Here is a 72,089-nt window from a genome sequence, read left to right as displayed (position 1 = left end):
TCTTCTTTCTTTCTTATGTCCCAAGTTCATGAACTAATATGGAACAAGATATATCGAAATGTGATTATCATTATATCAGAAAACATTAGCCAAAATTTCAATCGCAGTTTCAGTTCCACTTCTCTGGTTTTTGTTCGACCGATGCATTATTAAAGAACTTGATATATCAGTTTCTTTCTTATTCCATGCAAAACCATTTCAATATTACTCGAAAGTTGGTCTATATGTACTTATATCCTCCCTTCAATCAATTTATAGTGCAAGTAAAACCGTAGACAATGTCAGGATTAGTGTAGAGTTTCATCTTTCAGATATGCAGTCCAATCGGTGTCAGAGTCAGGACTTTTATGAAAAGAGTTCCGCGGAGCTAGAATTTGATATTGTAAGTTCGAGCTTAGTTCTTTTAAGTTATATGGTTCTAAATTAATAGTTAATTTGTATACATTCAATAAATTTCTAAAGACGAATATAAAATTTGGATCAAAGCTATCGCATTCTTCTGAATCCGTAAGCTATACTCTCGTTCCGTCCCTAGTCATCATTTACTATATATGCATAAATAATGAGTAGTAATAATTTTCTATATACCAGGTAATTTCAACAAAATGAATTCACATTAACCCTTTCGCCCCTCTAACTCCGCTCCCGGTTCCAACTCCAACAGGAAACATTTGCACAAACAAAGGCAAAGCCTCCACGTGAAAGGGTGTTGTTCTTGTCCTATTTTGCACCATAATACATTTGATAGTCCATATAAAAACGCATGCGGTTTTCCAAATTCACATGCACAAATTGAATAGCACGCCAACACGTGTGAAAGGTATACAACACTAACGTAATATATGGAAAAGAGAGTGAGAAGTGCACAATAATAATACTTTCTTATTGAATTTATACTCAGAAATTACAAAATTTCTCCATTTTTTCCAATTACAATTGAGTCTTCCAAAAAGAAAAGATACAAACTAAGCTCTTTTAATTAACCCCATCCCCAATAAAACTTCCAGGGTTAAAAGGGTCAACTATTGGTGTTAGCTAGTCTTCATCTTGGTTTTATTTCCTCTGAAATCTTTGTTGTAAGGACGATCTTTTCCACTCCACCAAACGGTTTAAAAAGTACATAACCTGCCATATTAAGAAATACCAACATATTAATATTCTGACGCTATATATAAATAATTTTAATCCAGTTAAAATTGTTATCAATAGGCGTATATTTTCAATTATTATACCTCTAATGGCTCTTGCAAAGAATAGGAAGCATTGGTTTCTTTAGGTGATTTGGACACTAATATTCCAAAGCCTTGTCCTCTATCGCGCAAAACCTGGTTATTTTCCATAACAAAATGTTAGTACAATTATTATTATTTTCCAAAAAAAATACAAAGTTATAATTTTGTTTGTTGAGAAAAGTATGACAAAAGAAAGTACCTTGAAAGCATCTTCATCAGTTCGATCATCACCAATGTATATAGGTAAAACATCATTTGAATTAGCATAACCTAATGATTCCAACAAAAATTCAAGTGCATTTCCCTTGTCCCATTTAATGCTTGGACGAATCTCTAATACCTGTCATAAAATAATTAAAAAATTAGTACTTTTTTTTCTTTATTTTGCAACATAAAAAACATGACTACTGTTAATATAATAGTAATTACTTAGGAAACACACCTTTCTTCCTTGAGTTAAACGAAGCCTTGGGTATTCCTTAGTCACTAACTTCACTTGCTCAGCTAGTTCATTCCACCTCTGAAATTACACACACAAAAAAAATAATGAAATTCCAATTTATTATGACAATTTTTTTTAAAATAATTAAATTTCAAGTCAAATCAAGAACTATAGCATAGAGGTTAAAAAAATTGTACCTTTTCCTCAACACGACGGAAATGTACGGATAAGCAGAATTTGTTGTTTTCCACTTTAGCTCCTGGTACAGATTTTGTTTTCTCCACTAAAGATTTATACACCTGAAAGTGTTAAGTAAACGTTTTAACTTTTCTTCTTTCTATAATAAGCGGACAAAAACACTGGAGGTAAAGTCAAAAGTGAAAAAACAACAAGAACTAACCTCATGAATCATGGGTAAAAATTCTCTAGCAGGTTGGCAAAGTACAGTTTGATTATTTCCCTGAATAGTTAAAAAAAAGTACCCAACATTATTGCAAAAGAACAAAAAATAACATGAGATTAATATAGTAACCAGTTAAACTAGAAAATAATTAATATTATTGTTTGCTCACCTTTCTATAGTTGCGTCCTTTAACAGGTGCCTTGATGTCCATTCCATGACTTCCAGCATAATACAGTTCCGATAACTTTACAAAATTAAACACTTTTGCTCTGCATCTTCCACTCACTATTGCTGTGGGAAAATACTTAGCTGTGTCTCTCACTGCTTCCCTCATCTAATAATTACCATAAACCAAACAAAGAATTAGTTTTAATCCTATACTAAAGTACTTTAAGTTTAGTGATAATTGGTAGTAAAAAATTTAAGTAAACAAACCTCAGAAGTCATGAAGGCTTTCTCAGGGTCATCAACAATGGGTGATAATGTACCATCGTAGTCCAAAAACACTACTATTTGTTTCCCTTTTGAAGCATTTACAATTTCCTCAAACATGTTCAAAGCTGAAGGATGATGAACCTGTTCAATTTTACCAAAAGAGGTCAAATATCATTCTTGGTAATTATAATCCAGTCCATTAAAATGATTAATTAAATTTACTCACAATCCAAGATTTGATATTTTCAGTTTCAGAGGATCTTCTAGTTGGTGAAGAAGCTCTCATGGAATCAAGTAAAGCAGTGATTCTATCACCAGCAGCAGATTCTATGTTCTTGAATGATTTCATTGCTGGAACAGCGATGAATCTGCCTGGTTGTGGTAGTGGTCCTGGAACAGCAGGTGAGAATGATAACACAGAAGAGTCAAATCCTGATCTTGGGTCAGAAATAATCACATTCTGGTTTGTCATTTCGCCACACATATATGATAATTATTAAAAACAGAGGGAATTCAGGAAGAGAGGAAATTACAAGAGACACAAAAACAGAGGAACTCTGTGTGTGTGTTTTAATTAGTGAAAGAGGAAGAAAATTGAGAGGAAAGGGGGAAGAAAGAAAATAAAGGTGAAGTGAGACAGGGAAAGAAGAAAGAGGGAAGGAGTGAATTTATAAGTTAGAGAGAGGGGTTGGGCACTAAGGGACGAAAGCACCAGACTTTTTCCGGCTCTTACTTTATGTTACCTTTTGTGCCCTCAAGACTACTCAGCTATGAGTCGGTCTGTATTACCCAAAAGCTTATTCACACTCTGATATTTATTGAATTAACGTATATATATTATTTTTTCCGCTATTTTTCAGATGCTCACTGGGTAATCTATTCACTATGCAGTAGCTCGCAAATCACACTGGAGATATAAACCGTACTAGGCAAGCCCAGTGCGACGAGCTCTGACTGAGAAGGCTGCTGGTGAGGGGAATCGATCACAGGTCTCCCATGTGAGAAACCATTCAACCAACACCCCCCTCCCCTCCTCTCCCTTTTTTTTCTTTTTTTCTTTTTTGGGGGTAGGGGAAGAGGAAATGGGGTAGGGGATTTGAACCCTCACCAACAAGGTGAAAGTTCAAGTAACCAACCAACTGAGCTACTAAGTCCCTACACTCAACCAACCCTCTGCCTCAATTTATGTGATATTTTTCGCTTTTGTAAAGTCAATTTGACTAAACTTTTAAGCTAAATTGAATTAGATTTACTTAATATTTTAAGGTCAAAATTTATATATTTGAAACCCACATGAAAAATACTATAAGTTGCAATTTTTTTCATATCAATTTGATGAAAAATACATCTTAAAATATTGGTCAAAGTTCATGCAGTTTGAATCTGAGGAACCGAAAAGTATCATATAAATTGGGACATAGAGAGTATATTTTTATCAATAAATTATAGTCAATTCATATATATATTTTCACCTTAATTTATGGCTTAAATATGATAAATTAGTAGTTTAATTTTGTATAAACATCGCATATTAGTGATTTTTTGCCATTATATTACGACCTCCACCCTCACAAGAAACTCTCACTTTTTTGGGGGGGTGAGGGTGAGCGGGGGGGTGGGGGGGGGCGGGGAAGGAGAGGATGCTAGTGTTTTGGTAAGTGCTTAATTAGAGTATTTGGTAATCTTATTTTGGGTTTAATGTATCTGCTAATGTGAACAGTTGAAGATTAAGAGGGCTAATGATACTAAATTGATGTAATTCAATATGATTTTGTGCAGAATGCATCTAACCGAGTAAAAAGTCTTATGTTACTTTTCCAGCTAATGATATTCTTTTTTTTTTCCTTCCTAATTTTTGGCACTTTTAATTGTGGAGAGCCAATTGGCTAATTTCAAAAAAGGGGCCAAATAGAGTAATTCATTTTTAATTAAAATTTACTTATTTTGAAAATACACGAAAAGTATCATAAGATGCCATATTTATTAAATTGAAAAAGAAAAAAAAGAGAACACTCTAAAATGTTAATTAAGTTCACCATAATTTGGATCTCTGATCTGAAAGAAATAAGTGCTAAACATTTCAGAATAGGGGTGTGGTACAAGAACTTTTCTTTTTATCTTTTTCAAACTGAATCTGTGTTTTTGAGCTGTATTAGAAAGGTTGAAGATTCATACATGTAAATTTGCCTCACGAATTGAACATTTATTTGGGAAATATATACACTCAACTCTGCCAAAAGATACAGTTCTTTTTGCTAAATAGGAGTAGTCTAACATTTTGCATGTAAAGGACCCCTTGTTTCCTTTTAAGTTCTTGGGTATTACCTAACTAAAGACTCTACTATGCACTCGTAGCCATTTCAAATTACTCTAGACCTTAGGTTATGGTCCTAATTTAGGCAACAACTAGTATTGTCCCAAATACTCAATAGCTTGGTTCATGGAATTTGGAAATTTTACTCGCAAAAGGAAAATATAATTTTAGAGATAACATATGATCAACGTAAATTTAGGACTAAGAAGAAATTTCTAAATTTTAGCAATTATTCAAGAACTTTGCTTTATTTAAGCACAATACTTTGTTGCATTGGTTAAACGCCCACAGAATATTTTCCCCCATTTTGTGATTATTACTTTTTTTTAGCTAATTAATTCAATTATTAGTGATTTCAATTCATGATTAGTTCACGACAAGAAAACGTTTTTTGCAGAGTTCAGAAAAGATGGATAAAAAAAGTTTTTGGCTAGCTAGTACACTTACTTTTATATTTCAATAATAGTTCAAATTATTACTACATGTTAATGTTAAGACCTTTGTTTATAAAAGTCAAAATCTTAGTACTTCGATGCTTCACAATGTCATTGTATCTTCAAGTTAACATACACGCACAAGATTAATCAGTCGTCCAATTAAAAGGTGAGAGATTAAACGAGTAAGAAACGAGTAAATTAACTTCTATTGATCATAATTAAAATGTTTAACGTGTGCCCATACACTTTTTGTTGTTAACATAATCGTAGAAAGAGAAAAGTCGTTTTCTTTCAAGTTATTTGATTTGAAGACAAGCTATGGTGATATTAGTTATTATGTGATTAATTATATTGAATTAGTTATTTTGATATTATTTCTTGTTGATTATTTTATTTGTTGTATTAAAAATAACATATATTGCATAATTTGCAAGAAGTTGTTTGTCTATAAAAATAACTCCATGTGTTTGAGGAACCCCAAGGATATTTTTTGTCATTTTCATTGTTTTATCAAGGGATAACTAATCCTAGTACTATTGTTCTACCATTTGGCTGGGATAACTTATCTCGGTACTATTTCTAATCCTGCTATAACTTATCCCTGAATTAACAATGAATTAATAAGAGTACTAAATTTTTATCTCAAAACTATTTTTGATCGTGCAATATATCCAACGACCCCTTAATTTACAAACTACTCAAAAGGGTAACTTACTCTCTAGCTAGGAATCAAATTTTCAAGCAAAAAACGTCTAGCAAAATTTGCAGAAGTAGAATATTTGCAGGCCTATTCACATGCTGCTGAAACCAACAATAATTTGTAGAAAGTTTAAATGATTGCCTCTTAGTTTGCAAATTCACTTTTGATTCTTAGCTAGCTACTAACTTTAGCTTCCAAATTATAAGGCTCCAAAGAAATATATGGTAAGTTTGTTTACGCCAGTTGTTTGAAATCTATGGGACTTCTAAATTAGGTAGAATCTTTATCAATCAATACATCACCCTCACTGGCAATTGAAAGGAGTTTCTTTAAATAATTACATTCCTTCCTATATAAGGTAAAAAAGTACAACCCTTCATTTTTGGAAATATACTTGGTTTTTACTGCATGTCAGACTTACTATATAAGTTTCACTTTCATCCTTATAACTTAGTTTTCCATTTATAAGAAATCACAATGAACTATAGTAGAATGTCGCAAATTACATATAGATGAAAAATAATTAATTAAGTATCAAAGGGAAAGCGGCCGATAAGTACTCTCGGAAAGTACTTCAATGAGGTGGGAAATAAAAAATAGTGGGGGGTTGTCACCAAACCCAACTAGAACAATTATAACGCATAACTCTTATACAATTCTAGAAGCAAACTCTTAACTCAATTAAATTTCATATAAAATATCCAAATTTTTAGTTTGATTCGCTTCTTAATTATAAGGATTAATATATTTGCTAGTATTTTTTAAAAGTAATAAAATTAACAAATAACTTGTTTTCAAACTGATTAATAAGTATATTTATGATTCTTCCACATTCCACTACCAAGTATAACAGGTTGAAAAAGGCTATAACCTTCCAAACAATCGAAAGAGTTTAGTTCTTATATACTGAATAGCAAAATGTTTACACTGTCACGCCATAACAAGTAATCGCTCATAATAAACAATATTAATAATCTGAAAAATAAACATAGTATAAATTACTGTAAAATACATATTAAAATACACTAATAATGGAAACTACTCTTATAGTGCCTTCCCATTCTAAGACCTAAGATCCTTAGCAAACAAGAGATCAGCGACCAGTCGACCACATTAACTAGAAGTCTAGAACGAAGACGTTTTTAATGGGGTTTTTAATTCATTACTCCCTCCGTTCAGCTTTACTTGTCCACTATATTAAGAGTAGTTGTTCAATTTTACTTGTTCACATTAGAAAATCAAGAGATAATTTATCACTTTGTTCCTATTTTACCCTTAGTTATTAATAAGTTAAATTTTCCAATTCTTTTTTCCTGTATACTTTTTTATGGGGAATATGTGAATTGTTGGAATTCATAACTTAATTAGTTGGCTACACATTTTCTTTGATAAGCTTTAATTGATTTCAATCATTAGGTAATTAACAATAATTAGGGGTAATATGGTAAACTTTTCATTCTATTTTGCCTCCTTAATAAGCATGTAAAGTCAATATGTGACAAGTAAAACTCAATGGAGGGAGTAGTTTTTCTAATCATAATTTAATTCATTAATTTCCCTACTTAACTTCGACCTTAATTTCATTCAAAATTTGCACCGCCAACCTTCTCATTTTCTTTGTATGTCAAGCTTCAACCACTAAGAAGTACTCCTTCCAGATCAAAAAGAGTGTTCACTTAATCTTTTTTTCTTGTGTCAAAAAGAGTGTCCACTTATTAAATCAAGAAAGAATTAATCTTATTTTTTTTTTTAGATTTTTCCCTATTAAGTGTTATGTGATCAAATCTCAATGGTTATTTAATTAAGACAGTTTAGTCAAATTACTTGTCTAGAAGTTAGTAATTTCTTAGAAGATGTGCAAATGACTGAGTGAACATTCTTTTTTATCCGAAGGAGTACTAAGAATTGTCCTCATTCTAAAATGTCCTTTACAAGTACACATTTTTCATTAATTGTTTCTCCCAAATTAAAGTGTTTTAAAACTTTAAAGCATGTTCACCTCTAGTGAAGCTGTTTTTTTTAAGTTAAGTCAAACAAACTCAATTAATTTTTTGGGCTTATTTTAAGCACAAAATAGATTTAAGCTAGTCAGCCAAACACTCAAAAAAGCTAAAAATAGCTTATAGGCAACTTATAAGCCAATCCAAACGGGCTCTAGATACCGCCTTTAGTTAATTAAGAGACATATAAACAACCTGACCTAATACTCCCTCCTTCCTATATAGTTGCCCACATTATTAAATATATCCGTCCTAAAATAATTTTCCATTCACAAAATTAAGATAGAATTAATTTTAAAAAATCTATTTTGACATTAGGATTAATTGTTTTTGAAACTAATCAATATTGATTAGAGAGTAATTTATTGGAGATAGATAAGGATAATGTAGGAAAAATACACTTTTATTTATGACTTTTTAAAGGACGTGTAAAAGAGAAAGTGGACAAGAAATATGGGACGGAGCGAGTAACCACCAGAAATTAACTAACCTTAAAACCCCTACATAACGCCCCTTGAAATTAAAATTGCAATTAAAACTAGCAGCCCCTGAAAACCTAACCAACTGCATGAGAAAAACCAGCAGCTTGTTGTCCTTTGCTTTTACAACGTTAATTAAAACATTACATGTCTGCATGAACTCATCTTTCCATTATTTTCTGACTTTTCCATCGTCATTGGGCCACATATCCAATTTTCTATCTTGCGAAAAAAAAAATGATAAAAAGAATCGATCTCTTGATTGTCTTCGAGGAAATTGTGTTAGAACTTCATTAGATGAGAATCAAAACTTTCTTTTAGCATGGCCTAGAGAATGTGGAATATATTGAAAAACTTATTTTCTTTTCACTTTTTGTTGATTGAGTAACTTTTGCATATTGATCGAAAAAGACCACGAAATCAACCGATCGACCAAGCCGATTGGTTGAATAGAAAATATTCAACATAAAGTTAGTAAAAATAAGTCGCCAAACTCCCATTAAGATTTTGAATCATTTTTCCAATTATTTATATTCTCTTTAATTGTTACTATTGGGATTTGAAAAATTCGTTAGATTCTTTTTCAGACAATTTCTTAAAATAGTTACATATTTGAAGTTTGAAATTCCCTTTCTTTTTACATTTGTTGTAAATGCAATGGTTTCATTTCTGCCTTTCTATTCCCAAAAGCCCTTCAACCAATGAACAGACGAAAACGGAGACCATAAAGATACTTAATTTGACGTTTACTAATGATTTTTTTCGTTGGGTATAATTAGGAGGAGATATAGAATAAGTAATTTAAAAAGAAAGAAAGAATATATAATTAAAATAAACGCCAATTGTCAAAAAAGAAAGTTAGGCAAACTAAATGGTACAGTATACTGTGTATATATGCTAGGTTCAAAGAAATGAATCTTTGATTTCAGACATTTGAAATTAAATGGGAATAACTTTTAGGTTACGAAACCTTCCTTCCTAGTTCCTCCTTTGAAATCCCAATATAAAGAGAGACCTAACTCGAACTTTGACTTGAATTTGGTTGATACTTCTTTGTGAGCAAATTTGCGAATAGGTCAAGGTTAACGGCCATTGAGCATGTGACTAGATACTTTTGTGTCAATTATATGGGGTTGTAAAATTCTTTTTAATTGTATGTTTCTAGTAATTAATTTGTATTCATAATGAAGATTGAAGAAAATCCCAAGGAATAAAAGAAGTATAGAATTACCTCAAATAAAAAAATGGTATGGAATATTCTTGGAAATTTATTTGACAATGCTAAGTCATAAGACCTAGGATTAGAATATTTACCAATAAGTTCTTCAGCATTACCATTATTAATATACTCCGTATTTGTTTTATAAATTAAAATTTTGATATTAGTCATTCAATTATGTTTCCGTATCTTGTATTCTAAACGGGTGATTAGATATAAGACACATCAACAAAATTGTCTCTAGATTATTAACAACAATCTCCCGTTATTAGTTATTATATATTAGAGAGCAGGTTCTATTATTCTCCTCTCAACTTAGTTACAAAAAGATATTCTCTTTGACAAGCGAAAATGATGGCGATGCTGGGAGTGAGAATCAAATTCTTAATATTCAGTTTAGTTTCCCGTACCGTTTGCTCCGATACTTAAAAAAATATCCAAATAATCTTTTACATATATAAAAAGTTATGGAATTAAGCGACTGACTTTTATTAAATTATAACACAATAAAATATTTATGAGTCTTTGTTTAAAAGGTATTGTTTGATTTTCTAAATAATTGTGCAAACCCTCACAACCCAACTCATGGCGTGTATAGCCCATTTTGCTTAACAAACTTGTCTGTTTGGTCAGGCCATCATCGAGTCCAATAACACTTATATACTATGTGAACTTATGTTATGATTTATAGAACTCTTCACATTCTGATGTAAAATTTGCTTAAATTGTTATGTGTACTCCTTCAGAAGCTTATAAGGGTAGAAGTCTATATGTCCTCCTCTTTGACCTGCCTTGGGTCATGAGCTAAACAATACTTTTTTGGTTCGGAAAAATAAAAAAAAAGATAGAGCATTTTTTTTTCTTTTATAAACACAATCACTAGTGTATGAGCACATTTGTACAAGTAACCAGACCAGACAAATGAGGTGGGCGATCTATGCACGTGTCTTGTGGCTTCTTTGACAAGCTAGGTATGCACTGCTCAGGATCACTGTCAAACCTAGGAATCTTTTTTCTCTTGTTTAACTAAATAAGTTAATTCGATCAATGATCAAAAACAAACTTTTAAATATATACAATATATTTATTTATTGATTGATCCGTTGTCTCGCGTACGAGTTTAATCACATACAAAATATATAACTCAAGATATTCAGCTAAAGAAATTTCATGCAAATTAATACTGATGTTATTTGATACACTTGATAAAATGATTCCTAAACGTTCACACTGTTTTTCATGTTTTACGTGTGTGTAACAAAAAAAGTGAGAAAGCTAATTCTCTTTCACGTAGAGAAGGCAACTAATTTGAGATAGACATTTAGTAATTAACTAACGAGTAGAAATAATTTTTGATGTTACATATCTGTTTATGACAACCGTGTGTATAACGACGACTCAATGACCATGCTGTTCATGAATTTGCTTTATTTTTCTCTTCGAGAAAATTAGTGTTATTTGTCAGGTATGGGTCCTTATCATGCACTCATTTTCGATATACTATTTAACATCTTTAATACTTTCTCAATTTGACATATTTGTTTGTAACTGTGGCAGAAGGTATATATAATTTCAGACTGATTCTGATTGTTTTTATATTTTAAGAGGTATTGATACTAACTTGAAGATGAAAGAATATTAAAATATTACAACTAATAATTTAACAAACTTTTGTCCAAAGGTTTGGTGTTATTTAGATTATATATAAGATATACAGTAGTTAACAAATATTGCATAAACGACACTACTGATTGTACTTTGTTTTCTTCTTTCTTGCAAAAGATAAACGGACATTAGCTAGCTTATCTAGCTTAACCAAATAAAAGAACTTTCGGTTCACAATTTCGTAAAAGAAGTTGAAGCTATATGTAGTAATATTCTTCTCCTATCCACCCACCACCAGCATTTATAATTTGATGTGTTATATGCGTATAAATTAGAGCACTTCGTTGGCAAACTATATATATGAGGAACACGAGGTTATCAACTAGCTAAGTTTTTCATCTAATTTTTAGGTGGGGTGAACTAGTGAATTGTAACGTACACGAAAAAAGGTTTAATGGAACCCAAATCTTATATTCAAGTGATACAAGCAATTACTGGACCATTCAACTAGCTAGGTGGAGCTACCTTAAATGTTAAGAAAAGATTCATGAAACTGTACATGAATAAATTTCCTACTTTTGACATCACATTAAAGAAGTCCCTCTTTTTCCTATTGGGCAACTAAGGTCAATTCTGCCGTTTTTAAAATAAAAAAGTTGCTTTTTATGCATATTACGAGAATACCCACTGTGAAAATGCTTAGAATTATTTCTGCCCTCTAATTTGGATGAATTAATTATTAGAATCTAGGCAGGATCAAACTTGATCCTCAGTATCAAATCTGATCTTCTCAACTTGGGATTTATTCCAAATTATTTAAAAATTAAAAAAAGAGAGAGTTGTGATCTTCCAATTTCCATAATTAATGGCCAAGAATAATGAAAGAGCATTTGGCTACTTGGCATGTAATGGGTGCAGCAGAGAGTTCCCACCTTTCTTTAACTGAAAAAACTGCCACATTATATAACTATAAAAACTTTGCTTCTTTCGATTAAATGCTAAATTGGGCCCACAGTCAAGAACAACAGCTAGTTAGAAGAAGAAAATACTGGGCCCAATTTCACTTAGGATGTGACATTGTAGTTTTGCCTGGCGATGATTCATCTGGGCCCACTAATCTGGGCCCCTTGGCCCAAAAGTGGTCCACCCACTTGTGCCACCACTCACACTCATTCTCGCTTTTAAGGAGGAGCGGGTATGGTACGGTATTAAAAATTTCAGTTTTCGATTTTTAAAAATATATCCCATTATCACATCAATTAATCGGTAAGATTCGGTATTTTTAAATTTGATTTCAGTATTTTGCGGTACGGTAAATTCGTAATCATAATTTATTTGATTTTGACTCATATATACGCATATAATAGAGAATTATGATTTCGACTTTTTAAAAAACTGCTAAAAATTCTTAGCATTAAACTCATTATATTTTTAAGATTATAGATTCATACCTACTATTTACTCATACAATTTTAGTAATTTATTATACTTAAATTTATATTTCACATCGAAAATTATGAGTTCAGTTGAATCCCTACCAAATGGTAGATGCTCCTCTGTCCCCGCCCCCTCACCTTCACACTCACCGTTATCTATTTTATGAACTTGTATACCCATCCTGCAAAGTTAAATCGTAATATCACGAGTTTAAATTTTAATATTTTCAAATGTTGTACTCGAGTTTTTCTCTCTTCCCTTAAAAAATTATGTAAAATTAAAGGAAAAGAAAAAACATTTTTTATTTCTTTTTATTATTATTATTTTATCTAGATTTTTGTCTATTTAGAAGTGGGTAGGTAATGTTATTGGGTGTCCATTTTCCTTCTAGGAAAGCATCTTTGGGTTAGTGTGTGAACTCAAAGTGGGAAGTGGGCCCTGTGGGCCAGCTTATACGTGGTGCATGGCTGTAGTTCCATCTATACAGCATTTTGGTCCCAACCCATTGCCATTAGTTGTAGAGCCCTCTTTCTATTTTGGTAAAGGAAAAATAAACAATTTGCAACACAGAGGTTCAAATTATCATCATTTGCTCTTTATTTGATTGAGATGTTTAATAAAATAAGTATTTGATGACTGTCCATCCAACAGAAGCTGTTAAGATTGCAAGAGGAATATTACAAGAAAATGGAAAAAGCAATAAGTTGGAAAAGTCTAAATAAGTATAGATTACATATAGATAACTATAGATTACATTTGTTTCTTTGTGCTTAGGTAACTTTTTAGCTTTATCTTTAATTAAGGTATGTTATAGTGACTTATGTGGATATCTCTTTATTGCAAAACCATGTTCATCTAAGTACAAGGACAAATTCTTAGAACACAATTATTGGAGTGCTACTGGAAATATCGCGTAAAGTGAGAGATCATACCTATTTTTCACTTCACTAATAATTCTCAATGATGCTAATGTCTCTTTCAAAGTTTCCCTTAATGCTTAGTGCACCTTGGCTTTTGGGAGGCTTCATTATGCTCTGCGCAACAATTTTTACATGACATTTTTAAGTACAAAAAAAAATCTCACAAATCTGTATGGTAGTAATTTTTCATATAATTGATACTATTGTTTATGAATTAATTTGCTAACATCTCATGCTTTTAATTTATGCTTTATCTTAGTTGATCCTATATTAAAACGTGCACTCACAATTTACAGGTTAGTGTGTTTACTAGAATATCCTATAAATTTCCAAAAGAAAATAATATGTACCTTAGAGTTAGCAAAATAGCTCCTCTATCTCCTTTTAATCGTTAACTCAAAAAAGATCGAAAAGGGCTCCAAAGAACGAAAACGGAAGCCTTTTGATTCACTTTCCAATTTCTCCTATTAAATAAATAAATAAAGCTTGCCATAGACTGGGTAAATTCCTTTTGTTCTGTTTCAGCCATGAGAAAGACAAGCGAAAAAACTATTAACAGTGTATTTCAGTAGGGAACTGTACGATTTTTTTCACTAATATATTGAATTAATAAAAAAAATCAATGTTATGGCTTGTTTCGGCATATAGTTCTTTTATTTTTTTCTCTCATTTACAGCTTAGGGTTAACATTGAAGGCGCATGAAATGCCAACTTTAGAATTTACTTAGAAGGGAAGAGTACATTTTATTAGTGTTCAACAGAATTCCCCAATTAAGATAATCATGAAATACCCTCTAACACAGAGAAATAATTATGCTATTTGCTTATTTTCTTTCAACTACTATGGGGTACTATTATGATCTTTCTTTTTTCACAGTAGGTAAAAATAAGACGACATACATCATTATCGTTTTGTGAGAATCATGTACTAGATTTTAACTAAAGCAAATAAAAAACGAATTAAATCGAATCTTGATAACTCTAATATGATTCCAAAATCTAGTTAGACTCACGGTATCAGGTTCCTAATTATGTTAAAATAAGCACATGCATAATGGCCAAATTGACCAATGATATGGTCTAATAATACATAACAGAATTTTCATACATTGGTTCATTCCCTCTGCTCCACTACTCTCATTCCCTCTTCTCAAAGATAATATTGACAATTCCTCCCAAACCCCACCCTATCTTTTATTTAATTGTTTGTAAATACATTTTTTCATGAGATCTTTGCAAGATAAACAGACAGCACGGATATTTTAGCTTTTAGCCGTCACAATAGCGTGCTTCCATTTCTCAAACTACCAACAGAAATCTCTCTTTTTCTCTAATTATAATAATCATATTATTTATAAGCAGCCTTTAGAATCAACGAAATTCCATTTCGCTTAAGTGTCTTTTCAAGCCTAATTAAACTGGTCTTAAAATGCATCCTACTTCAATACGTTATTACAACTGAAAACGTCCTTTAACACCTACAATCCCTTGACCGTAGCAATATTATTTCTAAGTTAACTCTTGCCTAAATGTGAAAAAGATTTTCCAAAAAGAAAGACCAAACAAAGTGCTTCTTGAACAGGTGACTTAAGTTACAACTGAAAATAGCTACTAAATTAAATTGACCAATTGAGGAGTTGAATGACAAAATACGTCAAACACGGGCATTAGTTCTTCAGTTTAATTTGATCTTTCTAACACACGACTTGGGATTATGCAACAGCCTAGCTATCAAAGAATCTACAAACTATGGCTCACCCTGATGTCGATATATTGTTTGTTAATCATCAAAATTAAAACTCAACGTGTAATGATACTTTCAACAGTTAATTTGAAGAAAAAAAATTAAATCCGTGTGAAACCAACTCATTCCATGCACCCAACGTCTCATTGAAAAACGAAACAAAAGGCTGGATACTTGGATTTAGTACCGACTGATAAAAAGTACATTTAAAAAAAAAAAAAAAAGATAATCTAAAATCATAGGTAGGGGTGTACAAAGTAAACCGACAAACCGCACCAAACCGATAAATCGAGTCAAACAGAGAAAAAAACCCGATTAGTGGTTTGATTTGATTTGGTTTGGTGTTGTTTGGTTTGGTTTTAGCTAAAAAAAGTCAAACCGAACCAAACCAACCGACATTACATGTATTTAAATTTTAAAATATTTTATACATAAAAAACTTTATTTGTACTGTAATTTATAAATATTTCTTAATTTTTTCGTAGTTTTTTATCTATTATCATATTATTCAAGCTTGAACTTAGAATTTTGAATATCAATAAGTTTTATATCTTATGAATGTTAGTAACTCATATAAAGTCCACCAAAACCAACTCAATACTAATACTAACAAAAGAAATTCAATTCACCACTAGGAATGAAAATAATATTGGATATCTATTCTTTAGTTTTGTATAATTGGTTTAGAGAGTGAAAATACATAACTTAAGTTTTTTTTCTTGTCATGTAATTAATACTTATTAGTCGTACTTCTTTTAGCATGACTTAGTATTTTTAGATTATGGTCATTTTCTTTATGGCTTATTAATTAGCAATATTTATGTTAACCGATTTTATTATCTTTTGTTGAATATTTTATTACAATGTCATCACTCTTCTCGAATTTTGTGTTATTTTCTTATGAAACACCTTAATTATATAGTTGTATCTTACTAGGACTAAAGAAATATTTGAAGTAAAAGTTATATATTTTGTATCAAGACTATTCAAAAAAAAAACCCGAGAAAACCTAATAACCCGAGAAAATCCGAGGTTGAAAACCCCGAATTTTATTGATTTGGTTTGGTATATAAATTAAAAAACCTGATGCAATTAATTTGGTTTGATATTTAAAAAAATCAAATCAACCCGATCCATGTACACCCCTAATCATAGGTTAGTCATTCTTCCACCAACAGTAAGCAAGCTCTCTTCCAGTTCCCAACTTCTCTTTTTCCTTTTGCACGACCGCTAAAGTACATTTTTTTTTGACTTAGATGTGCCAATGAGAAGTTCATTATGAAAAGAAATACTCCTAATAACAACAAAAAAGAATGAGCTGGAAAATGTAGAGAAAAGTAATATTCATGTCAAAGCCTAGTCGGCAATCATAGTCCAATTGAATAGTAGTTACATGAATATTTTATTCACCAATAATAAGAGAACTTTTTGATATGATAAAGATATATACAGAGGATTTTAATTTATCTGAGTTTTGTCAAGCGTGCATGTCCCTAGATTTGTTGAAATCCCTATTGCTTCTTTCATAAGATTCACAACCAACAAAAGTTGAAATGTGATTTGATTTGCAATTTGCAGATATAACAAAAGTTTCACGTGCTTATTCTAAGATACTCTATGTACAATTATGCTTATCACTTATCAGCGGGGACGGACCCACTAGCAAATTTTGGGTGCTCCAGCACCCATTGAACTCAGTCACGGATTGTATAATTGTATAGAAAATATAAAGGAAATAGATATAAATAGTTAATAGAGCACCCATGAAGTGATAATTTTACTTCTCTATTATTATCAAGCACTCCCGAACTCAAAATCCTGAGTCTGCCACTGCTTATCAGCCGTCATATAAATAATAATATATATCACATTTCTTTCTCTCCTTTATTTTTGTATTAAATTTTCTTTACAAATATAATATTAGCTAGTTGTGAAATTAAAATTTTACAATAGCTATTGCATATTTACAACTATAGCACTTACTTGAAATAATAAGTATATCTACTCTACATTATATTGTAAATCACCGGAAATTCAAGACTATCAGTGAATTGAATGTTGATGAGTAGACAGCTAGCTAATACCATTTTAGTCACATTTTATTTTCCTTTAATGGTTTCATTTCATGATGATGAGGGAATTATTTGATCATTGATAGATTATTCTTGAGAATAAGGCACCGTCACTTGGTGTGGTGTAACACTAATAAGTATGTTATCAGAACCACATCAATTTAAAAAGTCCTATCTAAAAAGAATATAATTCTCTTCTCCTATATGAAATGAAAGTGTTTCCTTCTTCTCCACCGCCATCCCCCAAAATAACTCAATATTTTATTCCCTAAATATACCAATTGGAAAGGAACCAAAAATATCCAGAAGAGAAGATTTTAATTCTTAAAAGATTCTGTTCTTTTTTCTTCCACCGATTTTTTAATTTTTAATCTTCAAAGAGAGAAAGAGAGAGAAACCAAATTGACTAATCCAATTTCACGTGCATCTTTTGTCGGTCATAAAAGATCAAAACCACTTGTAATTTTTTCTTTAGCAAGTTGCACGCAATACATTTTCGGAAGTTCCTTAGAAAGTTCAAGATCTAGTTTTCATTTTAATGCTTTATTTTTTATGAATTTAGAGTATAATCCGACGCAAAAGGTAAACTACGTTACATAAAGAAGTTCTAAGAGATATTCCACTGAATCCTACTTAAATATAACGGGACCAATCTAGTCGCATATTGCTATTTCCCTTTATTTGTGTTAAAATAGCTCTGTTTAGTTTTTCATGTAAAAAGAGAAGAGAAAGACGCATTAGATGAAGGATAAAAATGAACCTCTTTCATGCCTGACAATATGACCCAACCATTGGACCTAGCTGGGTCAACACATAAACGGGCCGGGCCTCGTTTTTGAGAATTGCATATTTGGGTTGTAGACACTAGACACCATTTTCGCTTTGGTCCGTATAATCGATGAGCTACTTGCAGTGAGATCACATTTGCCTACGTAGGAGTCTATCATATTGTCACGTAAAAATTGTATTGATAGTTATTTTCGTGCTGATGTTTGAAACTAGTCAGCGTACGAAAAACACTATAATTATGTCATGAATTTCAAACATAAATACATGATTCTTGAAATCCATAAGTGAAACTCCATGGCAAAAAATATATACTTTGCAATTACTTTAAATTTGTGGATATTTTTCAATTAAAAGTTTGGAAAATAGTTATTTTTTAAAATTCTAACCTATTTCCACTTGGTCAATCGATTGTTTTTAACTCCTGAAATGTCTTCACTATGAATTCATCCAATTTTTCTTAGGAAATGAGAAGAGAGACATCGTAGATTAACTGGCACGCCGCTTATTTCGATTTTTTCAGGAATTTAGACTGCTTTATTGGGCCTGATATGTTGTTATAGAATTAAATGTTTTTGTCCTTAAAATGGGATGGTCTTTTGGGAAAGTGGCCATCAGAAACTTATTCGGCTCACGTGTGGGCTTAATACCCCAAGTTGGCCGTTCGGCCCAAAGCATTGTCAAACGCTAGTCCAGAAACCCATTCACTATAAATAAAAAAATAAAAAATAAAATCATACTTTTAATCTCCACAAAAGATCAAAAAGTCACCACTAAAGATCAACGTAAAAAATTCATATTGAGCCTTCAAAAATATCCAAAACATGTATAATATGTGTATAATTAGTAAGTATACGTTAATTGAGTCTTCAAAAATATCCTAAAATATGTATAATATGTATATAATTAGTAGGTATACATTTATTAAACATACACTATACACCAATGATAAATTTTCTAATTATATGTTGATTATATATTTATTACACACAAATTATACAACAATGATATATTTTCCTGACATATACTTTAGGGATACATATTCTATACAATAATGATACAGTTTCTATACGTATGATATATTTTTCTATACATATATAGTAGTGATACATATCCTATACAACAATGATACAGTTTCTATACGTATGATACATTTTCTATACATATACAATATTGATACCTATACAACAATGATGCAATTTATATACCTATGCTAAAATTAGTTGAAAAATGGCTAGAAAATGAAATTATTTTAAAAAGGTTAAAAAATGGCTTTTAAGATTCTTGAGCCATTCGGTGACAATAGTTTCACCTGGGTGACCATTTGTGTCTTTTTCCCCTTAAATTGTGATGATCTTTAATTTTCTTTTTTCATTTAGCAATCAAACTTATATCTAGTGGGGTATAGGTTCTTTAGAAACTGAAGTCATGTCAGGGCATAACTTATGAGATATTACTATATGAAAATATAAATTTATACCATGCGAAATTTTTGTTGTTGTTATGAGGGACATAAATTAAAGACCAACACAAAACAAGAACAAAAGTGCAAATGACCCATCTGTTGTTGCATCTATCAGCCTAATTAGAAGGGCGTACTAAATATAGAGCCCAAAAAAGAGGGCCTGCTAAAGAGCGAGCCCAAATAAGGAGACGTAAAAACCATAGATCAAGGTAAGTCGCTTATCTCGGGTCATTGGCACTCATGTCCTATTTTGTGTTGGTTTTAAATTTTGTCCATCATAACAACTAATTTTTTCTTGGGGCATACATTTTTATTTTCGCATCATAACATCCCATAAGTTATGCCCCGTACAACTTTTGCCCTTGAAGAACTCATGTCCCTTTAAGCATAAGTACGATTGTTAAAGGGCCAGATTAGAAACCAAGTGGGGGCCGGTTCAATACTGTTGGGGACCTAAAGTCAAACCTGGGGCCTTAAATTTTATTTTACTAATATACATTATTCACTGATTTAGAAGCCTTCTTTTCTGTCAATAGGCTCTCGAAAATGAGGGGCCTAAAGCCTTGGCTTTAGAGCCTGTTTGGATGGGCTTATGCCTATAAGTTGCAAACAGCTTATAAGCTAAAAAAAATAAGTTGGGGTAGTCTAATTTTTTTTTTTTTTTTTGGCTTATAAGCTATTTTCAGCTTATAAGCTGCTTTAGATAAGCTGAGTCAAATGGGCCCAATTATTTTTTTGAGCTTATTTTAAGCACAAAATGACTTTAAGCTGGTCAGTCAAACACTCAAAAAAGCTGAAAACAACTTATAAGCAAACGGGCTCTTAATGGGTTACCCAAAAGCCACCCCTAAGACCAACCATTTGAAGGACAACAATGAAGGACCAGCCCCATTTGAAGGACATATCGTGCAATTTTATCGCTTATTTCGACTTTTTCAGGAGTCCAGACTGATTTACTGGGCCTAATCTGTTATTACCTCTATTAGCCCAAAAAGAAGGGCCTAGTAAATAGCGAGCCCAAATAAGAAGAAACGTAAAACGGTAGATCAAAGGCAGAAGAAAAACGATGGCTTTCTTCTCCGGCGAATGTTCTCTGTCCTTTTCCTCATAAGTAATACTAAATAAATAAATAAATAAAAGCTGTCAGATTCACAAATATCAATACTGAGGATTAGGGCCAACAAGAGAACTCGCCAAATTTGTGTAAAATTAGCAATTGTCAATAAATCTCCAAATCCAATATATATAATTTATAGAGGATCTCCAAAATATGGATAGTTTTATCAGCAGAGTACGAAATTTGGATGCATATCCAAAGATCAATGAGGATTTCTACAGCAGAACACTTTCTGGAGGTGTTATAACCCTAGCTTCCTCCATCATCATGACCTTGCTTTTCATCTCCGAGCTCCGTAAGTATATTCATACAATTCTTAGCTCCGTAGTATGAATTTTACAAATACAAATACATTCACGTGAAATTGCAATTGTTGCACTAGATCTGCCCCTGCGTTGAACCCAAACTATTTGGGACCAGTAGCAGAAGCTGATTCTAGGACATTGACCTCAAGTGCTATTAACTGAGTTCTGAACTTAATTTTTGTAAAGCTACCGGGTTCTGCCGAACCCATATCTTAAAGCCTAAATCTGCCCCTGGTCAGTAATATAAGTATACGGAGCTACTTTGCTTTATGTTATGCGTACTACGCTTCAATCCCAAACTAGTGGGTTGGCAATATGAATATACGGAGCTGCCTTGCTTGGTTTTATGCTTATTGCCAATGAACACCAAGTGCTAGTAACTGAGTTATGAACTTAATTTTTGTATGTATTTAGTGAATTTTTCAACACATATACAGGGTCTAACCAAATCTACTGGGTTTTGCCGAACCCATATCTTAAAGCCTAAATCTGCCCCTGGTCAGTTATATAAGTATACAGAGCTACGTCTTATTATGCCTCAATTCCGAAGTACTTCTATCATGCGAGAGGGACAGTGGGGTTCTTATACCACATTTAGGACGGGCATCGTTTTGTATATAAATATATCCACATTCTGCTCCGATGGGGATGTCATTGACAACAAATGATCTGGAGTTGTCCACTTTGTGAGAAATAATATCTGGTTTTTGGTTTTTGATTTTACGCTCTTTGGGCCATAGACAATCCTTTTCATACCTGATAAAGTCCATTTTCTAGATTTCGATCTTTCTTTTCTTTCGGAAGTTCGTTCACATTTTTACAATGTGTCTAGTATTGATAAAAATTCTGCAGCAGGGAATGGTAAAGGGTAAGTGTTCAAAATTCATAAAAGCATTGGCAGTATGCTCTCTCTCAAGTGAAGTTGGTGCTGATGTGCTTTGTCAAATAGATATAGGAGGACAAAGGGAAATTTATTGATTACACATTTCAAATTCGTATAAACCATGCACATAATGATAATTTTGGTGCTTCCAGAATGTAATGTGCAGCTTTAGGAGCTGTTAGTTATGGTTTTTATTTTGCCCAATTTGGAGGAGCGACTCATGTCTTATTACTTGTGAGTTGTGTCGTGGATGAGTGGTTGGCCAAGGAAAGATTAGCTTCAGCACATCCTTAAGTCTTATAAGAAAGAGAAGGACAACAAAATAAAAAGTGTTGGCCATTGACACCCCTGAATTGTGATGTTATAGTTCCAGTTGTTATTGCTAAATTTGACATCTTGAACTTCTGATATATGGCCTCGGTTGAGGACAAGATGCGGGAAGCAAGGGTGAGATGGTTCATGCTAGCATGTGAAGAGGAGATGCACGGATGCCCCAATGTGGAGGTGTGAGAGGTTGGTTATGGACGGTTTCAGGAGATTCAGGAGAGACAGAGGTAGGACGAAGAAGTATTGGGGAGAGGTGATTAGACAGGACATGACGCAGTTCCAGCTTACCGTGGACATGACCTTAGATAGGAGGTTGTGGAGGATATTAGGGTAGAAGGCTAGTAGGTAGTTCAACGTTGTCAAGCGTATTCTTGCATACTAGTAGTCATAGTATTATTCTTGTAGTTTCTTGTCCTTCGATTTATGCTATTATATGATGTTTCTTGTACTTCGATTATCGTATTAATTTGTGGTAGTTACTGCTCCTTTTTTCAGACTGCTCTATCATGTTTTTTTATATTGTTTTGACATGGGTTATTTGCTCTTGTTATTTTATTTTTCGTACCGCTTTGAATTGCCGGTTCTTGTGCCGAGAGTCTATCGGAAACCACCTCTCTACCTCCCACGGTGGGGGTAAGGTCTGCGTACACTCTACTCTCCCCAGACTCCACTTTGTGGGATTTCACTGGGTATGTTGTTTTTGTTGAACTTCCGATATATGGTCTTCCTGCTACTTCTACCATTCATGGTTCACCGGAGTCTTCAATGGTCTTAATGCACTTTTGTCAGTCCCATTTGCCAATATTGGTGGTAAGTTAACTTAGAAGTAAATTCCTGCTCTCCAGCTTTTTATATGAATTGTTGGACTCTTGACAGAAGATGTCCAAACTAGCATAAATAGCGGGCTGTAGTTCCTTTTCTATCTTAATTTCTATCTAGATTATATATCTATATTATTTTAAGGAGACTGTAGATTTCGATGTATATGTATCAGATCGTGGCTTCATGTATCAAATATTTCAATATCAATGTTTTCATACATTCTGTTTAGCTTTTATTTGATGTAATAAGATTCTTTAATAAAAAAGAGCGGATATGGGAACATATATCTCTTTAAGCTATACATATTATTAAGTACTTAGTTCTGTTATATTTTCAGTCAGGGAATTCTCCGAAGTTTTTCTATCCTTATCTGTGAAGAGAAAATAAGTGCTCTTTATGAATGTATTTTGTGTTTCTGTGCATTCGAATAAGCAGACTGCGGCAATTGAACATTTCTTTAAAGTTAATGGAGATCAAGTATCTAGCCGATTTCATAACAGACTGCAAATAGTTTGGCTGCTGATTTCGAATTAGCAGACTGCGCAAATTGTGTTCAACCTCTCTATTTTTAAGTTACTCTTGATGATTGATGATATATACTGAAGCTATGGGTGGTATGGCATTCATTTTCAACTTTTTATGGGAAGGGTGGGTTTTTTTTCTTGGCCTAAAATGATGTTATGACGTATTGTTATCATTCTCTGTGTTCTTTGTCCTTATTGTTCTCCTGGCTTTCTGTAGAATTATATCTTCATGCTGTCACTGAGACAAAGCTTATCGTGGATACTTCAAGAGGAGAAACGCTGCGAATCAATGTAATATTCCTCTCACCTTGAGGTTGAGTGATGTAGTTTTCTGATTTTCTTGAGTTTTGAATGTGTTAATGCTCCATATCGTTCATTTGTGCTCGCTCTTTCGAAGTCTCAGTCTCTTCCATCATAGTGTCGTATTGCATGGCCTAGAAACTTGTGCTGATATATGAGGCTTTAAAGAAGTTGATTTGGCTTTGAATAATATATCATTGCTAATTAGTCTCCATCTTTGGAAGTACGTTCCATATTCCCGGAAAGGCGTTTAGCATACAAATATACTTACCTATTATATATACCACAAAAAAGAGAGACAACCATGACTGTGAGGGCAAGGAAAAGATATTTTCCGATAGTTTCCTTTTTACCCCTCTTTTGTGGTTAATGGAAGGAAACAAAATTATAGGTATTTAATAGGATCCAATTGAAATGATTGAAATTCTGATGACTGTTGATCTTATTGAAGATAATAAGGAAACAAATCAATTTTCAGATAACTGTTAAATATTTTTTTAGGTAAAACCGTAAAACAACCTGTGGGATGCTACATCTAATCTAAGCACCAAAACTATACCCAACACACATGTATTTTCAACCTCTAGCCTAATTGGTTTCCCTTGAATTATTAAATTTTATATTCTCTTTATGTTATCAATTTTTAAAAAAAAATTATACTCCCTTTACTCATTTTAAAAACTTTGATTCTCTTGTCAAATATCAATTATTTTGACTATAGTAGACGAAATTTGTGAAACATTCTAGCTGAATTGTCAGGATGGCATCTATGTTATTTTTGTATTATATATGAAGTTCTTATATATAGTATACTTTGAGAAGGGTGTTGCAGTTAACTGGTAAAAGTTAGCTCATAGATTATCCAGAAAAGCGTTAACTGTTATCTGGCCTAACAAGTACTCTAGTTTTAACTTTCAAATATAATTAAAACTTCCACGCTTGCATTAAAAAATTATTAATTATATTTTCTTTTTGACTATAAATTTCCTTCACAATTTAGAATAGTTGCTACGACTTCCAATATAAAGGAGATATCTTGTAGACTTACCTTGGAATAGTTTTAGGTGATATTTTCACTTACATTTTTCAGGGTAAAACTCCTGATTTGCCTTCTGCAGTTTCTCTTCTTATAGTCTGAAGAATTTCCTCTCTGTGTTTAACTATGTAGTTCTCTTGATCTATGAGGTGGTATAAAGACTGATTCTAATGCTTGATTTAATCTGAAAGTGCAGTTTGATATCACCTTTCCAGCACTTCCATGTTCGATTCTCAGTGTTGATGCCATGGATATCAGTGGAGAGCAGCATCTTGACATTGTATGTGCAGCAAACAGGTTATATTGTCCTGTTACTATGTTCCTAGTTTTCCCGAACCCCACATGATTCCATTCTCTGGAATGCTACCTCATTGAGTAATCAAGTTTTATGAGACTTGACCGGATTGCCCTTGTGAAGTACTGGGTGCCATTCCACATGGCTGAATATCTGCTCCTGTGTGTACCTGAGTATGTCGTCTCCTAGGGGAAATAATAATACTCCCTCTGTCCCAATTTATGTGGTACCATTTCCTTTTTGGTCTATCCCAATTTATGTGGCACCTCGCTGTTACCAGTGGCGGAAGCCACATGCATCCAAGGGGTGTCAACCCGACTCCCCTTTCGCCGAAAAATTACACTGTGTAAATACGTAAAAAGAACTTTTTTTATGTATATATACTATGTTTTGAACCTCTTAATTTCGTTGTATATTTACAATACCAGATATGACACGTGGCCTCCAATTAGAGGTCTACGCCACTTAATTAAATCAGCCCAATTTTAAATCCCAAATTAATAAGAAATCCGACCCATACACCCGATCCACCCACAACCATCTAGTTGGAGTCACGTATCATATCTGTTATTGTAAAACCGGCGTTAATGAAAAATGGCATTGATGAGTCATGTTGGTAACGGCGATGGCATAAATGAGCCAAACTATTGATGAGTGGCATAAATGAGCCAAACTATTGACTAGTGGCATAAATGAGCCATTTCCGATAGTTCGATGGCATATTTGAGCCTTTTCCGTTCTTTTAATGGAAAACAGTGTAAGCAGCTTTAATGAGAGTATATACAACATAAATATTTGCTAACTTCATCCGTTTAATGCCTTCCAACACATTTTTTGTAACACAACAATAGCATTCGGGCGAGTTCACATGCAGCTCGACTAAGCAACCTGCTGCAAGCCACAACCGCAGGTGCTACCTTATCTCAACAAAACAGCAGGTCTTAGGTAAGCATGTCCACCAAGGTCACAGGGAATATAGTTTCATACTGAGGTAATGTTCTCAAAGCCGAAAAGCATTAAAAAGTACTCAGCTTTAAGCGCAAATCTCAATTGATGTGGACTTTGGTTAAAAAAGGCGCAACGGGAAAAAATAAAAATATATATGTAATGTTAGCAAAAAGTAACAACGCAAATTTCAATTGAAGTGTGGACTTTGGTTAAAAAAGGTGCAACGGGAAAAAATAAAAATATATATGTAATGTTAGCAAAAAGTAACAACTTTGCTCAGAATGATTTCCTTAACAATTGATATATCTTTTTTTTTTGTTTTTTGTGACCAAGAAATCCGTCTGGATCCAACATAGCCTTAGAAACTCGGGGGATGATGGGCTCGCCGCTCTACCCGTATCCACTGAAATACTGGACTTAGTTCGCTTGGCGCAGGACTCGAACTTTTGACCTAAGGCACAAGTTTGTCAACCTTTGCCACTTGAGCTAACCCCTGTGGGCAATTAATATTTTATTTTGTCAATCATATTTATTACTCCCTCCGTCCCAATTTATGTGGCACCATTTGACTTGGTGCGGTGTTTAAGTGCGGTGTTTAAGAAAGAACTGAAGACTTTTGAAATTTGTGGTCCAAAACAAATCTTAGATATTTTTGTGGTTGTAAATCATCTCTTAAAGTTAAACTGATTCTAAATATAGAAACGTGACATTCTTTTAGGGATAAACTAAAAAGAAAGGTGTGTCACAAAAATTGGGACAGAGGGAGTATTTAGTACTGCATTATTCAGAGATGGAACTTATAGCCAATACGGCACTCACCTTAGTGCCTTGCATACTCCAAATCCAAGCCTAAGTGAGGTGAAGCGCTTACTTGAGCTTCACTGAGCTTCATGACTTAAGCGTGCCTCAAATGAGCATTTGACAACAATGCACTGAGTTCTGTAATAGGGATCTAAATTGGGTCTCTTGGATTTTGTCGTATTCCTGAACCACTTGGCAAAAAAATAAATAGAAGGAAAAAGGAGTGCTCTATCCACATATGTTTTTTCTTGCTCTTGCATTCTACCTTGCTCGACACAGCAATGACATGCAAAGAAATATAATCTTCTGAATTGTATATACATGCTTGTCTAAGCTGATGTAGTTTCTCTTAAATGAACTTTAAGTGCTATCTATTACTGAGCTGCTCTAAGATTCTGAAAACAATATGGTTTTTCTTTTTTTATAGTTTGTCTGGTTTCCCCTGTATATCGATGCTTGGTTTGATGTGTTCGAGGCCTTGAGTCTTAAGTGTGTAATCTTCTCTTTCCTTGGAATTATCCTAATGTCCTCCTGTAACACTAAGTTCTTGATTTTCAAGAATGAAATGCTTAATTATGTAAAGACACAAGCAGTACATTATAAACTAGGCAGCAAGAAGGCTTGTATGGCAATGAAGCTAAGAAATACCTCTCAGCTGGTAATGGTATATGCTATTATTGCAGTGGAAGTTAAGGCCATTTTTAAAATAAGAATCAAAGTTTTGAAAGTAAAGATGTTTGGGAGCTACTTGCACTAATTATTGGATTCTAACGCCGACGGATATGATCTTTGGCTGTTTGTATGATGTGATTATATTTATACTTGCAGAGACATGACATTATCAAGAAAAGAATTGATGTACTCGGTAATGTTATTGAGACAAGGAAGGAGGGCATTGGTGCTCCTACGGTAAGATAGAAGTTACATTTTCAGCTTAAGAAAATGCACAGAAATACCTGTTATATCCAAGTTGAAGGAATTCTTCGCATTGAGAATTTTACTTGACTGATGTAACTTCTTTTTATTTAATCAAAAATAGCTGATGTAGAAATCTATTTAGCTTTGTTTCAAATTTTATAGCTGCCAAAGGTCTAGATTTAAAGAAATGATTTTGGCCGTTATTTGCATTCTGGATTTTCATGGATCCAATACCAAGAATGACTTTTGATTTAAGAAATATACTCTATTCCAACAACAGATTGATAGACCTTTGCAAAGGCATGGGGGAAGACTTGAGCACAACGAAACATATTGTGGTTCCTGTTACGGTGCTGAAGGGGTATGTTCCTGTCTCTTGATGCTAGAAATCTCTCAATCAGATGATGATATAAGCTTTAGTTTCCATTCATTTTTGGAATTTAACCTCCATAATCTTTGTTTACTTTCATGGACACAATCTTTTTTGTTTTTCCTTGATGTACCACATTCACAATACAGGTAGTTATCTCATTGAACTGTTACTCATAAGTCCCAACTCTGAATTCCTGTCAATTTTGCAGTCAGATGATCATTGTTGTAACACCTGTGAAGATGTTCGTGAAGCCTATCGAAAGAAAGGTTGGGCGTTGACCAACCCAGATATAATTGACCAGGTATGTTGGCTGTTGATCATTGAAGGTGTAACATGTTCTGTTTGTGTTTTTCTTCTCGAAATTGTTCCCTGAAACTGAAGTCATTTGTTCCTCTGTGAAAGCTTGACTACCATGGCTTCTTTCTCTTGTGAAAATGGAAAATCTAAGAAGTTAGTATGGCTTGCTATGTTACGAAAATATCTCAACTCTACATCCCATGTGTTTGATGAGTCTTAAATGAAGATTTGGTCCTTCCATTTTGAATCATGTCTTGATTATGCAACATAACATGGATGTGATAGAAGATTTGTGGGGAGGGTGTTCACCCGAACACCCTCGTCAAAAATTACAGTGTATATATAGGGTAGATTTTTTGTGTTTATGTACATATACTAACTTTTGGATACCCTGAACAAATGCAAAAGGTTAGCTCAAGTGGTCCAGGGTGTTCAAAATTGTCTCTGGCGTCCTGGGTTCGATTCCCAGGAACAACATTATTTTTTATATTTAGCTTTTTTTGTTTTTTTCGAACCCCTGAGTGAAAATCTTGGATCTGCCACTGTGAGCAATATGGTCTCACAATCACAACAAACAAATGTGAACGTGTTAATTTGTGCACATGTATGTTAAATGAATGTGATTAATCCACCTTTTCTTTTTAACTCTATGCAATATTCAATAGTGACTATTCCACACTTTACATGTTACAGTAGTTGTGAGGATAACATTTATTCGAGGTCTGAAGATTAGTTCTATTCATGAATTTTGTGTAGTAGAATTATGTTAAGGGTTAATTTCAAAAACCTTATGTGATTTTTATTCTGATTACAAAGATCTCTCAAGTAGTTTGCATATTTTCTGACCTTCTGCAATTAGTTTTATGTAAGATAACTAGTTTCGGTCATGTTTACTGGACAAAATTGCCCTGTAGGTGATATTATGTTTTTTCTAAAAGTTGGATGCTTTATCAACAGTAAAATATTAGTGGTAGCACCAAGTGCTGTAGCATGTGCATCAACATACAGCTAATGCTTAGGATTCACACAGTTGTCAAAAATTTACTTGAGATAAATTCTCGAAGGTTTTTGTCTAATTTTGATGACACTACAGGAAATATGATTACCATACATCATTTCTGAAAAGGTCCTTAAGGAATGGCTGATTTTGTGGGAACAAAACATATTTCAAGCAACTTCATAATAAAAGGCTTCCCAAAACCCAGAAGCTACATATTTAACGACTTCTATATTTAACTCTAAAATATGGACGATTTTATTTTTTCTATATCAAGAATTAGACCTTTTCAATGAACTTCAAATTTAGCTTTATTATTTTTCCTTTTTTTATCGGGTGGAGATGCAACGAATAAAGTTAAACCGTTTCATCAAATGTGAATGGGAAAATGTCAAACTCTGAAAGATTTAGATGCCAATTGAGAAAAGAGCAAGGAATGGTATGGCAAGGCATCACTGCTGAGGATAAACTGTTATGGTTTCCCTAAATCCTTAACTAGGTGATGCAGTCAAACTAATGAGGTTTATTTTTTAATTTGAGCAAACCTCAGGATAGATTTATATAATTAGTACATTTTATTAATCAAAGGTTGGGAACTTGTATAATGTTAAGGAATTGAGTGTATGCTCAAGCTTTTATGTAAGTGTTTATTTTTGAGAGATCAATTTTTTTAACCACTTTCTTTGACAAGTAGTGTTTCTTTGTTAATGAAAAAAATAGAAATTGTTGATGAATATCCTGTGACTTCTGCAGGATTTGGTTTGTGGGAAATTTTAGCCAAATTAGAAATTTGAAAATATGGATCGACCTGTATCCTAATAGAAAAAACAGAGGGAAGATGCGTAAAAACCATTTCACAGGAACATAATTTTCTCTGACAAGTACTCAAAAAAACAAAACCTTGATCTCTTTTGGTCATGGAATAAACTAGGCAAAACTGTACTAATTGCTCAGTGGTCTGGTTTCTTTGCTTAAGCTATGGAAGATTGCATAGCATCTAGATGATAAACTTCCAACTATGCTGCTTTTGCTTCATATATTTTGCACACTTATTCAATTAATATGAAAAGAATGCATGATTGTTGAGCTTTAATTATTTAATGATGCGCTGATAGAAGGCATGGCTGATCTTTCTTCTCTGTTTCGAATTTCATTTGAGTCAGTGTAAAAGAGAGGGATTCCTAGAAAAGATCAAAGCGGAAGAAGGTGAAGGATGTAATATGTATGGGTTCTTGGAGGTCAATAAAGTGGCTGGAAATTTCCACTTTGCACCTGGGAAGAGTTTTCAGCAGTCAAATGTTCACGTCCATGATTTGCAAACGTTTCAGAAGGATAGTTATAATGTATGCTGTTTCCGTAACTTGGTTCATCTGTTCATGTTTGTTTTTGGTGCCTTAATGTAACTTCACTAAAAATTACTTTTAACAGATTAGTCACAAGATCAATAGATTAACTTACGGAGAATACTTCCCAGGTGTTGTGAATCCTCTTGATGGGTATATCTCTTTTGCTAGTCTATACCTTGTTGTTGTGTGTCTTTATTTTGATGGATGTACGATGACGTGTAATTTGGCTGTTTCTTCATTGTTTTTAATCCAAATTGCAGTGTGACATGGACACAAGAAACACCCCACGGCATGTATCAGTATTTTATCAAGGTTGGCATTTTTCATGTTACTGACCTCATACTTCTCCTTTCTTCCTTGTTTCTGCTATTTACATGAATTTTTGTGAGTTTGGAATTATCACTTGATTTAGTGGTTGCTAGTATTCTTGCCATAGAGTGGTCAAGGATTAATGCCTAGAGCAATCTTTTCCCCATCCCCAAAGTAGTTGCATTGTTCTTTTATGTGAGAGAGGGGGTTGTGGGCTCTTACAGTTACTGAGAATAAGTCCTTAAATAAGTAGCTGGTTTTGCAAAGCTTACGGACCAAGCCATCTAAACCCTTATGAAACCCCTATGATCAGTGTGAGCTCATTTACACAAGGCTATCCATCTGCCCCCGTCTTGGTGGCAAAAACTTGAGGCCGTGCTTGTGGGCTTTGGCAAGATCCCAGCGGACGAGTTGAGCTATCCGCAAGTTGGCGCACACCCCATTATATCCCCACTACCTCAACTGTGTAGCTTTGTTGGATTGTACAACTTTAACTCCCTTGTGCTAACTACATACAAAGTATGTAATATTAAGGTGGGATAAACAGGTAGTGTTAAGAGTTGTTTTTCCAGGGAAAAGATTCCTCATTTTGATTGTTTGGCTGGTTACTATTATTGTTATCATTGTGGGAAGAATAAGGTAAAAAAAACAGAAGAAGAATAAGGTCAAAAATTAGATCAATGATCTGTAAATATCTTTTTCCATTTGGGTTAGAGAAGCATAAACCTATTTCTAGTTCTATGATTCTGTAACCGTTGATGTCCATATGGTATTTGCTATTGGCATGTTTCAGTATATGTGCCCTTGTTGCTATTGTATTGTTATTGTTGAAAGAATATTGTCAAAGATTTTAGCTTCAAAAAAACAATGTTAAAGATGATATGTATAATCTGTAAGCATCTTTCTCCATTTCGGGAAAAAATTGCGTAAACCTTTATCTGGTTCTGCCATTCTGTAATTTTGGATATCCATTTGGCATTTTCTGTTGGCATGTTGCAGTATATGCATTATACTCTAATAGGTTGTACATGACACTTTTTGTTCTTGAAATGCTTATGCTTGTATCTCTGATATGATTTCTGTTGAGACATTAGGTTAACCTTAGTATCTGTGACTTATAGATGGAAATTTACTGTTAATGTCAATAGTAATGTCTAATTATTTGCTACAGGTGGTACCTACAGTATATAAAGATGTCAGTGGGCATACCATCCAGTCAAATCAGGTTTTTTTATTCTTCAAGTTATCCACCTGCATATGTTGTACTCCTTGACCACAAAATCTAATTCAACAGCTTATTGTTTGCAGTTTTCTGTAACTGAACATTTTCAAGGCGCGGATGTTGGCCGTTTTCAGTCTATTCCTGGTGTTTTTTTCTTCTATGACCTTTCACCAATCAAGGTTTGGCATCATTGGCTTTGTTACTCAAATTTCCAAGTCGTTAATTCACCTCTGAGACCTCTCTATTTTCTTCATCATAAATCTCAGTAATTGTTACATTAAGGCTTTTTTCTCTTTTAAAAAATGGTTTGGCAGGGGCAGGGAAGGTAACAGTATTGTTGCTACTAAGTTCCTGCTCAATTTCGTCTTTTCTTTGAGAGTAGGAAGTAGTTCTCCCAACCATCATAAATGTTTCTATGTTGTCCTTAATTTCATCTCTGGCCCTGTTGCAGGTGACATTCACTGAGCAACACGTTTCGTTCTTACACTTCTTGACTAATGTCTGTGCTATAGTTGGAGGTAATATAGTCTTCATCCTTTCCCTGTTTATCTCTTAGCTGATATTGGCTACATCTCGTAAAAGCATTTCTAGCATTTCTTCTATTCTATTATTTGTGACTTTATTTTGACTAGACACGGAGTGTATATGTTAATACGTTTCATACTAATTTTCTGAAAATTGTTTCCAGGGGTTTTCACTGTGTCAGGGATACTTGATTCATTCATATACCACGGTCAAAAGGCAATTAAGAAAAAGATGGAACTTGGTAAATTTAGCTGATTGTGGTGCTCTCATTTTGTGTTGCGTCATGGTGGAATCATTCTAGGCAGGAGAGACCGAAAGATTGGACCAGCTGTGTCAAGGTTCAGCGAACGTTTGCATTACAGTAGCTTTTCTTGAGAGAATATGATCGGATCTTAGTAGCTCTTCTGTATCGTCCTCTTGTAGACTTGACATCAGTTTTTTCTGCAAGTGATATTACAGGTGATCAAATGCAAAAGAGGAGAGGGATTTGTTTAAGGGGCAGAATTTGTTCATTTTTCTGATAACTTAAAAATTGTACATGGTGAATTCTGAGGATTAGAGCAGTGAAAACTTTTCCTTCATTTTCCTTTTGCGCCCCTCTTTGAGTCTTGGTCAGTGGCCTGGGTTTAGGCAAGTGAGTAGAAGAGCCTAGTGAAAATTGGATTTTTCGCCTACCATTTAATATCTCGTCAGTTTTTTTGTGTGTGTGTGTGTGTTTTGCCTAACGTATCCGGAATGAAGGGTGGAGTGAGCTGGTGTCCAGTTTCTCGGTTGGGTTAAAACGAACTGTTTTGGACCCTAAAGAGTTCAAAAAATTTAGCTGGTCTGCAGAATCCAAAAAGATCTAAATTATGTTTGTATAAAAGCAGACTGCAATTACCAATTACAAGAAAAATAAACGTGACTTACAGGTGTTGCACAATTTGGTGCTTTTAGCAAATCTTTTACCAAAAGAATGTGGAATGAGTGTAGTACTGATGGTAAGATTCCATAGGAAAACTCAAAATGCTGGTATTCTTTTATGACTCTAATGCATCCAATTTTGATTGTACCTTTGATCTTATTGAGATGAAATCAAACCTCGCCATGCGTGGGCAATAGGTACCCAATTTCGTCCAACTCTCAAGTCACTGCTATTTTAGTCTGGTGGTTAGATACATCCAAACACTATCAAAAGTATGTCACGATCATTTCCAAAGGCTAAATTTCCAAGTTGAACAAGAGACAAGAACTCTCTTATTTTGAGCTCTCTCCTAATTTCCAAATTCACCTTTTTATCTTCTCATTAAGCACATTGTTAAACTCACTTAAACATAATTTAGCTTTTCCTCTCTTATTTATCTAGCTTTGACATACCACGGTACCTCTTCCTGCTTTGGATGCTTCATCGAAAAAGATTCTTTGATGTTTCCTCTTTTTATGCCAATTCTTTTTCTTTTTCCAAATTTGTAGCCCATTGGTTCTAAATAATCACCGAAATAATTAAATAGGACCGCTAAATTCTGATCTTCACTTGATCCGAGATGATTTGCTATGCCAAAAAGAATATCAAGTTGGCTACTTTAAAAACAATAGCACAGCTTTACCTTTACATAAAGATCTTAGCTTTAAGCTGAAATTTGGGAACCAGATTTCACGTAAGAACAAAAAGATTCCAGAAAATGCTAAATTCAAAGGATGCATATCCTTTCAATTTTGTTCTTTAATTTAAGATTAGTCTAACCCAACTTGGCATATCCCTTTCTTCAACTTGAATAGTAAGCCTTTTATAGAGTAGAATCCACTTTTTTCTCTCTTCCGCTCACACGTGATTCTATATTGTGATTGGATGTTAGAGAACAACGTCAAATGAAACGGACTACCTAAAAACATATTGTGACTTGTCGGCAAATAGCTCGGCTTCAAATCACTTGTTGTCAGAGACTCCATTACTATAATTTTTTGTTTGGGGTTAGACTATAGTTTTGTTTGTAGTTTAGATATTTTCTATTCAATCGCATCATTCAGGTGAGATACAATGACGCCCCTGCTAGATCAAATTGACTAGCGTGCATGCTGATAGTTCGAAATGTGTATAAGAAAAATAAAGAAATTTGGCTCAATGCATATGCGGCCCCCTAAACTTGTCCTTTTTTTCCATTTTGGCATCTCAAGTATGTCTATCAAACACAACTCGACTTACATAATATATATGATGATTTTTAATTTTGTTTAGCCTTGCGCGAGAATGTCAATCGCATCCTACGTAAAAATTCAATCAATTAAAACACCCGACCTATTTTAATTATACACAAAAGATTACATATAAATATGGAGGAATTAGATATGCAAGATTTAGCCTGCTATCATTTTTCCATCACAAGAAAATATGCAGATCGGATGCTAGAATCTTCACTTAGTATATTAGAGCTTCAGATCACATAAGAAAATTGAACGTGCTCACATGAATAGGCTTCCGATATACACATCAGATGTGATTTTCCACATCCGATGTATAATTAAAATGGGTGGGGTGTTTTAATTGGTTGAAATTTCCAAGTAAGATGCAAGTGACATTCACGCACAAGGTTAAAAAAAAATGAAACTAACCATATATATTATGTAAATCGGATTGTGTTTGATAGACACACATGAGGCCAAGTTCAGGGGTTCAATAGGAACAACACTTGATTGAGATGCCAAAATAAAAAATAAAAAAAAGTGACAAGTTTAGAGGGCCTCATATGTATCAAGCCAAAAAAAATTACTATAGTTATTTAACAATGTCACATCAACTTCGAAAAAAAAATACTATTATAAAGCAATATTAATAGTTTGAATAGTTGAAATGACAAATCATAAATGAAGATTATAAGGACTGCTACTGTATACACCACCTGTAGCATGTATTACTGCCCTTACCATGCCGACAAAATAATTTTAAAAATTCAAAGAGAGGTGGTGGCGTAAAAAATACTTACTTGTACTTGATATTTGATAGATAATTAGTTTTAAAAGTTACAACTTAAATATCTTATTTCATTGATTTGACGCAAATATGCGAATTTTTTTCCTATGGCATGATTCTTTATTCCACTAGACTTACTTTTCTATTGCTCTAGGGGATTCTTTCGGCTGGTGTAAACTTGGGAATCATTTTGAGTAGAATGTGAGAACCAGGAAGATATAAATGGTGGCTGAAGAGTTGAAATTCATTTTCTTCAAAAGATTCGATATGCAGGATCTATATGATTATATTGGGGGAGTTCCATTTTCAACAGTAGTAAGTCGGCTAGGAAATTGCAGTGGTTTTTCTCTAGTTCTCCATTTCCATCATCATATCCTTCCTTTTTATCTTAAAAAAATTGGTACACCGTCTATTTTAGTGTATGTGATTTTTCTTTATTCAAAAAAATAATCCAATTTTAATTTAAATGATTATGTTTTACCACACATATTACAGTAGTAGCTTTAAGATTATAAATTTTGAATATTTTTATTATTTTCAAATTCCGTATTCAATTAAATAGAGTCACATAAAATAAAGTGGAACGACTAAGCATTTGGGAGATTTCGTCTACTTATGAGTCATGCCTCCTCTTCTAGAATCAGGAAGGACAAGAAATTGAATGGCGTGCCTCATTATTACTGTATTATTTTTATCAGTGTAGTCCACAAAACTTGAAAGGGAATTCTTGACTTTTCTTCTCAACAACCACATATTAATGTGTATCGAAGGCTTTAAGCTTCCTCTTTGAACCAGTCAATCAGAAATTCGTGCTGAAGAATGACTATTTCAATATAGAGAGAATTTAATTAGCAATACAACCTGAGATCAAGATCCTTTTTTCTTAAACGAAATCAAGAAGAAAATTGATTAAGCTTTTAACACACTTTCTAATCGATTGATCTATTCCCTCCGTCCTAAAATAAGTGTATCTAGTAAAAAAATAAAATTAAAAAAAAAAACTAAAATAAGTGTCTATCTTAGAAATTCAAGACTAATATTTTTACTATGCCCTTAGCATTAAAGAAATACTCCTCTTTAACATTGCTCAATTCTCAAAAAATCGTAATAAATAGGATAGTTTAGTAAATTTCATATTATATTTATTGATTTCTTAATCAATGTAACTTTTGCTAAGATGATACTTATTTTGGGATGGAGGAAGTATCAATTTCAAACTAGTTTGGATCAACAAATACAAGTACTTTAGGCCCTACATCTTAATGGGGTCACATGTTCAGCGTACTTCTAAAAAAATTACAATGTCAATTGTAGCATAACCAGTTGAAAGCAGATTATTTGCTCCCTTTTTCAATTCAATTCCGAAAAGATCCATAAGTCTTAATTTGATCATTAGTTTAAATTTTGTATTTTCATTAGCCTTTTGGCTAGAGTTGTACAAACCTCTGGATTTTTTGATAAAATTTATAAAATTAGCCCTAAGCCAAAAGCCTAGTGGACTTTTATTAAAAAAAAAAAAAATGTGCATGAAATCTTGGTTAATTAGAAAAGGCTAGGTTGGTGATTAAAAAGTGCAGCCATAATTATAACGACGTCCGAAATTTGAAAGCAAATCATAATGATAGTAATTAATGCCTCCCAACAACTTTCGTGTCTAGTGGATAAACCATGTGGGATTGATGCGGAGATTGATATGATTCCACCCAAGTTGCTTCAAAACCCTGCAACAAACTTTTACTCCTACTACTAAATTCAAACACGGAATAAATGAACAGGGAAGAGATATATTTAATACACTAGTTTCCTTCTTGAGCTATGAGTGTGACATTTCAGAAAAAGTCCATACATGAGAAAACGACTATAGAGTCGGTCGACCACCATAGATGGAGTAAATAAAATGGCAAAGAATGGTAGTACTTGAAAGAAAAGTAAAGATAAAATTGCGATAAAAAGTAACTGAAATAGTCTGAATAATCAAAGACAGAAGAAAATCTAGAACCTAAGTGAACGTCTCAATTAAGCAACAAATGATATTAACCTGATTGTCTTCAAAGAACAATAAATTAGAACCCTAGATGTAAAGAAAATTGAAAAGAAGATTATCTTAAAGAATCTCTATTATTGAAAACATGTAATCCGATGTTGAATGCAAAACCAAGAGGTTGCAAATCTCTTTGGAGAGTTTTCTTGTTTCAAAATACATTAGCTACTTTAATGAAATAAACCTAGGCTATTATAAAGACTGATGAATAAATTAAGAAAAGATTCAAACTTAATTCCAGAAAGAACTTAACATGCATGGCTGTGCGTCCTTAATCTTCACAATTCCCAAACATCCAAATGTTCTTTGCATGAATTTTCAATGTAGAGTTTTCAAATATCTTCTAGTCAATTTTTGAAGATCATGCAGCGGGATCTCTAGCGTGCATTCCTTGAACATTATTGATCTTACAACAAGTCAACTATCGATTTGATATCTTGGTGTCCTCCACCATATGCTCCATACTATCTGATCAACTTTCAGAATATCATGTCAACTAGGAAATGATGAAACCGGTAAAAACATTAGAGCATGGTATGATTGTCAAAATTCATAGGACAAAACTTATTGTAAAACGTTCTCCCTCCATCTCATATTACTTCTCCACTTTCCCTTTTACACGTCCTTTAAGAACTCATAAATAAGAGTATATTATTACTATATTACCCTTATCTCTCTCCAATTAATTGCTCAGAATCAATATTGGTTACTTTAAAAAGCAAATAATGTTAAGGGCAAAATAGGAAAAACTTAATTATTTCTATCTTGATTTTGTAAATGGACAAATAATTTGGGACGGATATTTATAGTAATGTGGCCAACTAATATGGGACAGAGGGAGTATTTGATTACTTTATTGCAAGGAAAAAAATTGTGAAAATTTATTTTAATTATTTAATTTGAGGTGTAATTAATGTACATATTAATGGTGAAAACGATGAGTACTTGTTTTCCTCTCTACAATTGGCTAATGGGTTTACGCGTTACTCACAATTAAAAGTAACATCCAAGTTGATTTGAACGGACCCATATAATTTAATGAGCCATCCTTTGGTATTAATTTCATATTTGATCAAAATCTTGAGTCTTACTTCATTTTTGAATATTTGGTTTTACTAATATTTTCTCTCCTTTATTTCCACATTCAACTTTTCCTTCTATCTTTTTTGGATTGGAATTATATTTTAGTGACTATAATCGAAACTTCTATCACTTATTTGTAGGTTCTAATTAATAAAAATAGCTTCTCTTACCCAAATTCACAGACGATTTCCACTCATATAAGTTAGTATCTAGAAAAATCTTTTATTTCTATTCGTGAAAAATGAAGGATAATGGACCTAATATGTATTATGCAAAATTAGCAAAGAAGTTAGGCAGGTAATTTTATTGCTAGAACAATAAGGACAGCTATCTACTCTTCAATGTCTAAACACTTGTCCGATCCAGCTGGTTGAGGGTCGGTAAATTAATGCTTCTCTATTTTCGGCTGCGTTTGGTCACGGGATTTGGCAGTGAGAAAACACAAAGTTGGTAATTTTAGACTAGACTACAAGTATGAACATATGATATTGAGATAATTAGATTATATTAGAAGTTTTAAGTAAACTCTTTTAGAAAAGTTTGTCTTGAGAAAATTATTTTGTGTCCTTTTACAATACTACTTTGTTGAAAATTTTACTGTTCATTAAGGCGAAAAAAAGGGTATGTTGTGCATATAATGTGTGTTATGATCTCCTTGCCATATGGAAGGTCTTTAGAGCAATACCCAAAATTTTCACAAAGGTTCCAAAATTCGAGTCACAAAGCGCACACTTCTTAGTAATTGAATTCACGATGTTGATCGAAGTAATGGTTATAGTACTCTTTTTTTTTTCATTAAAATAATTAATGGTTGATTTTGATTAAATTCTCTGTGATACATAGATAACACTTGTACTTTCACAATTTCGTATGCACGCTAAATAAAACATCTGATATGACAGTTTGAGATGGAGCTCTTGCCTTCAAATCTAGATACATGCTTCTCAAACTCGAACCTCAATTTTCCATCCTGTAGCCTGTAGGGGCGGAGCCTAAAATAAGCGGAATGGGTTTCATCCAAATCTTCTCACCGGATAATCATACTTAGTGGCGGAACCACATAGAGCCGAGAGTGTTCATCCGAACCCTCTCGACGGAAAAAAATACTGTTTTTACAAGGTTAAAATTATTTTTTATGTATATATATATAGTAGATGTTGAATCCCCCTAGGCTTCTTCGTACGTTTACTTTTTTATATTTTGAACTCCCTCAGCGGAAATCCTGGCTCCGCCACTGATCAATCTTTTGATGATATGTATAGTAAATGTTTGAATATCTTGAGAGAAAAAAAAAATCCTATCTTCGCAAACCCCTCACGGCTCTCGTGATCTTCATAGTGCTCAATCGTTTTCTCTAAGATGCGTTCACTCGGTTCGAATCGCAACCCTTTATACAAACACTTTAAAACTAAGTGAAGCTAATGACTTCATGACCAAAGGTCAAGTCTGAACTTTTTTCATGACAGTTGAAATAATACAATTTGTGAATAGAGGCTATAAATGGCCTTGGATTAAGATAAGCCATATTTGGGCTATAGCAGTATTTGGGGGTAAAGTCTGAAATACCTTTCACGATATGTTTGTCATGCCTATCCCAATCTTAAAACGACGTATAGACAATATAAACGTAGTCACTTAAGATGTCCTTTATTTAACCTCTTACTATATTTCTATGGATAGAATTCACTTTAGTGCTTTCCACTAAGCTGTGTAGGAGTAGTTCACATCACACCTACGAATTGCCAATCGGATTATGAAGTCTATGGTTGTGTGAAAAGGTTAAAATCAAGAACTCTATCACGTTATAAACACACTTCAAGTTAAAATTGTCGCTCTAATTAGCGGCACCAAATTTTTTATGCGAACAAGAAACATCATTATTAATCACTTGAACTCTTACAAAACCCAGTTAACAAATTCTCCGAACCTTAAACTTGGGTGAATTGGAAGATCCTAATTCTGAAAATAAGCATAAGGTTTAACAGAACTAATAAACTGCAAGAAAAAGTTACAACTAGAGAAATATTGATACTACTAACAAAAGAGTACAACCATAACATTACAGAGCATCAAATCCACTGGCCTAGCCAAGACAAAAAATACCAGCTAACCAGTTGGGATTTTAACCTAAAATACGAAAACTCAAAAGGACCCATGTTAATAACAGGACCAACTACTAAAATCAAAACAAGCCCTGCAATTGCCAAAAATTCCATTGCAGTGACTATCCCCTGACCTAATAAGAAGACCTACGTAATACACCATTAACAATTGTAAACAAAGCAAAATTACAAAAAAAAAAAAAAAAAATACATAAGAAGACTCTTAGACCTAAACATAATTGCTAATTTTTTTTTTCCTTTTATAAAGCTGCCCAATCAATCTCATGAGATGGATACTTCTGCAACAAGAAATTCTCCGACATGTCCCATGTTGACTCTTCCTCAGTAAATTCCAGAAAAGTCAACTCAGTCACCGGCGATGATCCACCCGACCCGTCACTCTCGGATCCGCCTTCCACCACTTTACTCTCCTCTTCCTCCATCTTCACCGCTACCTCCGACCCGACCCGACCCGAAGACCCTTTGGTTTTCTTCTTCTTAGAGTCGATGCTCTTCCCTTGCGCCAAGCTGAGGCAAATGTCCTTCAACTTAGCATCAACAGAGGAATGCAAAGGGTTATACTCTCCGAAATCGCCACCGATAAGGGAACCCTTATGGCTTAAATGAGGGAAGTTAAGCCTAGCGAAATCGCCACGTAGCATGTAAGCAGCTTTATCGTAAGCCAAAGCAGCCTCTTCAGCAGTATCGAATGTGCCAAGCCAAAGCCGGGTCCGGTTCTTAGGCAAACGGATCTCCGCAACCCACTTTCCCCAGTGGCGTTGTCTGACACCTCTGTAGAGCTTAGTGGGTTTCGGGGGTGACCCGGTTTGCTTCATAGGAACCGGCCTTGGAGACAGGAAAGCGTTTTGTGGGGTGTTAATGAACATCATTTGTTGTTGTTGCTGGTGGTGTTGTTGGTTTTGGAAGTTGATTTGGGCTTGGATTTGTTGGATTTGATCTGGGGTTAATTGGTTCAACCCGATTGAAGTTGAACCTGGTTGGTCCATTGGGTAACCCGAAAACCCGGTTGAAGTGGAGCAAGTATTAGATTGAGGAGGGGGTGTTTGGTAAAAAGAAGAAGTGTAGGGGTAAGAAATGGTGGGATTAGGAGTTGGAGGGGGGAAAGAAGGAAAAGATTGGAAATTATTAGAAGGGGAAATAGGAGGAGGATAATTATTATTACTATTATTAGAAGGGGAAGTGGAAGCACTTTTCATAAAAGGTTCAAGTGCTTCCATTAATTCACCACCAGAAGTACTAATAGGTTCTGATGATGAGTACTGAACATCTAGAGATGTACTATTCCAAAAATCCATAGCTGCTGCCATACCTAAAAATACCGTCACACAAATACAAATACAAAATAAATAGTTAAAGAAAACAACCTGTTTCTTGTCAAATAAAAGAAAACAGGTTAGTGATTTTTGTTATAAACAAAGAAAGAGGATAACAAAAGAGGTCTTCAAATAACAACCCCTTTTTTTCTCCTGTGAAAGAAAAAATCAAACTTTGAGGGACTACTAATAAAGCCCTACAAGCTGATTTTGCAAAAAAAAAAAAAAAAAAAAAGTGAAACTATACTGAGTCAATTATCTAGATCTCGATTCTGAAAACACCTGGCTTTAAAGAAATTTTTTTTCTCTTAATTAAAAGTTTGCATATTTTTCCTCAAATATTCAAAAATACAAACTCAAAAGTCAGAAAACCTTCTTGAAAAAACACAGATGGTTTACAGAAAGGGATCAAAGAAGCGGGATGATTACAGAAAGGGGGGAAGTAAAAAGATTAAGTAAAACTGCAAATTTTTGAAAAATTGTTGATTTTTTTTTTAAAGTGTGTGGTGTGTGCAGGTGTGAGAAAAATATGGGATGAATATATCTCTCTCAGCCTCTCACTCTTTTTTTTGTTGTTGTTGTGGCCTTTATCAACTCCACTGCCCCTTTTATACTACTTTCGCCCACTGTTTTACCTTCTTAACCCTCCTAGTTAATTGTGTTTTTCTTAATTGCAATTACACTTTTCTTATTCTTTAATTCCACTTGTCTTTGTTAAACAAGACTTTCTTTTACGTTACAGTTTGAGAAGCTGGAACCAGTTGGTGGTTGCCACGTACGATTTTACCACCGGCAACTTGCGGGTCCTGTCACTCACACCTGTCAGCTTACATTCAGCTCTCTCTTTCTTGAATGTTTTGTGCGGTTGTTGACTGGAAGAAGTGTTCACACTCGAGTTTTTTCTTTTTGTTTCTTTTTCTTAAAACACAAAAATAGTGTTTCCAACGACTCTTTGTTCATCTTTAGTAATATTGAAAAGTAGGCGTTTGGCCATAGTTGTAGTACATATTTTCACTTATTTGGAATTTATGGAGTTGAAGTTGAAGATATAATTATGTTAGGTTATACATTTTTCAAAGAATATTGAGAATAATAGTCATGCTTGACTGATATTTTTCAAATTTGAATACTATTTCAAAGGTGAAAAGTGAGTTGAAAATAGTTATAAGTTGTTTTTCACTTCAAGTTCACTTTAGAATTTTCATAAGCAATTATTTTGAAAAAGTGAATAATTTTTATGTTCAAACAGGTCTTAATAAAAATTCGTCCTCAATCTACACACCACCTAATTACATTTAAGATCAGGTGGTAGGTCTATCTAAGCCCGTTAACCGGTTTGAATCGGATCGGATCGGTAACCGGTTAACAAACTGGCCGGTTTCCGGTTCAAAAACCGGAACCGAGTTTACCGGTTAAATAACCGAAACCGAACCGGTCCGATTCAAAAGTGGCAAAACCTCTTTTTGTTTTTTTGTTTTTTGTATATATATATATATATATATATATATATATATATATATATATATATATATATTATAATATTTATTAGTATATTGTAGGTATATTTACATATGTTATATTTATTTATAAGTAAGGTTTATATATTAATTGACTAACAGCAATACAGGCAGCATATACGTATATATATATGCTTAAGTTATATTACATATACCTAAAATATAATAAGAATATATTTATATATATGTTTAAGTTATATGTATACTATATATACTTATATATTATAACTTAAGTTAATTATAACTTAATTTTTTTCTAAGTTTATAAATTCGTATTTTATAAATTAAGTATATTTATATTATAAGTATATTTTAGTTATTTTTCAAGTATATAACTTTCTAGTTTTTAATTTAAGTAGATGTATATTATAAATATATTCTTAGTATATTTTAGGTATATTCCTAACTTAATATAAGTAAAAATATGAACACAAGTAAATAGAAGAAAGCTCAATGAGCCATATATTTTATTTATTCTTGGATAACATTTATTTGCAAGATGTAGTTTTTTTTAACTTGCAAATAATACATGAGTTGCAAAGAAATAGTAGAATAATAAAATCACCAATTCTCAATCATTTGGTTAATTTCCCCCATATCATATTCGGCCATGGAGATATCTTCAAAGTCTTCCATTTGGTCTGGTCCACTTGCTATCAAATCTTCAATCTCTTCCTCTTCGCCTTCCTCCGCTTCTAAGTTTTGGTTGCGTCGCTCCGATCTAATCCAATCGCGAATGCACACTAGTACTTGCAAGCTAAAGCCGGATAACGAGTGTCTATGGTCTCCAATTTGTTATCTTCCTTGGCTAAATGCACTCTCCGAAGCCACGGTTGATACTTAAACCGTAAGGATATCTCGAGCCATTCTTGAGAGTATCGGATGACTTGCCTTGTATTTCTTCCACTATGCTAAGACGTCCAACTCATCTAGTTCCTTGATATCCACATTTGGCTGCATCAAATAAAAGTGATATTCATCAAAGTTTACATTACAAGAAGGAGTTGGATGTGAATGTAAAACTTTTAAACCTGACAAGCCCTTTTTGCTACTCTGAGAAGTAGTAGGGCGTGGAGCAACGGGTGTAGCATGTTCTTCCAAATTAGAATAATGAGTAAAAACTTTTCTAAACTCGTCATCAATAGCGAGTTCGGCTTCAGCTAAAGATGGTTGAACTCCCGCTTCAATTTCTAAAAATGTATAAATTTGATCAACCAATGCTTTAGTATAAGACACTTTTAAACAAGGATTTAAAAGAGAACCCAATATAATTAAAGTTGGGATGGGAAAAAAATACTTCTTAAATTTTGTTGTCATATCAAAAATAGCCGCTTGATAACCGGGTTTATATTTATACTCTTATAAAACTCTAGCTATTTCCACCAAGTAGGTTAAAATTCCGGTTACCGTGGGATAGAATTGTTTAGAAAAAGCAAGAGTTGCATTATAAAAAAATTCTAAAAGTTCAGTACATTCCTTAACATCTTCCCAATTCGTAAAATTTAACCAATCATCACTATTAATATTATATTTGTTGTGAACTTGTTGTATGGAAATCTTATACTCATATGCTTGTTGTAGCATAATGTAAGTGTAGTTCCACCTAGTCTCAATTTCTACTTGAATTTTTCTAGGTCTAAGGTTGTTTTCCACACAAGTATTCTTAAAATCTCTAATTCTCCCCCTATTAGCATTACAAAAAAGAAACGCAACCGCATCTCTAACTTTTTTAATAGAATTGTCAAAACGCACAAGATCATCTTTAACAATTAAGTTTAACATATGAAAACTACATATTACATGAAAAATATTTCTTAGCGGAGGGTTTAGTTCTCTTTTTAAAAGACCAATCGCCTTTGTATTATTAGAAGCATTATCTAAAGCAATACAAAGTGTTTTTCTATAAATGTTAAAAAATCTCATAATAGTAGACATTGAATCCGCTAAAAAACAATTATCGTGACGACCTTTTCCTTCATCATATAAAAAAGCTATAATTCTTTTTTGCATAACTCAATTGTCATCAACCCAATGACATGTAATAGCAAAAAAGTCTAACTTGTTAAGATTAAGACCCAAATCAGCGGTAAGAGAAACATTACAATTTAAAGAATTAAATACATGGCGCAAATAAAATCTATATTTTTTATACAAATCTATAACATCCGCTCTACAAGTACTTCTAGGAATACCCTCAAATAAAGGAATTATAACAACGTTGAATGTAAGTAACAAACCCCCAACCTGAAGGAAAGAAAAATGGTAAACAATCATAAGCTACCATTTTAGCTATTTCTACACGCTCGTATTTTATAAATTAAGTATATTTATATTATAAGTATATTCTTAGTATATTTTAGTTATTTTTCAAGTACATAACTTTCTAGTTTTTAATTTAAGTAGATGTATATTATAAGTATATTCTTAGTATATTTTAGGTATATTCCTAACTTAATATAAGTAAAAATATGAACACAAGTAAATAGAAGAAAGCTCAATGAGCCATATATTTTATTTATTCTTGGATAACATTTATTTGCAAGATGTAGTTTTTTTTAACTTGCAAATAATACATGAGTTGCAAAGAAATAGTAGAATAATAAAATCACCAATTCTCAATCATTTGGTTAATTTCCCCCATATCATATTCGGCCATGGAGATATCTTCAAAGTCTTCCATTTGGTCTGGTCCACTTGCTATCAAATCTTCAATCTCTTCCTCTTCGCCTTCCTCCGCTTCTAAGTTTTGGTTGCGTCGCTCCGATCTAATCCAATCGCGAATGCACACTAGTACTTGCAAGCTAAAGCCGGATAACGAGTGTCTATGGTCTCCAATTTGTTATCTTCCCTGGCTAAATGCACTCTCCGAAGCCACGGTTGATACTTGAACCGTAAGGATATCTCAAGCCATTCTTGAGAGTATCGGATGACTTGCCTTGTATTTCTTCCACCATGCTAAGACGTCCAACTCATCTAGTTCCTTGATATCCACATTTGGCTGCATCAAATAAAAGTGATATTCATCAAAGTTTACATTACAAGAAGGAGTTGGATGTGAATGTAAAACTTTTAAACCTGACAAGCCCTTTTTGCTACTTTGAGAAGTAGTAGGGCGTGGAGCAACGGGTGTAGCATGTTCTTCCAAATTAGAATAATGAGTAAAAACTTTTCTAAACTCGTCATCAATAGTGAGTTCGGCTTCAGCTAAAGATGGTTGAACTCCCGCTTCAATTTCTAAAAATGTATAAATTTGACCAACCAATGCTTTAATATAAGACACTTTTAAACAAGGATTTAAAAGAGAACCCAATATAATTAAAGTTGGGATGGGAAAAAATACTTCTTAAATTTTGTTGTCATATCAAAAATAGCCGCTTGATAACCGGGTTTATATTTATACTCTTGTAAAACTCTAGCTATTTCCGCCAAGTAGGCTAAAATTCCGGTTACCGTGGGATAGAATTGTTTAGAAAAAGCAAGAGTTGCATTATAAAAAAAATTCTAAGAGTTCAATACATTCCTTAACATCTTCGCAATTCGTAAAATTTAACCAATCATCACTATTAATATTATATTTGTTGTGAACTTGTTGTATGCGAATCCTATACTCATATGCTTGTTGTAGCATAATGTAAGTGTAGTTCCACCTAGTCTCAATTTCTACTTGAATTTTTCTAGGTCTAAGGTTGTTTTTCACACGAGCATTCTTAAAATCTCTAATTCTTCCCCTATTAGCATTACAAAAAGAAACGCAACCGCATCTCTAACTTTTTGAATAGAATCGTCAAAACGCACAAGACCATCTTTAACAATTAAGTTTAAAATATGACAACTACATCTTACATGAAAAATATTTCTTAGCGGAGGGTTTAGTTCTCTTTTTAAAAGACCAATCGCCTTTGTATTATTAGAAGCATTATCTAAAGCAATACAAAGTGTTTTTCTATAAATGTTAAAAAATCTCATAATAGTAGACATTGAATCCGCTAAAAAAAATTCATCGTGACGACCTTTTCCTTCATCATATAAAAAAGCTATAATTCTTTTTTGCATAACCCAATTGTCATCAACCCAATGACAAGTAATAGCAAAAAATCTAACTTGTTAAGATTAAGACCCAAACCAGCGGTAAGAGAAACATTACAATTTAAAGAATTAAATACATGGCGCAAATAAAATCTATATTTTTTTATACAAATCTATAACATCCGCTCTACAAGTACTTCTAGGAATACCCTCAAATAACGGATTATAACAACGTTGAATGTAAGTAACAAACCCCAAACCTGAAGGAAAGAAAAATGGTAAACAATAATAAGCTACCATTTTAGCTATTTCTACACGCTCTTTTTTCTTGTCATACTTAAAAATTTTACCAGTTCGTGGGTCTATCGTCATTTGAATACCTCCCACATTTGAACCCGTTTGCTCTCCCCAAACATCCATATGTTTCTTTCTCATATGACCATTCAGTGTACCCGTTCCATCATCCTTACTAGTTTCTTGCTTAAAAGCAAATATTTGTCCACATAGGGTACATTTAGCTGTTTGGCTTTCCCTATCCTTACTCATAAATTTCCAAATTTTAGCGGTTGGCTTACGAGTTCTAGGCGGTTTGTCTTGTGTATGTGATTGTGCGGGACATGTATCTCCTATGGGATTTTGGGGGGTTGTGTTTCATCGTCATCATCATCAATTTCATTAAAAGTGTCGGTATAATGTTGTTGCATTGCCTCATGACCTAAAAGTGAATTATTTCCACCAATATCAATACCTAAATTAGGTGTTTCTTCCACAAATGTTTCCTCATTGAGCCCACGCCTAACAATACCACTACTACCGGCACCACGTCTAAATCTCTTCGCCATTATTAAATAGAATTAATTTAAATCACACTCAAATAAATCACAAGAAAATGAATTGCAACAAATTAAATTGCGTAAATTAAATTGCGAAAAATAAAGATAGAGTTGGAACGAAGGTACCAAATTGCCGGACTAATTTTCAACAAAGTGAAGGCGGCTACAATTGCAAATCCCCCAAAACTACTTCGGATTGTTGCAAAATCACCAACTCCACCAACAATATTATAATATTTATTTGAGAGAAATTTAAAGTGACTAATTGTTGCAATGTAACTATAATTGAGAGATTGAGATTTGAGAGAAAGAGAAGAGTGAATTGGTGTGGATTAAAATGAAAATGGAGAGGAGTTTATATAGGGGTGGGGGATGGGTTAAAGTGTTAAAAAAAAGTTTGGGGGGGGGGGGGGGGGGGTTTGAGGGGGCAAAGAATGAGTTGGGGCCGTTTGGCAACGGCCATTTTTGCAAATGGACCGTTGCCCAACGGTCCATTGGGTTGCCAGCCTGCCAGCGGCTACAAACAATTTTTTTTTTTTAAATTCCACTGGTTTTACCGGTTTAACCGGTTCCGGTTTCAAAAAAATTGAAACCGGACCGGTATATAACAAACGGTTTTACCGATCCGGTTACCGGTTTGAACCGGTAAAACCGGACCGGTTGGCGGGCTTAATTAGGTCTATCTCACTAACGTGTAATTCAAATCTTGCGCTCTTATTATATTATTGAAATACGCTATTCTATTTAAGAACACATTATATCTTTATATACTTTATAAGAATTGAAGTTATTGTGTAGTCAATGATTCAATATATAGAGGAATTGAAGTTATTGTGTAGTCAATGATTCAATATACAGATTTTTTATATTATCTGATTAAGTTTACTTATAATAATGGGCAGAATTATGGTGACTTGAGAAATAGAAAAGTAGCATGCTACAAGTAATAGCTAGAATAAAATCCTATTACAGTCAAACCTCTCTATAATTGTCATTCGTTATAACAACATTTCACTATAACGGCCTGATTTTCTCTGGAACCGATTATTCATGTTATATTTTACTTCTCTATGACAACATTCTGCCTATAACAGCAATGACATCCATTATAGCGGTACACTCGTTGTAACATTACCTTTCTATAACAGTCATACTCAAATAGCGTGTAATAATATTTTGTAAGAAATATATTATGTGACAACAAAAGTGTCGATGAAGAGCCTCAACCTAGTGCTACTTGGAGATAGAAGAGTCAACTGTTAAGCAGTTAGACAACCTTCAAGGGAAAGCTATTGAATTTCCTTTTGTTGAAAGTTTGGACAAAATTCTTCGTCAGTTCAAGCGTTATATTATCACTAAGAGACTAGAATTTACAAAACAGCCTACAATTATAGAGTTCTTACATCAAATTTGAAATATTTATTTAAAATGCATATGTTCCATAGATTTTAATTCTTTATCTGTGTGGTACAACTAGTTATGGATTTAGTAGTAATTTATTAGTCTTTTCAATTTTTAGTTATGAGATATGAAAATCAATTGAGATTTTAAAATTTACAAGTATATTGTTTTCGTTTGTAACATAAAAAGTACAAAAAGTTAACTGTTTGCGTACTTTTGTTTATAACAGCTAAATGAGATCTAAATATTGAATGCCAGTATACATGCATAACAGCACCTCACTATAGTAGCCATGAAATTTCCGGACGAACGCTGCCACTATAGAAAGGTTTGACTGTACAATCAGTTTAAATGATCTGGTGATGTGAAAAAATATACTGTATTTTGTTTGTGGGTTTGATTTAAATCCAACATTAACCACATTTTTTCTCCTATTTGTATTTAGTGGATTGTTCTGGTAAGATATTTATGGAAAAATATATGTTACAGCTTTCGTCAAGATTTTGCCAAACTATATAGCCTAACGAGAACCTTGTATAGGTGACGGATTCAAAACTTGAAATTTATTAATTTTTATAACCATTTCGATATTAACATACAATATCTAGTATTTTTTTTCCATATATTTATAGTACTTGAGAAAAAAGCTACTAAAATTACGTTAAGTCACCTATTATATTGTAATTCCATCACTGATTCTAGTGAAAATTACAGGTAAATTTGTGAAGAACACATTTAGACATCAATATAAATAGAGTCATGGGCTCGTTACTCGTGACCACGAAGATGTAAGTAGTATTATATTTGAAAAAGTCAGAACCTTTTTTTTTTTTCGAATTTTATAGACAGGTACAATGTTTCAACTTGAATGAATGATAGGAGTAATAAAATAAGCGCAATTCAAATCATTTTGTCATATTCTAACTGCACAGATGACAGAATCATGGGGTAGTCACATGATAATGTTGTGAGAGTAGTTGAGGGAGTTGTAAAGATAAACTATAACTTCATATATTCCTATTTAATTTTTAAAATTTGTTTTGTCTTTCCTCTTCGGCTTTTGTTTTTAGCATTGACTTTATTTGTTAGTGACATGATTAGGTTAGTAAATTATGATATCCTTGCATCACAAAAATTATAAAACAATGTGCAAGTGAGGTCTCTGATGGAGGCTCCGAATGAAAGATAAACAGCAGGATGTTAATATTTTTAATGAAATTATCAGAGATAATATTCATAATTTCATATCTAAACTAGTGCATTAACCATAATTTTATTGAGTTGGATGTTGATTGTGGTTGTTAATCAATATTTTTCCAGTGTTGTGGTAATGTGATGAAGACATCACCTCTAGAGATGAATAATGATACTTCTGCTGCATTTTCAAATTTATGGTTTTATTAGTAGTTTGTTTATACAAATTTAGTTATTGATGGTCATCATTTGTGCTTATCTTTTGTTGATTATGATATAAACAATTCGCTTACTTTGAATCAATTCATATTAGTTCTAATGATGTATATCCTTTAATATTGGTCCGACTTGAGATCAGTGTTCATCTTTTTCATTTCATTTTTTTTTTATTTCAACATTTTTACTCTTTGTTGTAGGAGACTTTCTACCTCAACTTCATATACCTTTGAATAGGGAAGTTTAAATGTTAAAGCAAAAGAGAGGAAGACAGCTAGGAATACATGATGTTTAGGTTCGGCTACTTTGTGATTACTAAAAATTGCAATGTCGTGAGAAGCATAATCCCAATTACTAAATTAAAGTTGTCGACTTTTTCTCTTAAATATTGTTAACCTCAAAATGTATGAGAACTTACGCCAGTGATTATCAACGAGATATAAGGAAATTATATATGATGTTTAAAAGATAAAATGATCTGAAAATATAAATTAAAACGAGCTAGCTAGCTGTCCAAAGCAGTTCATTACCAATAACACTAGAGAAAGTAGCATCCTAATTTTCCTTTATTTAAAACAGAGAAGAAGAATCACTTTTTTTTTTTTTTTTATCTCTAGTGAGAAAGAAGGCTAATAAATCAACGATTGAACCCATTAATCGTAAAGAGAAAGTGTTGGATTAAAATTATTATGACTACCGCTATTTCATATAACGGTAATCATTATGTTCCAAATTATTTTAAAAAATATTAATTCATGTATTACATTTTCGTGGTAACAGAAGAAGGTGATATATGTAACCCAAAAAAGAAGAAGAAGGAGATATAACATAGAGCATCAAATTGTGTTGTATCTAATGAATGAAGGCTAGAATTCATCATCAACTAGTAAGTTGAAGATTCGAGTCACGTGCAATGGCGGATCCAGAATTCTCACTCAGGGTATTCGAAAATATAAGTGGATCTAAATATACATTGTAATATATATTCAGGACGTTCAAAAGTTAATATATGTACATGAACACAGAAAATTTATCCTAAATATACACTGTAATTTTTTGCCCAGGGTGTTCACCCGAACACCCTGGGCTCTTACTGCATCCGCCCCTCGTCACGTGAAGGGTTAGATGAAAAGCTGGTGATTATCCTGAACAGGGATCAGATATAAATTGATTTTCTTTTTTTTAGTAATACCGTTATAATTACATCGTATTAGACGAAATATTTTATTTTTATAAAAAAGATACACTTCTCCCGTTTCAATTTATGTGAACCTTTTCAGATACGAGAGTCAAACTTTATAACTTTGACCGTAAATTTGAAATAGATCTTTCAAGTTTGTAAAAATAAAATGTATGTATTTAAAAACTACATAAAAAGTATTATAATTCATGATAATTTATAATTTAAACAATAAACAAAACGTAATTAAAGAACCACGCGTATACTCTCCAAATCGTAATAAGTTCAAACTGAGCGAGTAAGGGATAGTTGGGTTGCGGCGGAGATAGCGGCGTAGAGAAAGTGTGGGGTGCGTGGAAAGGGTTCTTCTCACAAGTGAAACTCCATTTATTTGCGGCGCCATTAACTGGATACGATCTCCTATGCTCACGTGGCTGACTCTTTGCACCAATAGAAAAAAATCAATGTATATTTTTTCATATCATACATGAATAACATACAATTAACGGTTACGGTGGCATAGTAAATAGGCGTTTTGGTTGTAGATTTCAAATATTTTTTACTTTTTTTCGTATTTATGGAGTTGGAGTTGAATATAAAGTTGTGTTTGATTATACTTTTACAAAGAATATTTGGAATACTATTCATATTCGAATGTAATTAACTATAACTTCAAAAGTAAAAAGTGAGTTGGAAAGTAAGTACTATTATAAGTTATTTTTCAAATTTAAAATACAACTTCAAATTGGATTTAAATTTTTTGCCGGAAAAAAGTGAATAATGTTTATGGCCAAACGGGTCTTAAATATCTTCTATCCTTAATCAAAGGTCAATGTTTCCAGCTTTGGGTATGAAATTGTTTTGGTCGGAATAGTTTACCCCCAAAAAGAAAATTTTCCGCTCCAATCTGAATTTATCGAGCAGATATCGAATGATAAAAATAAAAATTAAGGAAAATATCCAAGTGCAAAATTTTATTGAATAATTTTGAAAATCGGAATATTACATGAAGGAACCTTCTAGTATTAAATAAAAAGGTGTATGATACAATTAAAAGAAAATAATAAAAATAATATTTTGATTAAGAAATATAAATCAAACCTTAGCATTTGCGTCAAATGAATTTTGAATTCTTTTATTGTCAAAGTTCTTTAACCAAACAATATGAAGGAAAAGAAAAAGACATATATGGTGAGCCGCAAACCTGAGGAGAGTGTGGTTGAGTTAGTTTTACCTGAACTTTGAGTCAATATTATATGGGTGAATTTATTCTTCAATTTTTCATTCTTCAAACTCGGAGCATGTCCTGTGGGTCTTCTACTTATATTATAAGTAAATTATTAATTGAGGAACCCAAACCTATTTTTAATTCTGAGCCGTCATACTTGTGCACGCAGCTTGTTTGTCAATCTTGTGAGCTAGAGAAGACTTCACATAGATAAGCAAAAAAAAAAAAAAATTGTCTATCTATCTGTTCTTAACTTCTTATGCTTTTTAATTAGAAAAGTCATCTTGACTTGTCATATCTCTAGCAAGGCACAGACTATACGAAAATAATACGTTGCCAAAACAAGAATAATTTAAGAAATGAACAAATGGTGAATCAATTCCACTAATCCAGACTCTGATAAAGTTTATGTTCTCATTTTAGTTGTCAGGCTAAAGGGGCAAAAAGTACTCCTAACCTACTAGCTGGTATCTTTTATTTCATGGCTTTTTTAAGCCGGCATTTATTGTGCGTCACTCATTGCTTAAGTAGGCGTTTGGCCATGATGCAAAATGTTTTTGACTTTTATAAAGCGCAGTTGAAATAAAGTTCTGTTTGGTTATATTTTTTGTAAAAAATATTTAAAATAATATTATGCTTGAATGTATTTAAATACAAATTCAACGTAAATAATTTTTACACCATTCGATCATTTTTACTTATCATAAAAGGTAAAATATCTTATTTTCAAGATTTGAATCTAACATTTTAAAGAGGCTTACTTGTAGATGCCCTTTGAACGACGTAATAAGTAAAAATTATTTACACTTACGGTGTACAAAACATAAACTCTTTTGTGAAAAAAAATATCTTTCATCGGGAAAATATATTTGCCGGTTAAAATTAAACCCACACCGTGACTCACGGGGGCTCAGGCCAGAGGCGTATCTAGCCCACAAGGTAGGGGTTCAACTGAATCCTAAACTTTCGACGCGGAACCTAAATTTATATATAAAAAATTATTAAAATTGCAATAAATAGAATATATGAACTCCTAATTTTAAAAACATAATGAGTTCAATGCTAAAAATCTTAAGTTCATTATGTTCAATGCTAAAAATCTTAAGTTTGAACCCATAAAATTTAAATTCTGGATCCGTCTCTGATCCAGGCGCTGGGGAGTTGGGATGCTTGATTGTAGTTGTTAGCCAGGGGTTGGGGAACGCTGGCTTTATACTCTCTCTTCATTCATTAAAATGAAAAAAATTAACTAACAAGAAGTATGTACTAGCATTTTATGTTTTGTTTGTTTGTACATTTTTTTCTTTTGGCTATTGATTTTGTTGGGTCCGTGGCATTTTGCACCCTTAATGTGTGTTCTTTTTTTCAATTTGCACCCTATCCTATTTTTTTTATGATTTAAACCCCAATCTCTTTATTTTCTTGCAAAACAATAAATTCACCCTTTTTATAAATTTACCATGAGGGCAAAATAGGAATACAAATAATATATCTTTTTTTCCTTCAATTTATTATTTTATTAGAACTGCAACAACAATAAATTTTATTTTCAAAGCTCTTTTTTTATTTTTTTATTTTAAGTGATATTTCTCTATCAATAGTTGCTAAACATTTGGAGTTCTTATTGTTACAAGTTTGTCGTTTTTCCTTTATAATTTAATTACTACTAATTTATAAAGGAAAAACGACAAACTTGTAACAATAAGAACTCCAAATGTTTAGCAACTATTGATAGAGAAATATCACTTAAAATAAAAAAATAAAAAAAGAGCTTTGAAAATAAAATTTATTGTTGTTGCAGTTCTAATAAAATAAATAAATTGAAGGAAAAAAAGATATATTATTTGTATTCCTATTTTGCCCTCATGATAAATTTATAAAAAGGGTGAATTTATTGTTTTGCAAGGAAATAAAGAGATTGGGGTTTAAATCATAAAAAAAAATAGAATAGGGTGCAAGTTGAAAAAAAGAGCACACATTAAGGGTGCAAAATGCCACGGACTCGATTTTGTTCAGCAGAAAGCTAAAATTGAAGTTGAAGGCACAGTAAAAGTTAAAGAGTTTTCATCTTGTATTAAAGAACTATAAAAGAATGATCAATTTTTATTTTTATTTTTTTTGCTTTTGGCTATTGTAGTGCTACATATGTTTTTCTATATTCATAATCATAAAAGAAAATTGTGAGGAATGGTATGACAACAAAATGAAATTCAATACATGAAAAGTTTTAGATGTTAATATTGTTACTCAAATAAAAGAGAAACATTTAAAATATATGAGAAAGTAAATTCTAAAAAATCAGACCTTCAAGAGAAGTACATGTATTCCTCATTTTACAATATTTTCATAATTATATGCCCTCTGGTTCTATTGCTTATCATTTTATTACATGTCCTTTAAGAAAACATTATTAATAAGAGTTATTTGACTGATTAATTTACCATTATTTATTCTTTACTCTTTCACCATAGTTATTTCGCTTCAGTAAAGACCACTTAATTAATGCTACGATTGAAATAATTTAAATATAATAATTCTTGTCTTAGTCTTTCGAACAACTATTTTTGACAAGCATCGTGACAAATAAATGAATCGCAGGGCGGGGAGGGGGGTTGCTCTTTCGTTACAAACTCAAGTAAGGGAAATATTGATCGAATAAATACCATGCCTTTCTATGACTAACAAGTTGAAGTTACTGGAGGCAATAATTCTGTAATGCTAGTTGCCAGGCACCAATATTCTTCACTTTTTTCTTGAAGTGGGACGTGAGATTTTAAAAAAAAAAAAAAAATCTCATTTGGTGTTCGATTCTGTTTATATATTCAATTAATTTAGATTTGTATTTTTGTAGCCCACTAAAAGAGAAGTGATTTTTACCATATAATCTTTTTTATTATCAGGACTCGAATCAGAAACTTTTAAATAAATCTAGAGAAATCCTATGAATCCCACCCCAAGTTTTTGATAGTGCTGATATCTAAATTAAAAGGCTGATAATTAGTCTTAATCTTAAGAAGCGTCTATCACACCTGATAACATATCAATGTAGATAAAGCACAAACAAGGTAAGCAAGTCAAGCTACAAGGGATATATTTAAGAGATTTTCTTGTTGCTTATGACTTTTTTCTCCTCCTTTATTTAAGTTTAGCTACATAACTGGATTTATGCAATATAATTCAATTTGGCCTTTTTTTTTTTCTAATAATTTGTTTGGCTTATCATATTACAAATTAAATTTGATGTGTAATCTAAAACATGTGTTAGACTTTAAACTGGATAAGCTTGACAAGATTTTGATTTTTGACCTTCTTGGAGAAAATTGAAAAGGGCTTTGGATAAAGGGCGAATTTATTATTTTACTTGTTTTTTTGGGTATAGCTAATCCTTGTATTATTATCTCATATTGAATGTATATGATATTAAACATACTAAAATTCCGGTGTAAAGCTATACCAGTACTACTTATACCCAAAATAAAAATATAACCTAACGAATCATAAGAAAATAACGATTGTATTGTATATTTGTATTGTTATAAGCTTTTCTGAAATAACTTCAAGTATCAAATTATCAATGCATCATATTATCCACGTAATGGGAGAAGAAATATAGTACAAATTTTGTAGATAATAAAAGTACCTTAATTTTGGTGGACATAAAACCTAAAACTACGGGTAAATATAAAGTCACGGGTGAATATAAAGTCATGACCGTGGCTGGCGATGCAAAGTTTTGACGATGAAATTCAAGGGAGAACATTTTCCGACAAATAGGAAAAATGACTGTCCTTTGTATCACTGTTTCAATCAACATCAAGATAATATTATTAATTTTAAAATCGAAGTTAATATTTTTACGCTTTATAGGCTATCAGGTAAAACTTATAGCTAGAAGTCAAAAGTGAATGTTTTTTTTATATAGAAAAAATATTTATTTAAGAAATTGAAATGCTTGTTCAAACTTTTAGAAAAAAATTTAGTTATTTTAAGTCGTAGAATAAGTTGTTGCTAAAGCAGGAAAAGCAACTTACATCACTTTTCTAATCTAGACCAAACACAAAATGCTACTCTAAGATTGGTAAAAATATTTTTCAAATTAATTTGTCAAACACGATCTATTACTCTTCAAAAATAAATCTTTCAAAAAGTACTTTTAATAATAGATTTTTGACAGTTTGGCCAAACAGGCTATAATCGAAATACTACTTGATTCGTCAATATTATTATTAATTTTTAATAAATACTCCTACATTTCACTCTTTAGTCAAAAAGCCAAAAAACCTTTTCAGAAAAGATATTTTCCGTCATGCCAAATACACAATAGTCACGTCCATGCCAGCTTATTCCACAAAATAGGCAGTCTAATTCTCTGTTTTCTTCTGAAACTTTTTCTATATCTCCTTTTTGGCGTTACCCTTAAAGGGGATACGCGTTTTACACAGAATTCAAAACACGGGGAAAAGTAGAACGTCAAAAATATTTTGGAGTTAGTAAATGAAGAAGTGGCGTAGACGTTTGTGCTGATTTGGCATATGTACTACTGTCTAAGATACTCTCTTTATTAACGTCTTGCTTTTGTGTGAACGCTCGAATTTTTGTGCGTCTGCGGTCAATGCTCCGACATCCTCAACTCTCTCCTTTATTTTAACCTTACTTACTGTACTCTATTTTTCTCCAAACTCCAAGGTTTATTTATATATATATACTCCTCCATCCACTTGTTCACTGTTTAGTTTGCGAACAAACAAACTAAAGCTATTACACTTTCAATGATACGAAGCTTTTGAGAAAAATTATGTGTGATTGTTCAAATTAAAATGGACAATATCATTAAGAGCTTTTTGTTGGAAGACTAATTTAAAGTTATAGGAAATTAATTAGAATTGCTTAGGCTTTGATATATGTTAGTTTTATTTATTTATGTTCAAATAAGATTTGTAGTCGTAATTATAAGTAAGTCAAGTTTCTAGTTAAAGTAAGTCTTGCACTATTATAAATAGGGATAATGCTATCTATTTTCTTTAGTAAAATGTGAATTGAAGAATCATGAAGAGTGTGGAGAACATTAAGGGCCTGTTTGGAAAGCCACCTGGTAATTGGAATTGGTGTAATTACTAGGGTAGTAATTACACAGTAGTGTAATTACAACGATCTGTTTGTTTATCATAACGTAATCACAGTGTAATTACAAGCATGTTGTTTGGTTGCACAAGTGTAATTACACAATCAATTTAATTTAAAAATAAAATTTAATTATAAAAAATTAAAATTATTATTTAAAAAATATTGCCTTTATAAATGATATTAAATTATTTATTTAATAACACATTGTTTCTTGAAAATATATCAATTAATAATTATATATTTATAACTAGTATTGTAACAAAAATAATTGATATATATTTTCAAATTAATATTTAATTTTAATTAATTATAAAACTTAAAAGAAGATTTTTTTGTGAGAACGTCATGGGTCGGATGTTTGACAAAAAAATAATATTAATAAATATAATGTCATAACATTATTCAAATGTTTGACACAAAATATCCATCAAATGTAAGTAAAAAATAAACAACATGCAATGTGAAGGCAAACATTTAAAATTGGAAATATAACCTAAATTCAAAATCCAAAAGAAAAAGTTCAACATAATACTCTTATGTCAAATTTCAATATTGCATAAGTAAGTTCCAACGTAACTTAAGTAAATAATTCAAAAGAAACGAAAAATATAAGTCTATAACCTCATTCACAATGAAATTCTACTTTAATAACGTCACTCGTTATATGTCAAGTTTGTTAATGACTCATTCTTTCCAATATTAAGAGGTGTATTTTTAAATATTAGAATAATAACACGGTTATGCTAAATGAATAAAATAAAAAAATATGAGCAATTACATGAAACCCCAAGAAGTAAAGGTTGGGAATGAAAAGAAAGAAAATGAAAAGTAAATAATATAAAAATAAAAATAATTAAAAAGTAAAAATAAAAAAGAAATTAAAGTAAAAAAATAAACAAACTAAAAAGTAACCATGTAATTACACTCAATTCTCAGCGCCCCCCCCCCCCCCCCCCCCTCCCCCCGAGAATTGGAGAGTGTAATTACACCCTGTCAATTACACCTAATTCCCACCTAACTGTGTAATTACTTGGTCAAACGAACATGCTAAACTGTGTAATTACACCCAATTCCAATTACCTGGATGGCTTTCCAAACAGGCCCTAAGAGATTTATGAGTAATTGTGTTCCATTATCTTTGGGCTAGTTTACTCCAATAATTATCATAGAGCCAATTATTTGGTGAGAGGCATGTTAGTGTGCCGCGTGGGCCCGATTTAGTGTTTTTGCCTGTTTATAGTCGGTTTACTATTTTTACCCGTAGTTTTGAAACACCTATACAAAAAGAAGCCAGTGAGCTTTGACGACCATGAATACTCGAATGATGTGGTTGAACACCGGAAATCTCTAAATAAAGCATAAGGTGATGGGTCTCGTAAACTTAATTCAAGATGGGCCATGTGGAACTTCTAGTTCAAGGGGAAGATGTTGAGTGTGCAAACAAAAATCTTAAGTTTTATAGATGAAAAGAGAAAGAACGTGATAATACTACACCATGTTATTAAATTATATACTATGTGCTAGAGTACCGCAACATTTAGTGCTTATAGTGATATGGTTAGGGTTCTAATCTCCTATTTTGATGCAACACGGCCAGTACTTATCAACCTTAAACTATGAATAGTTTGTTGAATTCAAACTTGACCCGTACACTGAAATATAACTATTGGACGCAGTTATTGTGGGAATTCTAGTTATTTTGTGAAATTTATGAGAACACCGGTTTTCAATAATTCAACTTTTAAAGGCGAAGTGCAACTTCTAGGAGAACTCTTTATAACAATTCGAATATTCTTCGCATTGATTCCTTTAAGTTAGGGGTAAGATTAATTTCGTTAATTCCTGTCGTCCTACCTTGAGCACATAGGATGCTTTAAATTCACAAATATTGAAAAGCTTTGGTCAAATTAACAGAACTCTCAAATGGATCAAACAAAATCATCGGAAATGTTATTTGTTTTTCATGTGCCCAAGATAAATAACGATCAAGCAGGATCGCTCCTTTTTGTGATTTTGAAGTTTTGTGTATATAGTTCTGAAAGGAATCCGCGACTTAAATAGCACAAAAAATAAAAAGTTGAACCAAACTAGTATAAAAAAAAAAAAAAAAAACATAAGTAGTATTCACGCACGAAATTCGTGCATAAAAGGACCAAACTGCAAAAACACAGTTTTGGCCTTTCACGCACGAATTTTGTGTGTGAATGGGGTCGTCATATATTGACCCCATCTTCCCCACCTGACCCGACTTCTCCCTTCCCCACCGCCATTAAACCCTCGTTCCAGTGGTCCCACCCCCCTTAAAACGGTAATTTCGTGTTATTTTTCAATCCAAAACTCAATATTCTTGGTATATTGAAGTGTAGGAACAAGTTTCTAAGGTTGGATTTCGGAATAGAGCGGCGTATAACACATTTCAAAAACTCAAAAAAAGCTTCAATCTAGGTATTTCACTACGAATTTTCTATCACATTGTTAAATATATTATTACCCTAAGCATGATCATTGTATAACTGTGGTGGATTACTCGTTTTGCTTTTTTTTCTTTTGCGTTTTTGGGCAGTCCGTGCACTGTTGGGACTGCCCATTTTTTCATTTTTTTTTTTACATGTTTATGTATTGTTAATTAGTTAATTATTTATTGCTTGTTTATTTAGTATTTGTTAATTGTTGGATTAGCGACTTTAGTATTTATTAATTGTTAGACTAGCTATTTCAATTGTTAGACTGGCTAATTATTTATTTTGTTTTTGTTAAGCTAATTGTTTATTTGTTAATAATTTCTTAATTGTTTCATTAGTTAATTAATTGTTTATTTGTTAAATATACGATAATAATTTATTAATTTTTTGATTAGTTACTTAATTGTTTATTTATTAAATATATGATAATAACTTGTTAATTATTTGATTAGTTAGTTATTTGTTTATTTATTAATTATCTATACTAATTGTATGCTAACTAATTGTTAATTATTTGACTTATCTTTATATTTTAGGAATGAAAACCCTTAGTTTAGGATTCTTAACCCGTAGCTTAGGATTGAAAACCCTTAATATAATTTTCTATAAAAGATTACATAACTAATATTACATGTTAATGATTTATTTAAAATACGTAAAACAGATGGGTCACCACAATCTTTAATAAAATATTCGATAAAAGATTACATAACTAATACTAATACTACTTGTTAATGATTTATTTAAAATGCGTAAAATAGATGGATCACCACCCTCTTGATCCGGGGCCCTTCGACCGAGAGTTACTGTATCTTCAGCCTGAGCATAGGTCGCAACATATATGGACATCCGACCTGCAGCCTGAGTCTCAGGTCCGTACCCGGTTAGGGGACTCAGCATGGGAGATCTTAGCTGCTCACCCCCCACATCCTCGTGTCCTGGATATACTACGTCGGGGCGGTATCTACCGGTGCGTCGAAGTTGGTCGGGTACAGCACAATAGGTCGTTAGTGATGGCATTGATTGAGAGGTGGCGACCGGAGACGCACACATTTCATCTCCGCACCGGTGAGGCTACCATTACCCTTCAGGATGTGGAGGTCATTTATGGGCTACAGGTTGATGGACGCCCATTGTATATTGAGGAGCCTCATGTGCTGCCGCCTTACCGGGGTGAGTTGATTAGGCTCACCGGTTTCGCGGCTCTGGATGGTCATATTTCCAGCCAGAGTCGGCTTTTGTTGTCATCCCTTTACTCTCACTTGCGCCTCACAGACATGCAGCATCCGATTGGAGAGGACACGCCTCAGGCTGATGTTGATCGACGTGCGCGTCTATACCTGCTCATCATATTCGGGGCCACCCTATTCCCGAACACTTCGGGTTCGCATATGAGCTTAAGGTATCTTCGGTATATCGACGATCTCGCCGAGATAGGATGTTATAGTTAGGGCGCTGCTGTGCTGGGCTACATGTATCGAGGATTCTGCCGATGTTCTATGGGCACGAGGGTAGAGGTCCCTGCATTTTGCTCGCTTCTTCAGGTAATATATTTAAGTGTGTGTAATTATACACAAAATATTTTTTTTTAAAACGATGACTAATAATTTTTTTTTAATTGACTATATTAGATATGGGTGTGGACTAGGTTGAGACCTTTTCAGCCCATACCAGCTGACCCTCCCGCTGACTATCTTACTGTCCCGATGCCATACGCGCGGAGATGGTCGCGAGGCGTACGCCGACGTGTGGAGACGCACCACAGCCTTCTCCCGTTTAGGGATCAGCTAGACCGCATGACGGCGCAGACGGTATGTTCATATTTTGGATTCACACGCTAGACCACATAACTACTATTTTAGTCTTTTGTTGTTAACTAGTTCAATTCTTTTTACAGGCTTTTATATGGACGCCGTATGATCATAATTTGGATGAGCTGCCGGCGTTTTGTAGGGCTGGTCAGCACATGTGGATGTCGCGGTGTCCATTGATATATATGGATATCGCTGAGTATGACGCGCCCGACAGCGTGTTATGGCAGTTTGGGTATGTACAGAATATACCCGTGGCTACGGTTTGGAAGCATGACCACTATGCGAGGGACGAGCGTACGGGCGTCGATGATGCATGGCGACTCCATATGCAGCAGCAGGTCCAGAGTTGGGATGTGAGGATGGCGAGCCTAGCGATGGTCGGACATGACACTCCCATCCATGTGTACATGGAGTGGTACATGCGGATCACTCACATTATTATTGGCAACCCCTCTAGGCGTCGTCCAGATGGCCTGGGATATGTAGCTCTCGCAGGAGCGTACGAGGCGCTGGTAAGTTTTATTAGTATTAAATTTAAACCATCGTCTTATGTACTACTTTACAAATTTATTCAATTGTTAATATTTGCAAACATATGCAGGTATGGACCGTTCAGACGATGCGCTATGAGAGCACTGCCCGTACGGAGTCCCCCGAGACGGCGCAGTATGCAGCACGGATGATTGAGCTTGCCGAGACTGGTATGAGTCAGGCACATGACTTTGAGCGTTTCCATGATGTTAATTTATCTATATATATGTATGATGTTGGTATTTAAAATATGTTACTTTTCATGTAGGAGGATGAATGCACTTAATAATGAAGATTTTCCTAATTATTATGAGTCATCATCAAGTGATGACGATGAAATAACTAATAATGCAGAGGTAACCGATGATGAAGACGATGACGATGTTCAAGTTGGTATGACCAACAATATTCCTCAAAGTCAAAACCAACAAGAACCAATACACCACCACATACCACCATCGATGACTGAAAACCCAACTTCTGAAAGCCCAATTCAGTGGCATTCTAACAATATCCCTTATCTTGATAGCCTGCAGGGTCGTGATGATGCATTTGTATTCACAAGAGAAGATTATGATAGTCGCTTAAAAACTTGGATTGAACCTAAGGATCTCAACAAAGATCGGTGCTACCTTGCAAAGGGAATGTTGTTCGCATCCAAAAAAGCTTTGCAACGAGCTGTCAAAATTTATTGTTTTAAGGACATGAGGGAGTTTAAGGTGCATCAGTCAACCTCAAAGATATGGAGGCTAGTTTGTAAACGACGGTATCAAGGCTGTGAGTGGTTGCTTCGAGGAATTGTTAAGCCTGATGGTATGTGGGCTATCACAAAATTCCGCTAAAGACACACTTGTGATATGGAAGAAAATTGAGCAGATCATTATAATTTAGACACAAACATGATTGCTCAAGTGTTACTTAAAGACATTGTCGAAACGCCAAAGTAACTTATCCTACCTAGTACATTGTATGTCTTATATCAATTGAAAGATCATTACTAAATGTTGTTTGTTTAAACTTGTGTAGGTTCCCCATCAAAGATTGTATTCGAAACGTTCAAGCCATATATAGTAAAACTATAAGCAACAGAAAGGGATTTCTCGGGCGTAGACGCGCTTTTGAGATGGTCTTTGGAAATTGGCATACTTCTTTTCGATCGCTGCCAAGGTATATGGCAGCTTTACAACATTTTAACCATGGTACTGTTGTAGAGTGGCGACTTATAGAGGGTAAAATCTTCAACTTCGTATTTTGGACATTCAAACCATGCATTGATGGTTTTGCTCACTGCCGACCAGTGATATCCATAGATGGTACGCATGTATATGGTGCCTACGACATCAAGCTCCTAATTGCAATAGGAATGGATGCCAATGGGTCAATATTTCCTCTTGCTTTCGCAATTGCCGCTAACGAGAGCAATGACACATGGGGGATCGTTTTGACCCATTTGAAAACTCATGTTATTAAGGATCGTACCGGCATATGCGTGTTGTCTGATCGTCATAAAGGCATATTGTACAATATGGATAATTTACCGGGGTGGCAGCCTCCCTTTGTTTACCATCGCTATTGTTTAAGGCACTTGAAGGCAAATTTGCAATCAACGTTTCACAATGGCACTCTAAACAAATTGATATGGGGGGCTGCGATGGAGCATCAACAACGAAAATGGGCTGCAAAAATGTATCTGATCAGGTCAGTGAGTGAACCCGCATACGTTTAGTTGATGAAGCTCGATGTTGAAAAATGGACGCTTCATGCTGATGGAGGAAAAAGATGGGGCATGCTCACAACAAACAGCTCAGAGTCTTGCAACGGCTTGCTGAAATCTGCTCGAGGACTACCTGTCACCGCAATGGTGAGAATGACTTTCAAGCAGGTGGTGGAGCGATTTGTTGTTAGGACAAGGCAGGCCAGAGCGATATTAGCCGACGGCGGGACATGGTTGCCAAAGCCCTTCAAAACTATGGAGCATTATAGGAAAAAATGTGAGCGTCACCAAATGACCGAGTATGACCCAATTCAACATGTGTATGAAGTTAGGACGGGTTATTACAACGGTAAGGGTGGAAACGTGCATACCGTTTATGAGGCAACAAGAACATGCACTTGTGGTAAGTGGCAAACGTACCACATGCCGTGTTCTCATGCTGTCAAGTGCTTCGAGAAAATGAGAAAAACGGTAACAAATTATGTGGCGGGGGAATACAAGGTCCACAGTTACCTTAGAGCATATTCCGGCCAATTCCACCCACTTGGTAATGAAGCTTATTGGCCAAACGAGCCATTTTCGATGGTTGCTAACAAGGATTACATTAGAAAATTGGGCATTAACTCACGGAGTCGTAGACCCAATCAAATGGATGTTAGTGAAAGAACTTACTCTCGCAAGTGCTCTATATGTAAGCAATATGGCCATGACAAGCGTTCGTGTGGGCAACAAGACCGTGATAGTACAAGCACGTCTCGAAGTAATAGATCCTCTAGAACTTGAAGATTGTATTGTTATTGTAATTTATTATTGTATTGCTTTGAATGGAATGAATTATTTTTTAATTAGTATAGACCTCTCGTATTGGATGAATTATTATTAAATCAAATATTTAAATTTGTACATTCAAATATAATAAAACACTTAAATCAAAACCCTATAAATATTACAAGTTTCAAAACTTGCTTCAGGGCACTTTAGAACCCCTAAAACGACGATCCAAATGTTTAGGTGGACTTGATGTAATGATCCGACATTATTGTACGCAAAAAAAGATATTAAGTTTTATATAAAATATTGATATTTTGGGATTTTAAAATATGACTAATCTTTGCCCAAAGTATGGAAAAAAACGTGATTGGAAAGGTAACGCAAAAAAAAAAAAAAAAAAAAAACCGCACCATTAACGCACAAAATTCGTGCGTGAAAGTACTACTTTTTTTTTTTTTTTTTGGATGACCGCACAAAATTCGTGCGTGAATACTACTTATGTTTTTTTTTTTTTTTTTTGTACTAGTTTGGTTCAACTTTTTATTTTTTGTACTACTTAAGTCGCGGATTCCTTCTGAAAGTGCAGGAACAATAAAATTGAGGGAGCAAATCTCTATTGAGATCATTTTTACTACGGTTAAAGTCCAAATATGCCCCTAACCTTTGCGAAATTGTACACATTTGCCCGTCGTTAAAAGGTTGGTGCAAAGATGCCCCTAACATTTTTTTTTGTCATACATGCCCTTGAGTTAACGGAAGATATTGGAGGGCATATTTGTTCAGTTTCGGAAACATTAGGGGCGTATTTGAGCCTTTGAAATTCCTGAATATTACGGCACAAATAGTTCTCAGATTTTTTTGTAGTGCACTTTATGCTAGCCAATAATTTATTGCAACTGCATTTTGAAACTCCACACTTATCGTACAACCCCTCACTTTTCTCTCTTATTCTTTCACTTGTTTATGAAATGTCGGAAGCTTCGAGTTCTTCAAATAGCTGTGGAAGGGTTTGTGGATGTGGAGTTGTGGAAGGGTTTGTGGACGTGTAGTTACTGCACTCCATCTCACTTATGGACTTCAAATAATTCTACTAAATTTCGGTTATGCGTGAAATTCACGTAAGGGCCAAACCACATTGAATGTTATGTAAGAAATTGTATAAATGCTTAAAATGTGATACTCTTTCTATTATTATTATCAAAATTTTGAGCACCGCGGGTGACATTTTTTCATATGTCATAAGTCTAATATAAGTTATCTCCTTTTTTATGTTTATGTTTTATTGCGGTAATTGTTGCATCCATTATTGTGTAGATATTGGGACTAAGAAGACAAAAAATATCCAAAAAGAACTATCCAGATCATCAACAAATTGAAAAATAAAAATGGTATTATTATTAGTAAAAAAAATCTTTTGAAAAGGGAAAATGACGCTCTTGTTTGTGAAAACAGTCTTTAAAAGATGGTTGTAATTGCATCTGCTCTTTTAGTTGTATAATTTTGATGTAATACAATGGTGGATGAACTGTAATTACAAATATTTTTTTTATATTTTGGAATGCAATGATATTTTTGCCACAATATTCAGGAATTTCAAAGGCTCAAATATGTCCCTAACGTTTGCGAAACTGAACAAATATGCCCTCTCATATTTTCTGTTAACTCAAGGGCATGTATGGCAAAAAAAAACGTTAGGGGCATCTTTGCACCAACCTTTTAACGACGGGCAAATGTGTACAATTTCGCATAGGTTAGGGACATATTTGAGCCTTTGCCGTTTTTACTATAACTACGTGAAAAAGATATGGAAATTATATAATAAAGTTATTGAACTTTGCTACATATCAATAAAATCACTCAACTTTGACCTATTATCTCATAAAATCACTCAAATACATATGACAATATTAATTAATTATTTTATGCCATGTAGACGTGGGACTTACAATAAAATAAAATAAATTCATATATTTACACCCACACCCACTCACCAACCCTTCATCCAAAACCCATTTTCCCCTTATTTATACCTTCTTCTCACTGTTTCCTTAAAACTGGTGAATTTTTTCGCACTTCGCGCGGTCTTAAAACTATTAGCAAGTTAATATAACAAATTTAGATATCATTCCATCTTTACTGTGAGGATTAAGGAAACACTTACAAATAACTTATACTTGAGTTAATTCGTAATTTAGGTTTATTCATGATACTTGTAAGTAATGTATAGTATTATATATTTTCAATATTACTTATTTAAGTGTTACATAGTCAAAAGGTTAAAGGAGCATTAAAAATTAAAATTAAAATTAGATTTAAGTAAATTTCATCTGAAAAGTACTAATTACACAAAATAAAAACATCAAAATTAGTTTTAGTTGGGAAGATGGAATTTGTTATAAATGAAACACATTTTCTTTTATTAACAACACAAATCATTAGTAGGAACACCTCTTCCGCCCTGCACGCAAATTTCAAAATTTTGGTGCTGTTTAATTCAAGGAATAGAACGCATGAACCTCTTTCAAAATACACTCAAAATAATAACATGAACCGCTTTCAAAATACACTCAAAATAAAAGGAGTACCATTTAATTTAGAATTTTATTTTCCACTCATACTAAGATGTATGTATGTAATCCAAAATCCAAAATAGATATGAACCCTCTAAAATAGCCTTTTTTAATCATCTGTAGCACAAATAAAAATCTCAACTACTTGATTTTGTACACTATCAATTATTTCAGCAATAACATCCAAAAGTATTGAGCTTTTATTATCAAACACTCCGTATAATTATAGAAGTTTTCCTTTGTAGTCAATGAAAATATTCACATTTTTTTTTTCTTTTTCAAAAAAGGATATCAAAAGTTTTTCAATGAATAAGTTGTACATGGCTTTAAAGATATGGATTTATTTTATTTCATTGTGTGACCCATGTCTACATGACATAAAATAATTAATTAATATTGCCATGTCAGATTTTTTTGATGACATATGTAGTTGAGTGATTTTATGAGATAATAGGCTAAAATTAAGTGATTTTATTGATATATAGCAAAGTTTAATGACTTTACTACATAATTTCTCAAAGTTCAAAGGACCTTTTGAGATATTTACCCATAAATATGCTCTAGATCTTACAACTACTTGTACTCATGAGTCACACAGAGCATATAAGGTGGCTAGCGGATGTTGCGGGACTTTAATTTTTTTCAATGAAATCATGAATGTTGTGTATTTTCTTAAATGATATATATGTATATATATGCCGTATTAAATAAGTATTTTCAAAATACTATGAAGTAATCTAAACGTACCATTTGCAAGCAAAAGTTTCTAAAAACTTTATTATTGTGATGCCCCTGATAGATGGTGGACCGATGATGGTGAGTTATAGAGAAAGGATTAATAGGCTTCTAGACTAACAAACTTCTAAATATAGCCTATACGTGATAACTCATTATTCAGGCAAATCTCACATCGGAATGAAAGAGGAAAGTGATGTTGAGTTTAAAGTCCACAAATGCATTAAGTGAGGGACTTTAAAGGTGAAATATGAATTAGAAAATGGAGGTAAACAAAAGTGGAGGGAAATGAAAGGTCGAAAAATAACCTTTCAAGTGAGCATTTCTCCCACATTGATGGTTGAAAGTGTTATGTGTGTGCTTATATTAAGCAACACATTCTCTAGCTCATAAAGGGTTAAGAAGAGGACCACCTCTCGCGCCGCCGTCGTCGCTCGGTTTGGCTTCGGATTCGATCAGGTGATCTAATTGATTGATAATTTTTTTGGACCAAATTTATTTTATTTCCATTTTCGTTATTTAATATTTCCAATCCTGACATTAATTAATTCACGCGAAATTTAACTTAATTAATTAAATTCGCTGAATTAATTTTTCCAACGGATTTTTTTTCCAACAGAATTATTTCCCAAAAGACATAACGATGACCAACGGTCATCTCCTTCACCGAACAAGCACTTTCACACCTGTTCAGATCAAAATAGCAAGCTATAAATTTTCAGAGGCTTCGCCTCATTTTTCAAACACTAAAATGGAAAACTGAGAAATTTTTGCTTTCCGAAAAACATATTTTTTTCCCCTCATACTGCATTGTTTTCAAAACCAGAAATCAGTAAGTGTCGTGTGATTGCTACCATTCGTTGAGTTTGCTGAAATTCTACAATTTTCATTGTCGGTATTGCAGAATAGAATTATGTTCTATCCTGGGAAGAATTAATCCAAACCTTTGGTAACTGTAAGGGGATTAAATTATTTAAGAAAACACAGTTTTCTGTGAGCTCGAAATAAACATATTGTTCTTTAGTTTCTGTAAACAGATTATAATTTGATTAACAGGAATCACAAGTGAAAACTTGTATAAGCTATAACAAAAGTTTACATAATACATTTTTTTGGGCTCAATAATAACGTAGCTCAAGAGACAACTGTATAAAGTTTATTAGGCCAAGTAGACAATACATTATACATGTCATGAATTTGGATTATGACATTCTCATAACAAGATTAGGATTTTTGAGTAAAAATTTCACATAAATTGGCATTGGAACTTTATGCTTTTATTGTTCATTGATTTGACCTTTGATTATTACTTATAATTTCTAAAAACAGTTTGCTGGAAGTGACTAATTGGACATTGGAATAATAGAAACCTGCAGCATTTCACGCGTCAACAGTAAAGTGGTCAAACGTGAAGGGTACCTGCGCAAGCTGGCTAGCTTAGCTAAGGAAGAATCCGGAACCAAAATGACCCAAAACAAATTATTTTAAATCAAAATATCTCAACAAAAAAAGTTGTAAAAGTATTTTTAGCGTAGTAAAATATTGCGCTAAAGCACTTAACCGTAACGGTCCCGTTAAGTGCTTTAGTGCAGTATTTTACTGCGCTAAAGCAATTTTTCTCTCACCTATAGCGCAGTAAAATACTGCGCTATATGACCCAACATATATCCCGTCGGTTCCACCACTGGTCCTTTCAGTGGCAAAAAAAAATTGAAAAATGCCATTGGAGGCGATACCAAGGTGGTCCCCACATCCAAAAATGTCATTTTCTATTAAATTTCGTCAGGAAAGTTTAGATTCTCTGTATATTCAAGTCAACGAGCAACATTCTAAGTTCTAATTTTGAGAAAAAGCGGCGTACAACTCGATTAAAATAACTCTACAAAAAATCTTCGATTAAGATTTTCTACTCTGAACTTTTGTTATTATTTTGTTATATACATTATATTCTAAGCATTTTAACATTTAATCCTTGCTATTTTCCAAAAAAAAAAATGTTCTTGTTCGGACTAGGCAGTGGCTTTTGCCACCGTTCCGATTTTTTTTTTTTTGTTTAATTCATTATTTGTTAAATGTTTATGAATTGTTAATTTGTAAAATGTTTATGAATTGTTAATTTGTTATATGTTTATGAGTTGTTAATTTGTTAATTGTTAATGAATTATTATTTTGTTAATTGATTATTTGTTAAATATTGATTATGAATTAATTAGTTGTTAAATATTATTTAT

General features: G+C 33.1%; 3 protein-coding genes across 3 annotated transcripts; 1 reads left to right on the top strand and 2 right to left on the bottom strand.

Moving 5' to 3' along the window:
* Window positions 1-862: 862 nt before the first annotated feature.
* Window positions 863-3,165, bottom strand: LOC132627486 (probable trehalose-phosphate phosphatase H). The gene is made up of 9 exons (XM_060342855.1): window positions 2,739-3,165; window positions 2,513-2,653; window positions 2,247-2,411; window positions 2,075-2,134; window positions 1,872-1,973; window positions 1,675-1,752; window positions 1,432-1,572; window positions 1,233-1,325; window positions 863-1,125 (listed from the first exon to the last, which is right to left on the bottom strand). The coding sequence occupies exons 1-9, from the start codon at window positions 2,994-2,996 to the stop codon at window positions 1,054-1,056; spliced, it is 1,110 nt and encodes a 369-aa protein (XP_060198838.1). The 5' UTR covers window positions 2,997-3,165; the 3' UTR covers window positions 863-1,053.
* Window positions 3,166-20,728: 17,563 nt separating this feature from the next.
* Window positions 20,729-33,616, top strand: LOC132627485 (uncharacterized). Its single transcript, XM_060342854.1, has 13 exons — window positions 20,729-21,102; window positions 23,886-23,959; window positions 25,201-25,284; window positions 27,877-27,957; window positions 28,247-28,327; window positions 28,548-28,640; window positions 30,797-30,976; window positions 31,062-31,129; window positions 31,240-31,291; window positions 32,460-32,513; window positions 32,597-32,689; window positions 32,962-33,028; window positions 33,199-33,616. The coding sequence occupies exons 1-13, from the start codon at window positions 20,961-20,963 to the stop codon at window positions 33,288-33,290; spliced, it is 1,161 nt and encodes a 386-aa protein (XP_060198837.1). The 5' UTR covers window positions 20,729-20,960; the 3' UTR covers window positions 33,291-33,616.
* Window positions 33,617-41,114: 7,498 nt separating this feature from the next.
* LOC132627483 (ethylene-responsive transcription factor RAP2-4-like) lies at window positions 41,115-43,138 on the bottom strand. The gene has a single exon (XM_060342853.1). It carries the CDS (start codon window positions 42,534-42,536, stop codon window positions 41,469-41,471), a length of 1,068 nt encoding a protein of 355 aa, XP_060198836.1. The 5' UTR covers window positions 42,537-43,138; the 3' UTR covers window positions 41,115-41,468.
* Between the last annotated feature and the right edge of the window lie 28,951 nt (window positions 43,139-72,089).

This window comes from Lycium barbarum, chromosome 2 (genome assembly GCF_019175385.1).
Source record: "Lycium barbarum isolate Lr01 chromosome 2, ASM1917538v2, whole genome shotgun sequence".
NCBI classification, from domain to species: domain Eukaryota; kingdom Viridiplantae; phylum Streptophyta; class Magnoliopsida; order Solanales; family Solanaceae; genus Lycium; species Lycium barbarum.
Note: the sequence above shows the minus strand (reverse complement) of the source record. Positions and strands in the feature narration are given on the sequence as shown.

Bases quoted from the DNA above. Each gene is read 5' to 3' on its own strand.
- LOC132627486 (XM_060342855.1), bottom strand. From the start codon at position 2,996: ATGTGTGGCGAAATGACAAACCAGAATGTGATTATTTCTGACCCAAGA. The intron at 2,412-2,512 runs GTTTGTTTACTT...GGTAATTATTAG, and splicing joins AAGCCTTCATGACTTCTGAG to ATGAGGGAAGCAGTGAGAGA. The intron at 1,753-1,871 runs GTACAATTTTTT...GTGTAATTTCAG, and splicing joins TCCGTCGTGTTGAGGAAAAG to AGGTGGAATGAACTAGCTGA.
- LOC132627485 (XM_060342854.1), top strand. From the start codon at position 20,961: ATGGATAGTTTTATCAGCAGAGTACGAAATTTGGATGCATATCCAAAG. The intron at 28,328-28,547 runs GTATGTTCCTGT...TCAATTTTGCAG, and splicing joins CCTGTTACGGTGCTGAAGGG to TCAGATGATCATTGTTGTAA. The intron at 32,690-32,961 runs GTTTGGCATCAT...GCCCTGTTGCAG, and splicing joins ATGACCTTTCACCAATCAAG to GTGACATTCACTGAGCAACA.
- LOC132627483 (XM_060342853.1), bottom strand. From the start codon at position 42,536: ATGGCAGCAGCTATGGATTTTTGGAATAGTACATCTCTAGATGTTCAG.